Consider the following 65,353-nt stretch of genomic DNA (forward strand, 5'->3'; position numbering starts at 1 on the left):
CAACATTTATATCTCAATTGTTAAGTTACCACGATTCTATCACATCAATTCATAGTAAGATCATAACAAGCAATACAATAACAAACAATACATTCCTTTAAAAGAAATCATGATCAACTTATTAGCTCTACACATCCTGTTTGTTAAAAACAACCTATGTCGATATCAACCATCTCTATAAACATATGTCTTCTTCCATACTTTACCACCATTCATGTTTACCAAAATAGGACAATTAATGTTTCCTTCCCTAGGCCTCTATTAGGGACGCACAAGGACAAACATCCATCATCATAAAGTCGGTCTAAGATGGTAGCACATAAAATGCCTACCAAATATGACAACACACACAAAGTCTACCCAAGACAACACACACAAAGTCTACCTAAGACAACAACACATACAAAGTTTGCCTAAGACAACAACACCAAGCCTATCTAAGACAACCACACATAAAGAGCCTACTTGAGACGATAACACATATTAAATCCAGCTCCAGTAGCACATAAGCCTACCTCTATTAGTAGCACGAGTTAAAGCCTAGGACAGTAGCACATGTAGAGCCTACCTAAGATGATAGCATGAGTTAAAGCCTATTTTGAGAACGTATGAGCCTACCTAAGCCGGTAGCACGAGTTAAAGCCTACCTCTACAACACATGAGCCTATCTAACTCGGTAGCACGAGTTAAAGCCTACCTCTACAACACGTGAGCCTACTAAGTCGATATCACAATTTATAGCTTCCTTGGCAACACATAAGCCTAGCTAAGATGGTTGCATGAGTTAAAGCCTACCTTGACAACACACGAGCCTACCTAAAACAATATCACAAGTTAAAGTCTGCCTCAACAACACTTAAGTCTAGCCAAGATGATAGCCCAAATTAAAACCTGCTTCGACAACACATGTTCCTATCTAATATGGTTACACAAGTAAAATCATGCCTCGGTAACACATGAGCCTACCTAAGTTGGTAGAACGAGTTAAGGACTACCTCGATAGCACATAAGCCTACCTAAGTCGATGGCACGAGTTAAGGCCGACCTCAACAACACATGAACCTACCTAAGTTGATAGTGCAAGTTAAAGCCTATCTCAACAATACACGAGCCTACCTAAGATGGTAGTACGAGTTAAAGCCTACTCTACCAACACATAAGCTTACCTAACTAGGTAGCATGAGTTAAAGCTTGCTTCAAAAACACACATGCCTACCTGAGTAGGTAACATAAAACCAATCTAAGGTGACAATCTAAGGCCGACCAACTCATATAATGAGTTTTTCGCACATATGTTATACATAGATACACAAGTTAACAAAGACTTCATCATGGTCAAAGACCTATAGCTGACCAAACAATCAATCTCCTTACAAACATGAAGCTAACTAACTACAACTTGGTACCCATCCAACCTAACAAATATTTTAAAGAGTTTGAGTCAACAAGGCCCAATCAACATTATTAGCCTAAAATGGTTAAATAATATTAACATATATATTGATTGATTTAATTATCATTTATTAATAAAGTATATGGTTAAATCTACGTTACTGATATCATAAATATCCTTTAATGTCATATATCAACAAAATATATGGTTAATTTGGTTAAATAATATATAATTGTTATTATCATGCTGATTTATTATAAATGTGGTAAAAAAATTTATCTATTATTTTATAAAAAGTTTGATAGGATAAAAAAACCTATAAATATATATGTTATCTCTCTGTGAAGAACAATAACACTTTCATACTTAATATTATATTGACATAGTTCCTAAATCTCTTACTCTATCAGATAATATTTTATTTATGAATTTTCTCTTTTATTCCAACCATCAAAAGTATTCAAACCACTTGAATTGTACCACCTATTAAAAAACTAACACTCCAACTTTCGATAAAAACATTTATTTATTTATTTTAATTTATTTTATCAAATAACTCATTTTCACTTCTTTTTCTTTACTATTTCTTTGTTCGATGGATATGTTTCGATTTTCCCTTGGGTTTTGTGGACACTGCATCTCTGCAAGGTACGTTGCCAAAGGAGCAATGGTAAATAAAATTTAGCACGAGGGTGAAGTAGTGCATGCATCTAGTAATGTTTGAACCGAGAGGTTTAGTCACAACCATACAACATGCGTGGAAACATTCTAAGTGTAGAAAAAAGGTAAGACATTGGTATAAAATTTTGATGCCATGATATATTTTATTTGTATTCCTTTGTACATTCACCCAAAAAACACTATATTCCTCCTTATCGACATCCATACTTTGGGTTTCCCAATACAATGTGGTAGTGTTGTTGATTTTGTTCCATGTTTTGCTCATTCGGTTCCTTTACACCCATTCTACCCACCTGTCACCCTCTTCGGCATGTGTCTCCAAATATATTATCTAAATCTTTCTCTTTCCTACCCTAGATTTTCATCGGTTCAGACAACAAGGAGTTATCTAGTAGCAGCTATCAATAAAGTAAAGCAAAAAACTTCTTTAAAACACTTTATAGATATTCTTTTCATTTTTCATAAGTTCCTGCTGTTTATATTTATAAAAAAATATGTTTATAACTATTAATAAATTTCACCCTTGTAGTTAAAACATATTAGATCTAGTTTATTATTTTGTAAGAATTTATCATGTATTTTAAGTAAGATAAATTAAATTCAATTGTTTTCAAGTTAAAAAAATGTTATATTTTTTCATTTTTATTCAATATGAGAGTTAGACTTATACTTGGATTCCCTAACAATCTCATAGAGTCCAATTGATACCACTTTCTACTTAAAACTTTAAGACAATAGATTAATTGATCTTTTAACTTTATATAGTGTTTTATTTTTTTACTTTTATCCAATGTGAGACTTAGATTCATACTTGGATTCCAACAATTTCCCCTTCTAACAAAATCCATGAAATTTGAATCTAATTACATAAAATATTAATACCACTCTTTATCCAAAACTTTAATGCAATAAATTAATGAATTTTTTACATTTATATAATATTACTTTCTTATTTCTATCTAATATGAGGTCTAAACTCCTACTTAAATTCGCACATAAACAATTATATCCAAGCATAATGACAAAAAAAAGTATAAAAAAATAAGCAATTTTTTTTCCACTAATTTAGTTGGTTGAACTATTTTTCTTCCTTGCTTTTCTTTCCACTCTATAAAGCTACTCCTTTCGTAATTAAATGAAACCTAGAGACTCTCCTTGCAATAGAAATCTCCTTCTTTTATTACTTGATTATTTCATGAACAAAAGTAGAATGTATGCTATTAGAAAAATATTTTACTATATCGAAACAATTGATCTCAAAACTCTTTAGTTTAAAACAATTAAATTACGTCACGTTTGAATATATACTTTTCAATATATTACTATTAATTAAAACAATGTTTTGCATAGGCATTTAATTCTTGTGGGAGAAACAAGTGTCTTCACTATAGTCTCATACTGCATATTATCGATGCACTAGAGGCTGCTTGTAGATTTTTTCAAGATGCGATGAAAGCAAAGTTCTATTTGGCAAAAAAAAATGTACAAAAAGATGAGCATCATCTCTGAAATTCTTATCTTATAATTTTTCATGATTATAGCCACCATCTGTTGCTTTTCTTTCCTTACATTACCCACCTTTTCATACTATTCAAGAAATCCACCCAATCCTCATAAAACCCTAAATCATTAATTTAATTAGGTTTAATGTCTCAATATGTCCCTATTTTTGTTCAGAATTTGAAATAGGTCCCTTTATTTTTTGGCGTCTCAATTGGGTCCTTATTTTTGTTAATTTTATGCAAATAAATCCTTTCCGTCAATTTCATCAAACGGTGTTAATGAATGTGTGACGTGGCCTTACACGTGTCAATACTGTCCTCAGGCCACGTCACACATTCATTAACGCCGTTTGATGAAATTGACGGAAAGGATTTATTTGCATCAAATTAACAAAAATAAGGACCCAATTGAGACGCCAAAAAATAAAGAAACCTATTTCAAATTCTGAACAAAAATAGGGACCTATTGAGACATTAAACCATTCAATTAAATCCCTATTTTAATTGAGGCGTTACATTAATAATTTTCCCCTTAATTAAGTATTAAGACCCACACCAATCATTATATTAATGCTACCACAACAACAATTATATTAATGCTACTAATAAGGTATTATTATAACATCACTTTGTCATGTTTGTGCAATGATCTTTGATGTGTTCCAACTAGCTTATCATTGTCCCATCATCTAATCCATAATTGAACTTATCACTTTCTCCTTTAGCACTACTCATCATACATTCTTATTTTTTTTTTATCACTAACTCATCATTGCGCTTATGACATCATTATTTATATTTTATACTCCTCCAACAAAATACTTCTTTATATTTTATAATCATAATCCAACGTGCTAGCATTATTCAAAAGTTGTTTAATATTTTTAATAATATAAGAATGTAAAAGAATGAGTGTGTAAGTGTTTTTTTTTTTCATTTTAAAATAAACATATCACATGTTGTAATATTATTAATCGATGTTACTAGTTATTGAGCTCAATCAATTTTTGTGACTGAAGGTATCTTATCATATATAATAGAGCATGAATAATATTGTCCCAAGCTTACACTACAAAAAAAATCAGCAATCTCGTTATTATAATTAATTGAGAAGTGAGCATAAAGCATAAACTACACATATATATCCTTCAAAATTCAGTACCACATCCCAAAGGTTTTGTTTAAATGATAAAAGAAATAAGCATAACAAAAATTTAAAATATATGGGTGAAAGAATGGATATAAATATATAGTAGAAAATAAGAACCAAAATCATTACTTCAACAGGAAAATAGAGAAAATTAGTACCTTTTTATCCTCAAGAATTTCCTCTTCATTCTTACGTAGTGTCAACGGTTAAATGGAGATTTTCTACGATCTTATCCATTCATTCCCTTTATCTCTTTTGAGCCTATATTATCCAAAATAAACACAGCATACGTCACTTTCACGTGTGAAACTACGTACAACTTCAAATGAGAGTTCAATTCAAGCCAGAGATCACTGTTTGGGCTTTGTATATCCTCTGTTTTCTTTTCTTTTTTTACTTTACACACAAATGAAATTAAAAAAAAGTTACATTAATTATAAATAGTAATACTAATATATAACAACAAACAAATATTCTAGTTATAAATTCAAAATGCCTAATATTTTGTGGTACACCAAGTAATATATGATTGGTAGAATTATTCTAGTTAATTGGTTGTGTAATGTATAACCAGACTGTCGTATAGGTGGAAGTGAACGAAAGAGACCACCTAGAAGAAGATGTTGATACTCGAGAGATCATGTGTTATACAATCTAGATAACCGAACGTATGTTGCTAGTAACAAATATTCCTAAGCTACGTAAATGTTGTTTAGTAGATAATGAATCGTGATTGAACTATAATTAAGTTTCTACTAATTTTAAGTCATTTTAAAACTTATAAATAAAGATAAAAAATAAGAAAATAAGTGATTGAATTAATTCGAATATAAGACTTTAACGTGACCTCGATAAAATTAATTTGTAACAAGTTCTTCCAGTGATTTAAAGTGCAAAGAAGAAAATATTTTAATTAGGATTATTCAAATTTACCTTAAATGTGAAGGTGTGTTACGTAAGAAATCCTTAACTCTACTCCTTGTAACATATTGATTATAATTAGGGTTAATAATTATTTAATATAAAAAAAGTGAATCACCATTACATATTTTCACAGTATTTAGTATGTACTTGCCATGGGTTTTGAGATTATTGGTGAAAGATATTTAAATTAATTTGGGTATATATATATAGAATTATAATATTTTGATAACTTTTTAAGAACCGATTATATATTATTATTTTATTAATCTGTATATTTAAAATAGATCAATTACATATTATCACGTTATTATAAAAAAAATAAAAAAAATCGTTAAAAAGATAATTTTTCATATATATAAATGGGGTAAAAATGGAAAAGGTGGCATTATATCTGGAGTGATTCTTCCTACACCTCACTGTCTTCATCCTGCACCCCCAATTTTACCTTTTTACCCTTTATTAACAAAAAGTTAAAAATTAATACCGCATTTCGAAGTGCGTTTTAATTAATTTTTTTCTAACCGCACTTCGAAGTGCGTTTCCTATAATTAATTGTTTCTTTCCTAACCGCACTTCGAAGTGCGTTTCCTATTTTAATTAATTGTTTCTTTCCTAACCGCACTTCGAAGTGCGTTTCCTATCTATTTAATTGTTTCTTAACCGCACTTCGAAGTGCGTTTCCTATTTTAATTAATTGTTTCTTAACCGCACTTCGAAGTGCATTTCCTATTTTAATTAATTGTTTCCTAACCGCACTTCGAAGTGCGTTTTAATTAATTGTTGCACTTTAAATCCAAAATAATATTTAACATTACATATAATAATTATTATTTAATTCAATAAACAATTTAATAATTATTTCAATTTCATAAAAAATTAAAAAACTTAAATAAAATTAAATACATAATAAATAATATATTAAGAAAATAATAATATGTTGAAAAATAACAAATTCAACAAAATTTAACAAACAAATAAAATAATTTAAAATATATTAAAACAAAACATTTTATTTAACAACTAACATAAAAAATTAAATTTATTATACTAACCTAATAAAAATAAAACCTAATAAAATAAATATATATTAACCTAATAAAAAATTAAAAAACTAAACCCTAAAAATCTAACGCACTTCGAAGTGCGGTTTGTCTCAGCCGCAGATCGAAATGTGGTGGGTTTGTGCTTTTCGCTTTTGGAGGTGCAGGAGGAAGTTGCCGCAGTTCGAAATGCGGTGTGCAGGAGGAAATTGCCGCAGTTCGAAATGCGGTTTCTCTGTAAAGGGTATCATTGGAATTAAAATATGTTTTGGAGGTACAGGAGGAAGACCGTGAAGTGCAGGGAGAATCACTCTTATATCTGACATGGCTCTCTATTCATAACACACGCGTTTTGGAAGTGAAACGCGGAGATTGAGCCGTCACTATCTGGTGAAAGAGTAGCATCGTTCTATTCATGTGGTGAAGTTGGAAACTGGTCAAAGAATCTTGAAGATGTGAATGGGCCAACGTGATACAAAAGAAGAAAATAAAATATATAGAAAAAAAGAAGGATAAGGTGGGATTTGAGGAAGGAAGACGCCACCACATCTCGTGTTGCAAACGTGTCTACCATAGCACACATTTATTTCTTCGGTGAGACGGTTTATTTTAGAAAATATAAAATGACTTTTATGGTCACAAAAATATAATAATAAAAGGACATTTTATCGTTAAATATGAAATGATTTTTATGTTAAATAGAAAGAAGACTAACCAAAATCTTAAAATGACAGTGATTAGGATAGAGAATAAATAGAAAGCATGATTCTAAATCACTAACTTATCTATCACGTCATATTGGATTGATAAATAAACAATATAAATTTTGAAAATGGATGGTTTTGTAAGAATTTGGTGATGAAAATAAAGAATTATTGTGCCAATAAACAAGCATGATTGTGTCGAATTTAGAAATTGATTAAAGAAAGGGAAAGGTATTAACCACCATGTAAAAGGGAAAAGGATTGAAGGGTGATTGAAGAGGAAAAGAAGAGAGTAACATTCACCCTTTGTAGACCGACATGGCTATATGTATCAAAGATCTTTCATTGTTGGGGTCCTGCTTTCAAAGGGAGGGACCATGTCAAATCAATTTTCTTTCTTATTTTTATATATTTTCTTATCACTTTCATATAGGTTTTCTCTTAATATTTGGATCTTAATGGTGACATGTAGATTGTTATTTTTATTAATTTAAAAACAAAGCAATAATAATATAATATTTATGAAAATATTAAAGAAAAGAACTTATTTTTCACTATAATATTTATGAAAATCATTCTCATTGGAAATGCTCACTTGAATGGTAGATTATATTATTATTAACATTATTATTATTATTACTACTATTATTTATGTATTTTTTTATTACTATTATAATTAAAACTTAATCTTTAGAATTTTTGTCAATTTCTTGTGTTAATATTGTATAAGTAAAGAAAGTAAATTTTTACATGTAGATTGAAACATGTGAAATGTAAAAGAGCACTTATTAATGTAAAAGAGCAATCACTCTCATTCTAAATATTAAAGGATTATTGTTGTATTAGAGTATTAGAATATTGATATTATTTGATTGGATAAAAGACAACCATCAATACATATATGCTTATTTTTATTTTTATATTGTGTGAAACTTTTGACCATAATTGAATCCCCATCGTTAAGAAGATGAGATGTGATTCATCAGTGTTGAAGCAAAAGGAGCATATATATATATATATATATGGTGTCCTATCTATGAAGTATTATGGTTGGAAAAAGCCTTAAAGTAGCAAAACTAAAAAAGAAAGGGAAAAACCATTAATAGTATAAATTGTAAACCTCCCAGGCCCATTTTGTATTGACAAGTGTCCTCATACACCTCTGGCATATTATGAAGCTGCAATTCTCTCAAAATGTCCAAGCCTATTGTCAGCCAATCTTGAGCCATAGGTTAAATTCTTGTACTCGAACCACGTAAACTCTTTGTATAGGCTTTCTTTTCCTTTCATGAGAGAGGGAAATGATGTTATTTTCTCACTCAAAGGTGGACCTCCAAAGTAAATCATGGAGAGCCTGGACTTGAATCCATTTGCCAAAACCCTGTGTCTCACACTCCGAAACCGTCCATTAGTCATAACCTATGTTCATGCACCCACCAAAACAAAAGGGAAAAACACACGCAATGAACACGTTAGAGTACTAATCAGAAACAATGATTAACCAATATCATAAAATCATGTGGCATACCCCTTTTCAAATATAAGTTAACAAGTCAACCAAAATTTTAGCACACGCATTTTCAAAAAGGCATCAAAAAGGAGAGTTTGTATTGTTTTTTTGACTTATCCATATAAATAGGAAGGTAACAAGGAAGATGGGATTTTTCTTTTTGCTCGATGAGCTTTTTGGTGTGCAGCAATAAGATGGTTTGTGTTGTACCTGAAGAGAATCTCCAACATTGATGAAGAAGGAGTTGTGATCGGGTGGGACTGAAATCCAGCTTCCATCTCTGAGATAAATTTGAAGGCCTGAAGTGTTGTTAGACCTAAGCAGAGATATGATTTGTGGGTCTGTGTGTTCTCCAAATCCAATCATGTTCTCACCATTCACAGCAAGTTCAGGGCAAGCAGGATAATGATTCACCCTGAAAACAGAGTCACTTTCTTTATCCCTCAGAAGCTTGCTGAACACATTCTTCTGCTGAATCTTCAGCCCTTCTGCCATCAGCTCAAGAATATCACAAGCCATTTTCCTCACAGAAGACATGTAGCTGTTCAACAGACACCTGCAGTATAGCACCAACAACAGATAACAAAATCAATCATTTTCTTAATTTTTTTAGTTCATTTATACATACATAAAAGTAGTTGAAACCGGTTCTATTTTGACAAGGCACCTGAATTTCTCGTGATTTTTACCATAGAGAGAAAAATCATGTTCTTGATTGGTGTTTAGAAGAAGATACTCAACCCAACCAACATCACCATTGGGTCCAATCCTCTTGCTACCATACCCAAATGGATTAGGAGACCCTGCTTTTTCTTTTTCATTGAGTGGCAAAGAGAAGAACTCGAGGGCCTCAGTTTCCAATTGGGATATTACTTCCATGGGAACTCCATGGTTGATGACTTTAAAGAATCCAAACTCCTCACAAGCATTCACTATGAGGGTCTTTGCATCAGGTTTGGAAAGGTCGACTATGGGAATTGTGGAAGAGAATGTGGATGCCATGCAGTTCTGCTTTGAGTGCGAAATTGGAGGGAGAAGAAGGTGAGAATGAAGAGGCTTCGGAGAGTCAATGAAAGAGCGAAAAGAGAGAGAGAACTTGAAGAAGGTTTGAGTTGTGAGAAAAATCATTGGGTTTGGTCTATTTATACCCAAAAACTTGGTGGGGGCATTGAAAAAGATAGAGAAACATGATTCAATGTCAGATTTTGAAATTGGAGACATCATGTGATATTAGTAGATAATCATGTTCATTACCTAGGTCTATAAAATATTATATTTAAGTGTGTACCAAAAGTCTGTTCAAAGTTATTAGTTTTTTAAATGTCATTAACAAAATTCAACATTGTACTGCACGTACATTTTTTAATTAGTATATTCATTTTTTATTATTAATTAATAATAGGGTTACGTAATTGCAATTTTTTAAATAAAAATACTAGTTGTAATACTTTATATAAAACAATATAATATAACTCCATTTGGCAACCAAATTAACCATATATCGATTTTTTTATTAACAAAATATATAATACAGAGCAAGACCTTTTCACATAAAAGACAATAATTTTTAGGGTTAAATATGTTTTTAGTCTCTAAACTATTGGCTGTTTCTGATTTTCGTCTCTCTTCCAAAGTAAGGTACAATTTGGTCCTCATTCTTTAGAAAAACGTTCGTTTTAGTCTTCAAAATTTTGTTTTTAGTCTTCGTTTTAGTCCTCAAAACGTTCGTTTTTTCGACTAAAACGAACGTTTTTTAAAGATTGAGGATCAAATTGTACCTTACTTTGGAAGAGGGACGAAAACAAAAAACGGTCAATAGTTTAGGGACTAAAAACATATTTAACCCTAATTTTTATTAAATCCACTGCAGTAAAATGCTTCTTTTACAATCTAAAAAGCAACCAAATATTCAAGACATGACTCGAATACGTAAATCATGCACACTTCAATATAAATTTAAATTTTCTTTCAGGTATCGGTTATAATATGACTAATTTACTATGACCAATTCATAATCTAATATGTTTTCTGTTATTTAACTTCATTATTGGAACGTTATATATATATATATATATATATATATATATATATATATATATATATATATATATATTATATATATATATAAGAAAATAACTTATTTTTCACTATAATATTTATGAAAATCATTCTCATTGAAAAAGTATCATCAAAATGAATTCTAACCTGCAAGTCAATCTGACTTATCATAGGTTTAAGTCCGGTTGTATTTGAAAAAAATGTAATTTTTTATATGGGTTAGTTTTTAATTCGGCTTACTTAGAACCCGGCTCACCCGGATTGAACCCGTGGTGAGCCGAGTTGTAACCCATCTAATTTAATTTAATTATTTATAATTTTGTATTTGAATATTATTAGTTAGCATTTTTTTTTATTATAGTGAGATGAGATAAAAAAAAGATGTTTCAATAGATCAAAATATTATAAATTTATCTATTCAAGACTCCAATATTATAGATGGACAAGTGATACAAAAATTATCAATATTAAAAACTTTTGTTCGCCTTTTGTGATTGTTTTTGGATTATGTTTTGGATTGTTTGATATTTTTTTTATTTTGAATTATCATTTGAGTTTATTTAGATTTGAATTAAAAAAGATTATTTGAAAAAAGAACTTATAATTAAGTGAGCCAACCCGTTTAATTCACCAACCCGTGGTGGGTCGAGCCGGATTCAAATTTTTTCAGCTCGCTAATAAATGAGCCAGGTTGGGTTAGCTCACTAAGGCTTTGTTCACTTGAATGAATTTGGGGGAAAGTGATTGAATGAATTTGAGAGGATTTGATAAAAATTTTGTTGTTGTTTATTTGAGTGTATTCATAGGTAACTGAGAGCTAATTTGGAAGTAAATTTTTAATCTGTCACGTCAATCAAATCCTACACTAATTCTCACAAATTTTACTTTCAAATCCAGTCTCACTTACCTCCAAATCCACTCAAATAAACAACAACAAAAATTATCTTCAAATCCTCTCAAATCCACTCAATCACTCTCCCCCAAATCCATTCAAGTGAACAAAGGGTAAGTGATCAACCCGTAGTGGATCGGACAAGTCGAGCCGAGTTATCCATTTAGACAACTCTAAAAAATACTCATTCAAGATAGTTTTATATTGTTATTGACATTATTATTACTATTATTTTTTATTATTATTATTATATTTTTTTTGACGCAATCCAATTGACTTGTTTTTTCAACATCTACAAGAGAGTCTCCATTCTTCTTCTGAATTTGTGCCGAGGGGACCATTTTTTTATTATATACGCCTTTAATTCAAATATTACCCTTCTTTCCATTTCACTTTATAAATTATTTCATTATCATAACATATAGTACTCCATAATACAGCCTGGTCGTTTAGCATCACTTTCAGTATGGAGAAAAATTGTTATGTTTGGAAAACTTATCATCTGAAAATTAATTATAAAATTGTCTTGCAAGTTTATATTTAATTTTTTTGTTCATTTTCTCTTTCTGTGCATGACTGGTATTTAGACGAATATTGAAAAAAAAAAAAAGAAATTCTGACTTTTTCCCTCGATCACTTTCTGTTGCTATTTTTTAATCTGATATGAAAGTTGCATTGCTTCTAGGGAATGTATTTTTACGGTGTACGTTTCTAACAACCTAATTTAAGGAATGGTCATTGTTAAACGTAATTTGCCCTTATAAGTGGTTTTCTTTTTCGTATTCATTTTCATTTGTTTCGTGTATGAATAGAATTATTAAAGAAATTTATAAAATTGGGAAGAATAAAGAAATTTTGGTCATAATTGACAAAGACGGTTTAGCAGTGTATATTGGTTTAAATCCATTGTGGCACTCACCAGCCATGAAAGAAGTTTGACGTTGAGATTGAAAGGGACACACATTAAAAATGAGAATTAAGAAATTAATTTTGATATTTTGACATATATACTAAAATGTTAAGTGTCAATTTTGTCAGAAAATAGTCATAAAAATAGTGAGTACGAAACCACCAATGTATGCTTCAAAATTGTTATCCATTATATTCCTATATTATTCATCTTCTTTTTCACGTTTATTTTAATCTTTGTCAAATACCAATTCACATTTACATTTCATTTCTTCATCAAATAAATCATTTTTTTTTAATTTCTTTATAATGACTATAATAACGAGAAAACTTATAACCATATAAATTTACTTCAATATTTCACTTAAAGTTATGTTTAATAATTGTTATAATGTACTTAAATTTTTTTAAATAAATGTGAACATACACCATAAACACCATTGGTAGTACATCTTTATAACATGTTTCTCAAATTTGTATTATTTTGATCATATCCTTCTAACAGAGTTATCATTTTGTACTTGTTTTAAACATTTTTAAATAATAAATGATTCAAAATACTTGGTTTTTATTAGTAATTTTAAATCTTATTTTATTAGTTTTTGGGCATAGTAATATTTAGTTTTATTTGATAGAGATCAAATAGGAATACGTAGTTATGTTTTTCGGTTTATCTAGGTACAATATTATTTTATGATAGATTAAACAGATTTTATTTTGAAGATAGTTGATATTTTATTTTTATTTCTCGTAATATTGTAAGTGTTATGGCTATTTAAAGCCCTTTAATTATAATGAATAATAAGACTCAATTCAGGAAAATATTTGAGTGTATGTATCGTGAGATTTTCCCAACAGTGATATCAGAGTTTTATGCTCTAAGTACCAAGAGAGAGAAAGAGAGAGAGAGGAGAGAGTCAAACATCGTGAGAGAAAAAGTGAATGCTTGATTTTTTTGTCAGAGAGATGACAAATGTATTCAATGAGATGAGTGTGCCACAATTGTCAGAAAATACCAATTATGACAATTGGTATTTGTAGATGAAGGTTCTTCTTGGATCCCAAGATGTATGGGACATAGTGGAGGACGGGTACAATGAACCCGTGGATGATGAGCATCAGACAGAGAACTAGATTGCTGCATTGAAAAACACACGAGTGAAAGACAAATCGGCTTTGTACTTTCTATATAATGCAGTGGATGAATCTGGATTCAAGAAAATAGCTAATGCAAAGTCAGCAAAAGAAGCATGGGAAATTATGAAGGTGACATACAAAGGAGATACTTGCGTGAAGTAGGTTCGAGTACAAGCTCTCAGAAGAGAGTTTGAACATATGGAGATGGATGAAAATGAGGGAGTTGTTGAGTTTATAACTCGAGTGCAAAAGATGGCTAACCAACTTGGAATGAACGGAGAAGAGGTTCCTCTTAACCGGGTTGCAGAAAAGATCTTGAGAAATTTGACGGATGATTTTGAAAGTATCGTGGTCACTATTGAAGAGACAAATGATTTGTCAACTCTCACTGTGGAGCAGTTAGCTGGGTCATTAAAAGCCCACAAATTGAGGAAGAAAAAGAAAAAGAGGGAACCCAACGATCAAGCACTACAGGTACAGTTTGACTCGAATAAATCTTGGATTACTCAGAGCCGAGGTCCTGGCGGTAGATGGCGAGGAGGACGAGATAGACATGGCCGAGGTAATTTTGAGAATGATAGTGAAGAACAAACCGGTCAGCAGAATTGGTGTGACCGAGGACAAGGAAAAGGCCGAGGTGATCGATCAGGAGTTGAGTGTTTTAAGTGTGGCAAGTATGGCCACTACGCAAATGAGTGTAGATCAAGCAAGTGCTACAATTGTGGTAAGGTAGGCCATATTGCAAAGTATTGCAAGTCCGAGACAAAGGGGGAGACAAATCTCGTTACTGAAGATGTTGAAGAAGAGTGTGGAATCATGTTGATGGCAAAAAGCTCGGATGCAATGGATATGGAGAGCCCAATCCCAACAATGGACGAAGTGATCTTGGTAAAGGATGCAACAATTGTGGAAAAGGAAAACCTAGAGAAAGAACTCAAACAAAAAGATGAAGAGATTCAGAGGATAGGAAGACTTCTAGATGAAGCTAATAAAATTATGAATAAACAGAGGGCTGAGCTTGAGGAGCTGAAGAAGGCGACTCTTGAAAAGAAAGAGGAAGTATCTAGTGTTCTTAAACCAGACGAAGAGGAAGATGAAGATGTTGAGAAGAACCCGATGAAGAAGTCGGAAGAGATTGTTGAGAAATCGCCTAAGATCATACACGAGTTGGTCAAGGTTATTGAGAAGTCAGACATAACAAAGTCAGTCAAAGCATTAAAGAAGTCAACCTAGGTAAAAGACAAAAGGGCAGTATGGAAAAAGAAAAACTCAAATTTGATTGAAAGAAACAAACCCGGTGTGAGATGATGCACATGGAAAGTCGATCGAAGGAAGGACGAATTTAAGTTTATGGGGGAGTTTGTTGGGATAAACTTAAATTTTAGGGTTTTATTAATAATTTTGTTCAAATCTTATTTTATTTGTTTTTGGGTATAGTAATATTTAGTTTTATTTGATAGAGATAAAATAGGAATACGTAGTTATGTTTTTCGGTTTATCTAGGTACAATATTATTTTATGATAGATTAAACAAATTTTATTTTGAAGATAGTTGATATTTTATTTTTATTTCTCGTAATATTGTAAGTGTTATGGCTATTTAAAGCCCTTTAATTATAATGAATAATAAGACTCAATTTCAGGAAAATATTTGAGTGTGTGTATCGTGATATTTTCCCAACAGGACTATGGTAAATCAGGAGTCTTGAAATTCGTTTGTAACCTGTTAAAGTTAATGGAACCTTTAAGAACCATAAAGGAGAACGAGACATAGTTGAGGTTAAATGAACCAGTATAAAACAAAATTTTATCTCTATCTCCTTTTTATTGTGTTTCCAAACGCTTGTAAAACTCCTCAAGTGTTCAACATTGTCTATACACCGTCTAACCCTGTAAACAATGTCTAGCACTTTTTTCGAAAAGTTTTCAAACTCTATTAAATACAATTATTGCCAATAAAATTCTACATTGTAATTATATAGGTATATCTTATACTCCAAAAAAAAATCCATATATCTCTAAATTATCAATTATCATATTCTCTACCAAAAGCAACTTAAAATCTCCAATGATTATTAGAAGTTAACCCTAAAAATTTTGTACACTTCAAATATTTCTTCACATGCAAACATATAAAAAAATCAATATTAATATGTATAGTTCCCCACAAACACGTAAACGTAATACAATAGTGTTGATATGGGAAGCTATGTGAAAGATAAACCTAAACCCTTATGTGTTTTTGATGATGACAACAACAAAAATATTTTAATAGTTTCTTGCACACATTATGTAAAGCTATGTTTATATGTTTGTTTGTGCTTGAACTATTTGTTTTGCATACTTATTGTGATTATACATGAGTTTATATCTGTGGTATGCATATTCATGGTTTTGAATGATAAAACTCTTTGCACAATGCACATCTGTATGAATTAATCGATTATAGTGTTTAAGTAATGTATTAGATTCATCAGATATCAGTAAATGCTTAACTGTGGCAAACTACAAGTTTTAACCGATTACATTATATGTATAATCGATTAAAACTCGTGTCTTTGCTTATACTTGTTTGCTGAGTGCAATGATGTGTTTTAAAATGAAAAAGTTTTCAAATTTGCTTAAGTGTTATACTTAACCGATTACATTGTTTTCTTAATTGGTTAAATCTCGTGCACACTAAAAATTGTTTTCTTGATAAGTCTTAACAATCATAACAGTCATATTTTGAATTGTTTTGACTTACATTAATTGTGCAATCGATTACATTAAATGTGTAATCTGTTAAATGTCTTTTAATGTAATTCTGGTATAGTAGTGATAATTGCTTACCTAATTACATTAATATTGTAATCGATTAAGATGCGTCAGACTTGAGAAAACTATATATTGACGCATAACGCTCTGCAAAAAGAACTTTTGGAATAGTATCGTTAATATCTGACAAAGTTAGTTGAGATAAAAAATTGCAGGGGTGTTCATTCTCCAAGAATTAAGAAGCGTTTAGTTTGGAAGATTCAAAGGATTCTTGAAAGAATTGTTGTGTGCTTACGTTTGTTGATCATCATCCGCACTCTTAGGTGTTCTGAATCAAATCAATGTTGATTTTGCAATATGTGGATTGTGGTTTCCCTATTGTTGGTGGCCAAAAAGAGAACGTGGAGTTATGGTTCTTTGAGGGGTGTCTCAAAGGGTTTTTGCAGAAAGAGGATTATTCTTTCTGTGTTGTGTTTTTCTATATTAGATTTGGAGTTGGAGAGGAGATTGCATTGAGAGAAAGAGTCTCTGTAACTCTTGTTGTATAATTCAATCTATATAGTGAAATGGCTTTCAATCTCAGGTTTATTGAAAGAGGACTGGATGTAGGCATTGAGGTTGAACTAGTATAAAAACTTGGTGTTTGTCTTTCTATCCCTTATTTCTTTCAATTCATTGTATTTTTATTTACTTGTATTTCAAGAAAGTGTTAAAGATTTTCAAAGGTTTTGAAAAGAACAATTTTTTTAATACTGAACCAATTCACCCCTTCTTGGTTGGGAATAAGACCTATCTTTTTCAACAATTAGAAACTTCTAAACTCCATCAAACACGTATTCATCATCATTTCACCACTAACCCAAAATTTTTCATCATACAACAATAACATAATCACAACATAAAGCAAACAAGACTGAGTTAACTCTCCTTACGTTCAACATATTCTGAATCCATATAGAGACAAACAATAAGGTTAGTTAGCTCTCCTTACCTTATTTTTATGCAGACGACTTCTTTCCTAGTTTGGCTCTTGCTTCAATTTTTCCTCTATGTAGTTTCTTTGTTAACTCTGCCACACATAAAACTATTTTACTGCACAAAAAAGTTGCACCACCAGAAAGAAAACTTATATTCATTCTTATTACTCTTTTTCAGCATAAAAAATAAATATATTTTTTTTCTCTAGCCAAGGTTCGAACTCACCACCTCCAAGTTCCAAACAAGCATTCCCAACCAAATAGACTATGACATGTCACTAGTAAAAAATATGGATTTTAACTCGCCTATTTGACATCGGTTTCGTTGCAACCGAAGCATAAAATGGTGCGGTGACAATTTTGTAATTATCGCAAACGCATATGTTTCGGTTCAAAAAGAACCGAAGCCTAAAGGGGTCTATGACCTCGGTTGTTTAGAGAACCGAGGCCATGTAATAGTTATGCCTCAATTATTTAGAAAATTTAGGTATAAAATAACTGAAAATATTTTTTTAAGAGGATTTATGCAGCGATTTTTTAAATAACCAAGGCCGTAGAGGCTTATTGTCTCGGTTAAAAAAATAACTGAGGTAATAACAAGCATTTAGGGATAAGTTTCGCGAACAAAAGCATTTTTAGACAGAAACCATCTTCTATGTCGTTGCTCTCTCTCTTCTTTGATTTTGCGACCACCATCTTCAACATTTCTTCCATTTTTTCTTTCATTTTTCGTTGATTAAGTGCTTAGGAATGATTTTATTTTATTTTGACCGATTGATTTTGTGCACATGTGCTCTTAGAATAGATGCTTTGGGATGTTCATTTCGTTTTAACCCCAAACTCACCTTCAATGTTAGTTTCATTTTAGGTTTTTCATGTTTTCATTTGGTTGTTTGTTGGACACCGTTTTATGTGCAGCGTTTTCTGGACAACGTTTCATGTTTTTTGTTTTCCGATAAATAGAAAACGTTTTCTGGACAATGTTTTGTGTGCAGGTCTGTTTTTTGTGTTTCTAGGATTATGTAATATGGTTTATGTGATATGGAATGGTTATAAAAATGATCAATTTTTTTAAAAAAAAAACATACTTTAGACAACGATTTTGGTAAAAACTAAGGAAAAAAAAGGGTTTATTGCCTCAGTTATGGATCCAATTGAGTCTATTGTCTTGGTCGGATCTAGAACCGAGACAATAGACCCAATTTTTTTTATCTTTTTTCTTTACTGCTTCGGATTTTTTGAACCGAGACAAAAGCGTAACTTTTTTGCTTCAATATTTGAACTAAGGTCAAAAGTCTCGACTTTTCACCTAGTCTAAATATATCTGGGTTTTGCAACCACTATCATAAACTCAAAACAACCGAGACAATATCCCTTCATTACACTAGTATTTATTTTGTCATTCATACACTCAAAACGGCAAACAATCATCATACACACAAATACGTCCAAGAATAATAAAAATATAAATCACATGAAAAAAATAATCCAATACATGACTTTCAGCTCATAACAAATAACTTGTGTAACCTATCATTTATTATTTTAACTAATGTTTTCTAAAAAATTATTTACTATTTTCCGTGTCTAAAACAGTTTTTAATTTAATAATTAACGATTTTGTTTCTAAATTTAGTCGTTATGTAATTATCTATATATTTAAAGTATTTTTTTATTAATGATTTACAACAGTGTATTGAGAAACGTTGATTGATTTTTGAATAAAAGAATCAGTTTATACAAAGTAATATATGATAGTATAACTTTTATGGTTTATAAATATGCAATTATGTAACTCTATTATTAAATTAATAATAAAATGACTTTACTCACAAAAAATATATATGTTAACCTTTTTATACTTTGTTTATAATTGTATATAGTTTTCAAATTTGTTTACAAAGAATAAAAAATTAAATTTTAAATCAATCTCACTTTTAAATTTTCTCCAAATAAAGAAATATCTATAATAATTATCTTCTCTATTTTTTTTCAGTTATTTTCATCTTTCCAAACATAGAATTAGATATATATATTTTGTAACTAGATTTTATTTCGTTTTATATGGTGTACATGGATGAATATAAAATGTATACATATGCTTAATAACTCAATTTCTTGGTGAATGTGTATGGATGTGTAAATGTGTGTCTGAGATGATATTTTGAAACTTTAGAAAATGAATAAATGAGTAAAATGGAGTATTTTGAACAAGAGAATCCAATTGCATATTTGAAAGAGATCTTTGATGGTGTTATATAGCTCTTGTAGGATCAAACACATTAATAAGAGATGTTGAATTAGTTATGGGGCAATGATTGGTAGGTTATGTGTTAGCATCACAATAAATTTACCTTCAAATGAGACAAGTTCAACTTCCTAAACTTTTCAACCATCATGTACATCATTTATCTTCTCATTAACAAAGTTCTAACAAAGACTACCATTATTATAATTATTAAGAGATTTCTCTTTTTACATGGATTAAACCTAATTTATAATGCAATATCAATGCTAGACTTTGTCTCTTTTTCATAACTTTCGCTTTCAGTTCATTAATTCGGTCCGAGTCGATATAGATGGATTAATTACCAATAATGCATTCATAGCTGCAATGATGTCATACCAATAATTCCACCTTGCTCTCTTCATTTTTATTTTGTTCATTATTCCATGCCAATCCAAGGAATCATCACATACTACTTACAATGTGAATGGATCGTTGTGGATTGATGATAAGGGATGTTATCTATAATGATTAGCATGTTTAAGGTAATGAAAACAGAGTTAGGAGATGTGATTAGAGGGTGGAATAATGTTCTTGTTACTAAAAAAGTAGTATTATAAGAATCGGATGAGAGGTGGAAGGGAGAGATAAACATACCTATTTTCTGTTTTTCAATTATGATGTTTGGATTTTTCAAATAATCTTTGATTAAAATGTGGGATCTGTCAAGATTCAAAGAGTCTTTGAATTTTCTTCTAAAAATGTTCTTAATTAATAACAATGATTATGTTTTTAATAACCATTCAAACAAACAAGGACATTTCCTTAGGTGACCATTAATTGTAGTAATCATTAGTTCATATTCCTAACCCCACTCTTTATTTTAGCATGCCGGACGTGAAGAAAGTGAAGATTGTGATTCAATTCCATCATATATATATATATATATATATATATATATATATATATATATATATATATATATATATATATATGAAGCATATATAATAATAATAAAAAAAAAATTGAAATGAAGGTGTGGTGTGGCTACATGGTGTCCGTGCAAGAGCTTGTTCAACAATCATGGCGAGATGTGAGTGTTGTCACTTTCAGCTCTACTCATTATGGCTTCAAGTAGCGACGCTTTGAGGTTTTAGATTCTCGAGGCATTTGAACTTTATCCTATTTCTATGGTTTCCTCTTATTTTATATACATTATCATTTTATTTTTTAATATCAGTCATGGATGACTTTCCAATGATCGTGATCTGTTGAAGAAACCATCATATTAATGTAAAAAACATGTGAAATGTAAAAGACATATTAATGTTATTTTATAGAAATATGATCGTATTTAGTGTGTACAAAATAAATTACTCTGACTTGTTAAAAATTGAAATAAAAAAATAAAAGAAAAGTAGTTTGCTTGAATTGAAGTGGGCTAAAATATATTCAGACAAATTGAATTAAATTATTTTTTTGTTTTAATAAATTTAATTGAATTATTTTTTAAAATTTTTTTAAAAGAAGAGAGAAATTAACTAAAGAAATAGAAAAAAATAAATATTTAATTATTTTTGAAAACTTAAAATATAAACTAAAAGATATATAATTTTTTTATATAAACTCCCTTTTATTTAAATTTACCAAACTCTTTAAGATTTTCATTAAAAATATAGAGAAAAATGTTCCTTTTAACTAATTTTGTATGCAAACGTGAATGTTTTCTAATTCAAAGAAAGCATAATTTTTGGTTTATAACAATAATAGATTATTAAGTAGTCTAATTATTGCTCTTTTTTTGGGAAGCTTAAGTCTTGGCCAATGATGTTAAAATAGGAGTTTTAGTGCTCTCATTCTCTCAAAGATTGTCAAAGACAAGAAGCACTGTCTTTATATTCCAATTTTTCTTGCTTTTTCATTGGCTTCCATCTCCTTGATTTTTTTTATGTTTTTTGTAGTGTAGATTCTTTTTTTGTGGTGTGCCAACATCTTTGAGGTAACATTCTAAGTGGTGGAGACCTAATGGGAGTTTGAAGTCTAGAGTAGTGGTCAAGAATAAAAGACAAACACTTGGGAGGAAAAATAATTTGTTTGTATTTCTTTGACTTGTATTTGTTCCCTTTTTCATTGTAAGTCTCGACCTTGTTAAGTGTCTCGGGAGAGTCTTTGGTGCTCAGTCTGGTCTCCTAACAGAAACCTTTAAAAACATAGTAAATTGAGCTTTAGTTGATTAAGTTGGAGGAATCAAAGTTCTTTCTAACTTACTCATTAGTTCTAGTGCGAAGAAGGGCTTCGTCATCAGTGTTTTTCAACCTTTAACATCCAAAAATGCACTGACATCATATCGAAACATGTTAAATAGCATCGGACAATAACATCGACGTTCTTTTGTGTCGGAAACGTAAGCCTACTGATGTTATATAAAATTGATTTATCAAGCTACTTATATCAAATCATTTCTTAATTTCAGGTGTATGTTTGGTGTAACTAACAAGATGGAGTTCAATGATGTATATGGGTTCATCGACCCCTAAATGACTCATGAAGGAAATAAATTTGATGACATTCAAGCATACATCACTAATTGTTTTGCAATGGGGAAGAAGCTATATTTTATCCTTTATATAGTTGGGTAAGTAAAGTTTGTTAACTTTAAAGTTTCATTTGTGATTTTAGTATATAACAATTAAGTTATTACCAATTTCATGCACCATTAATAGCTACTTGTGTCTTCCATACCGGAGAAAACTGTTGTATGATTTTGTTCATTGCATAAGTCTATTCCTAACCCTCTCAGATAAGTATTAAATTAGCAAAAACCTCAATGTTTTGACTTTCTTTCTTATATAATTGTATGCTAAAACCATTTCTTTTAATAGTTCCCTTGCAGCACACATATGATGTTGTCCGGGAGATCAACTGCTAAAGCTAAAAAAACTCTCATGGTTGGCCCTTAAGATTTGATATTTTAGTCCATACTTTGCATTTTGTACCATTCTAGTGATGTTCCTTAACATTTTATAATTATGATTATATATTGTAGTGTAATAGACAAAGCGGGTCATATGAGTGTGGTTACTACATAATGTATTGGATGTTGACCACTGTTCGTGTCCATATTACAAGTGGATGGGAAACGGTAATATTTTGTTTTATTGAATTTTTTCTCTCTATAGTTTATAATTCATATACACTAATTGAAATCCTTGTGTCTTGTGTAGTGATTCAATTATAGTACATTAGTTCCCGAGAAGTCCCTTGAATACATAAGGAAAACACTTGCCAAATATGTAATTCAACTCCATAATAGTATGTAGATATTAGGATATAGAAGGTTACCTTTGTATATTGGATTAATTTATGATTCTAGGTTGATTTATTGTTAGAATTCTATGTACAATTAATTGATTTATGATTTATTATAATTTTCATTGAAAATACGCTTCTGGATTGCTCTGGACAATTTTTATAATAAGGACTGTTACAGAAACAGACTTGTCTTTTAAAAAAAACCTAGAATAGACATCGGTTGTGACCATAACCGAGGCAGTATGTAGTTTATGGCATCAGTTTTGGCTACAAGCGAGGCATAAAGTCTGACGAAAAAGAACAAAAAAAAAATACCCTCTACTACCTCCGTTTAACTCCCAACCGAGGCAGAAGACCCCTCATATTGTCTTGGTTCAAAGTAGGGATGGCAAAAAAATCCACGAGCACAGGTATCTGTGGGTAAAATTCACGGCAGGTAGTTAATATCCGCGTATATTTACTACCCGCGGGTAACGGGTAGTGGGTATTTTAATACTTGCTTCTAAACGGGTTGGGTAAGGGTAGTATACTACCTGACCCGCGCGTATCCGTTACCCCTAAAAAAAATAATTTATATATATTTTAATTAAATTTAATTAAAAATAAAATAAAATAATATTTTATTAGGTTAAATTTAATTAAAATTAAAATTAAATTTTAATTTATATTTAATTTAATTTATATTATATTATATATATTTTTTGTAATTTTATTTCATTTTTATTTTAAAAATGTATATTTTTTTTTATTTTTTGCGGGTATCTGCAGGTAACGGGTATCCGCAGGTATTTTCTAAATGGGTACCTGGGCGGGTAGCGAGTTGGGTAGCGGGTACAATTTTATCCGGCGGGTCGAGTTGCAGGTGGGCATTATCTGTGTTCGACCTGACTCTTTGTCATCCATAGTTCAAAGGAACCGACAATAGACCTCGCAGTAAAAAAATAAAAAAAATATTAAATATCCTCTAGTGCCTCAGTTGCATTTGAACCGAGGCAAAAGTCTATCCCTTTTTTCTTCGGTTCTGAACCGAAATATAAAGTTTATCCCTTTTTACATCATCTATATATATCTTAATTCGTCAACCACTGCTTATAAACAAAAATAATCGTTGAGTGATATTTTATTATATCTAATTGTATCATTATACACGTTATTTAGTAGCTATAATCAAATGTGAGCGACATATCTGAATGATAGTTAAATATTAATAATCTTCTCAGTTACTTAATAATAAACAGATACACTACTCGTTCTTTCTATTTTCTCCACTTTTAAGAATATGAGTACGGTATGAAATAAGATGAAAGTGGATGCATGGTATTGTACCTCAATAATTATCTGGGCACGTAAGAACTCATCCACTAGCTGGTTGGTTGCATTATTGGTTTCAACTTTGATGTTGACCCCTATTCAAAAGACCCTTTATGTTTCTCTCTAATAAATCCTATTGGAGGAAGGGAGGGGAATTTCCCCCATAAACAAGTTTGCAATGTACGACATGTCCCACATTTTATATATTTTGTATTATAATTTATTAGATTACTTTTGTGTTTGATACCAGAGATGATATACGGAATGGTCTCTTTTGTTTTGGTAATCCATAAAAAAGAGTTGGGTTGACTAGTGTCACATAAAAATTGTCGACTAATGTTGTTGTCCACCAAAAAGATTTTTTTAAAAAAATGTAAATGTTGTGGTAATTTTTTTTCTTGTTTTAATGTTTCACATTAATATGTGAGTCTACGATTAATAGTAAAATTGAAATAAATTAATTAAAAATAAGATTAAAGTCACATCAAATATGGGATGAGATGCCTTCTTTTAAACGGTACGTTAAGAATTTATGAAATTATACGGATGATTATGAAATGAAGAAATCAAATAGGATGTTTATGTGGGAACTATATATCAAGCATGGTGATTCCTGGACATTTATTTGCATGAGATGAATATTGTGCAGAAAACAATTGAAGAGCACAGAGGAAATGGTAACATAAATAATAGGTTTGTTCTAAAGGGAACTGAAACAAATATGGCACTTGCGAGGTATTTGAGGGGTCCGAATATGTCTAATTAATATTAATAAAGGCTTGGCCGATGATTAATTCAGAACTTGTGAGTTGCATTCATGCCACGGTATTATGTTCACAGAGCTGACCTTATAATAAAATCTCGTTCACAAAAACAAATTCTGAGATGTCATGTTACTTTTTCGTACAATATTGGTCCATATGCATTTTATGGTATGACCAAGAATTAGTTAAGCATTTCACCAATATATATATATATATATATATATATATATATATATATATATATATATATATATATATATATATATATATGGTTGGAACATTAATTATATTTTGACAATTGGACATCACATAACAAGTCAGAGAGCATTTTTAATAGTAAAAATACTTGGTAACGGGTTCTGAGTAGAGAGAAAGTACCACAACCACCTTTTTCAATTAAAAAAATTAATTGTAAAGTGATTTTTGGGTGTAAATGTATTCTACTATTCCTATATGTTTTTTTTTATCACTTTTGTTATTTTTAAATATTAAATATTTAATGGCATTAAATATCTGTTCAAAACAATAAAGTGTTTTTTTACGTTTGTTATTGTTCAGTTAGGTCTTTATCATTTAAGTTTCGCACTTAAGATACCAAACAATTGATTGAAGACTTCATTGTTAGATGAAGTGGATCGTTTAGCAGATGATATCGTCTATCATATGTAAACGCTTTAAAATTTTGTTTCATTTAGTAACTGCGTTTAGGAAGTTGTCTTCAATCACAAGTTTTTGGAATGTTAATTAAGACTTTCAAAGTGTTTTCCAAAATCATTGTCTTGATACTTTTATCTTCACTATATTGAGAGTTAACTGATTACCGTCTAGTACAATATAACATTTGCATTTAGCAGGACTCTCATTGACACTTTAACTTGGGAATCGTTTAATGGTACATGCCTATGTTACTTGATTTTTAGAGTATTTTCATTAATTATCTATATTCCAACTATTGTGATATTTTAGTGATAACATTGTCATATATTCATTTAATTTAATATTATTGGTTAAACTTCAAAATATAAGAGAGCGTAATCTTGTCTTAAAAAGTTTGTTATATTGTTTCTTTAAATAACTATTGTAATATGTAGTCTTTTAAATTTATTACAAATTAACGACTATTCTTACTACATATATTTTTAGATCTATTTCTCGTAGACCATTATCATATCAATAAAATAAATTCATATTTTCATTAAAATATATGTCTATCTTATTCAAAATATTATTACTTTATGTGTTCAGTGACTTTTCTGATTCAAAATATTGTTCATCATATTGTATTCACGTAGCTTGAATGCTGAAATACATGTACCTACCAATCAGAATACCTCTTTCCTAATGAGGGTGAAACTATCCACAAGTCCTTGTAGGCCAAATACTAATTATCATAAATTTATCTCATTTAGTTATAGGTTAAGTAGCTAATGCAATATCATTTGCTTACTTTATGATATACGCATTTGTTTGTATAGCTTCTTCTTGTGGATAGATGTTGTCTTTTTTTTCTATAGCAAATATATTCTTTTAGCGTTTGTACTCTTGTCCCATTTTTTCCCACTATTAATTTATACCACTTGTAGAAATCAATACTTTGAATAAGTTTTAAAAATTCATGTGTGCATGTTGGCAGGAATATGTCTACGGAGGGTGGCAAATTGCTAATAAAGAGGTCAATTTTTCAAAATTCACTTTTGAAAAACTGGGTTGATAGAAAGAAAGTTAATTTGAGTTCTCTTCCTTTTATCTTTCTGGAACTACTTTTTTTCTTAATGCAGAAAATTTTAAGGGAAGGAGATTCCTTGCAGAAGTTGAAAAGGTTTTCTAATATTACTTACCAAAAAAAATGCAGATGTTTCTTATGTTAAAAAATTAAAACACATGTATATCCTTTGAATTCTTAATCAAACCGTTTTAAGAGAAAGTAAGTAACATCTAACTGTAGGGTCTTAGGAGGTTCATCAGGGAGATACAAACACCAATGACATTTATGTTCAACCATATAAGGGATTGACACCACTTTCTACCAAAAACATCTTTTCCTCAAGGGTAAGTCCCTTCCACATAGGTATACTCCCCCCTCGTACCGTCGTTTATCTTAACAGGACTTGCTTACCTAAATATTGAGATACAAACACCAATAACATCTGGGTCCAACTATATAAGGGATTAACATCACTCTCTACCCAAAACCTTAAGGAAATGGGTTAATGCATTTTTCACCTTTTATATAATATTCTAATTCCTCATTTCTATCCAATTTAAGACTTGGATTCACACTTGAATAACAAAAATAATTAATTTATAGGATAATTGAGATAGCTCTAATGTATGTTCTTAAAGAGAATCTCTTACAATAAAAATTTAGTTTTATATAATTTTTACATTTAAAATGAGTGGAGGTTGCCATTAGAACCAGTTTTTGCTCAAAAAGAACTGCGAAGAACTTGCTTTTATCTAAAAAGTAACTAACAAGAAGATAAAATAGACAAATTTAAAAATACGACATAATGAAATCCATTAGATATGTAGCCTTGGTTCCATACCTCTTAATCATAAAATAAAAAATTTAGAATCTGAGTTTTGAATTTTTATGTGGCCATTCAATTTTGTTATTTTAATAATCCTCATTTGGTGACATTCCTGAATATTATTGACAAGGAAGGTGTCAACTTGTGTAGGCTAAACAAGGCATGTGAGGGTTTGTATTTTCAGAGGCTATTGCATAGAGCAAGGCTCTAGAATTATGCCCCTGCTGCCGGTCCTGCAGGTATCACAGACAAGATCTATCAGAAAAACATAGAGTATATATATATATTTGTTTATTTATTTATTAATGAATAGTTGTTTTATTAACAGAAAAATTGAACTGCCAATCTCGTTTATATTTTTATTTCATATTCATCATATCAACCTTACATATTGTACTGTATGGTTAGATAGTTATGTAATTAGATCAGTCAGAAAAGACCACTAAGAATGGGTGATCAGTTATGTATATCTAAACCTATGAAATTCAAATAAATAACACAAGGATAGACGGTTGGACGTGAGTAGAAATCGAATGAACTCCCTTAAAAGTAAACATCTCTAAAGAACGGTTGTAAACCAAAATTAAGGTTAAGGGTTACTCAGTAGATAATGACAAGGATTAGGCCGTGATTAAGGTTTTACTAATCTTAGGTGGATGTTAAAAACTATAAATAGAAATTAAAAGTAAGAGGTAGGTGATCATATTTATTATAAATTTAAGACTTTGCTTTAACTGTCATTCGAACTAATTACTAACTTAACTATCAGAGTGTCTTTGACCAACACCCCGAACGGTTTGGAGTGCTAGCAAGGAAAAACTTCGATAAAAAGATATATAAATTTACTTGAACCGACATAATGTGAAGACAGTTGACCTTATACCCAATATAAATATATATATATATATATATATATATATTTTTTTTTTTTTTTGATGATTTGATTTCATTCGCATGTTTAATTTTGATCATCAATTGTCAAAACCTAGCTATTAGCATGTAGGGTCTCAATCACACAGTGACAAGATCAAGCATTATTGAAAGATGATTATTAAGTAATTAGGAAACTGTTAGAAATATTAAATCTTTTATCTTTCAGTTTATCTTTCAGTTAGTTTGTTAATATTTATTATTTGTATTTTGGGCTTAGCCCATATTTTTTCTATTATAAATAGAGAACCCTATGTGTGTTTAACACAAGCGAGATTAATCCTATATATAATTTTCACTATGTTTAACATGGTATCAGAGCAGGTTTTCTGATATCTTCCGGTGGTCTTTGTTGTCTGCCGGCGGCCGACCGTCATGGTCGCCGGCAGCCCCTAAAAATATCCAGAATCAGAGACAAGTCTCCTAGAAACCACTGCCTCCTCTGAATGACCGGACCTCCCTCTCTCTGTTTAGACCTTCCAGAGTAGTGATTGTTGCCATCAAAATCTGTCTCTTCTCGTCGCATGTTTCTGCATCTTCGGACCTCCTTCTTTCTGCGTAATTTGCTGTAGAGGGTTTCGCCTCTGTATTGCTGTAGAGGGTTTCGCCTCTGTATTGCTGTAGAGGGTTTCGCCTCTGTATTGCTGTAGAGGGTTTCGCCTCTGTATTGCTGTAGAGGGTTTCGCCTCTGTATTGCTGTTCTTGCCTTCTTCTTCCTTTCTTATTGTATCTGTCACACAGATCTGAAGTGTTTGTTGCTCCTTCTCTGCTGCTCTCCTTCTCTGCTGCTCTCCTTCTCTGCTGCTCTCCTTCTCTGCTGCTCTCCTTCGTACATTTTTGAAGTTGAAAACCTAGTTTAGTTATTTCAAGCTTGGTTCATACAATTTGTATGCTCCAGCTTGAGGGGAGTGTTAGAAATATTAAATCTTTTATCTTTCAGTTTATCTTTCAGTTAGTTTGTTAATATTTATTATTTGTATTTTGGGCTTAGCCCATATTTTTTCTATTATAAATAGAGAACCCTATGTGTGTTTAACACAAGGAGATTAATCCTATATATAATTTTCACTATGTTTAACAGAAACTGTAATCCATCAATGCTATAAACTTGGATGAAGATACAAAGATGGATAGGTACATGGAATCATAATTAAATTGGACTTATGGTTTGAGCAGGACCCTTGACATAAAGTGGCACCTCAACACCAATGATCATGCCAATATGTTCTTCTCATGACATGACTTGACAGTTTCCCTGATCCTCAAACCAATTTCATGCCAAACTGAAGAAGTATGTGATTAATAAGTGTTGCTATCACCTGCTTGGAATCCTAGAGATTTTTGTTAATTTTTCATGCCCATATAATGCTTGTTGAAATGATAGCACAAGAAAGGTGCACTTAGTGGGTTGCCTCTGCCATCCTTGAAAATGACCAAGTCATGTTAAAATGAAATCTGGAGAATGCATGCATTTCTGCCTCACAAAATGTATGGTAGGGCTCTTAGTACTGTGCATAATTTTAAGCTTAGCAGATTTTCTCTTGTGTTGATTAAGCCAATTTGATTAGGTATGCTTCTGCCTAATTCGTCCATGAGGATATTGGCAGTCACCTTTATCTACAGATAATAGCATATATCAGTTTCACATGTGGAATAAAATAACTCTATCAAATGCTCCTCTGTTTCTAATCACAACTTGACAACATTATGAGTACTATCACACCATGGATGTTCAATTATCATCTTATGTCAGTGACAACCCTTGCCAGCCACTATTTTCATCATCTGCAAACTAATCTCAAATTTTCAATTTTTAATTAGCAGAACACTAGTTCAGCCAGAGTATTCAATGATTTGCTGGAACATTTTTTTATCATATTTTCTCATCCTATTTTTTAGTTTTTGCAAATGTTTTTCATCCAATCAATTCCAATCAATACGAAACAATGTGTTTTGGTAAAAAGAAAAAAAAGTTAAGAAAATAAATAAATAAATATGACTTTAAATAAATAAAAATGCGTTTGATTCTCTTTCAATTATTTATTCTCTTTCTTATTAGATTTGTTCATATCTCTTCTTTAATTGTTTTAAGAATGTTTGTTTCGTATTTTTTTCAACATGAATTCATTTTGTTCCCAGTGTTTTTGTTTCTTTATTATTCTTTTTAATAAATTATTTTATATGACGATATATTCTTATATAACCTGACATATGAGTCATATTTCAAACAATAACAGCATTCACAATCAAGGAGCAGGAAAAACTATACAAAATAACACATTCAGATCATAAAACAACCACTACATCAGTATTTCCACACTCTATACACCTTGAAATTTTTTGCAGGCCTTTTCCGATCATGTAAAAAGAATGGGCAGATTAATTTCCAGCCACCATAGTCAATAGTTTATGCAAAGAATAACTCAATTATAACGAGTGACCATTCAATCTCTTACACATTCCAGAAATCTATTATTTCTATTACATGCAGTTAGAGGAAGCAGAATACAATTAATGAGCAAATACACAAGGTAAAATTCTTACCAGCCAACATCACTCCAACATAATCTCAATAAGCACACAAATATATAATACAACTTATTCAAGGTAACATACAACAAGAAATTTATGCATGTAAAACAGGGGACAAACATGTAATACACTAGCACAACCAGACAACAAGATTGACATATCAGAGTCACAAAACCAAAGCTAAACGATCTCAGTCTCCAAAGCACTCAACAGTTTTTGCAAACCTAACTCTGATACCAAATGTAACATTCCACTTTTGGTAGTCACTAAAACATATCCAAAAGAAATTATTTTTCAAAAAAGAACTCGAGTAAAATTTCTTTATTCAATTAATAAAACTTCAATCAATACATAAGGTGCAACTAGACAGAAACATATATAACTCGATATCCTTATTCTTTAGAAAACATTAAATAATACAATTTCCTAATATAACAACTTAAATAAAACATTATTCTCAAAAGAAAATTCTCGATAACGTTATCTCATCTCTCTCGAGTCTACCAAGATACCTGAAACACCTGTACACCACAACTGCTCCTGTATAACTCAATTGTTATATGTTCATCATTCTACACACACAAACAAAATAAACAAATGTATGGGTGAGATAACGAAAAAATAACACATAACCAAACAACAACAACCACTCAATAATATGATAAATTCTTCAATATATAGGCTTCAAGAAAATGTATATTAGATAGTACTTTGCTTTTATCTTTGGATCTTCTTAACCTTATAGGTAGCAGCAGTTGGTTAAAGTGAACTTGTCAAAGCATACGTGTTTTTTAGTTCTTTATCAAATGTAGGTTATACGAACTTTTTAGCGCGACTTTTGATAGAGAGAACATTTCATGAATGTCTTCTTTGTCTTTAACGTCCACTTCTGAATTGTATATTATGAAGCAGGTGGATACTTGACATAGGTAATCTGCATAGAGTAGAGTAGATATGCAAGCAGACATATATGTTCTTTTTCTTATCACTCTTGATATTTTAAGATGTTGTGCATTTAATGACATTTAATGTGCGCTCAGAAAAACTACAAGCATTTCAAATTTTTATTGATCAATCAACATTTGATCGTTTAAGCATTTTAGAGGAAATACTTGGCAGTTCATGAGAGTTTCATCATTGGAGGAAAACTTCGTTTAACACATCATTATAAACTTTTTTTGTTATATAAGTGTATCCTAAAGCATTCTTTTGTTTCATAGTTCAATTGCAACACATATGATGTTGTCAAGGAAATCAACTAGTAATGCTAAAAAGCTTGGATGGTTGGGCCTCAAGGTTTGGTATCTTAGTCCATACTTCCTCATAATTGTTTTATTCTAGCGATCTTCCTTAATTATTTATAATTATGATGATATATTGTAGTGTAATAGACAAATTGACTCATATGAGTGTGGTTACTATGTAATGCATGGGATGACACCACTATTCGTGCTCATATTACAAGTGGTTGGAAAATGATAATATTTGCATTTAATTAAATTTTTTTCTCTGTTGTTTGGAAATCATATACATTAATTGAAATCATTCTGTTTTGTGCAGAGATTCAAGACTCCTCTTCCAATTCCCGACAAATTCATTCATTACAAAATATGTAATATATATGTACAATAGTATGTAATTGTTAGGATATAATAATTTGTACATTAGCATATCATAATTTGTACATTGATTTTATTTATGGTTATAATTCTATTTTTTATTGAAAAATATACTATGGTTTGCATTTCTGTGTTATGCATATTAGTTTCAATATGTAGGTTTGTTTTTGCGATGTAAGATGTTACAGAAATAAAACGATCTCTAAAAAACATAGACTTTAGGCAACGTTTGTGGTAAAAACTAAGGCAAAAAATGGTCTATAGGCTCGATTCTAGCACCAATCAAGGCCAGAGATCCTTAAATTAAATAAATAATTTAATTAAAATTAGACCTATGGCAACGATTGTCATAATAATCAAACCATAAAAGACTTTTGACAACAGTTCCAAAAGCAACCAAGGTCATAGATCCTATCATATTTTAAATAATTATTTTATTAAAATTGGACATATGGCAACGATTGTCACAATAACTGAAGCATAAAAGACTTTTGACAACAATTCTTAAATCAACCAGGCTATAGACCCTATCAGATTTTAAATAATTATTTAATTTTAAAGATCTATGGCAGCAGTTCCTACCAGAACCGCTACCATAGATTCGTAAAATTAAAAAAAATATTTTATGATAGGTTCTATGGCAGTGGTTGTGTGTAGAATTGTTGCCAAAAACCTTTTTTTTACTGCTTCGGTGTTTTTTTGGCCAGGAAAAATCTTGAATGTTTTTTACTTCAATTCATAATTGAGGCTAAAAGCTCTTCTTTGTTTACCTCATCTTAATATGTCTTAATTGTCTAACTAATGTCAATTGTTGAAAATAACTATTGTTGTATCTCTTCACTAGTAGTGACACAAAAAATTTATTAAAAAAACATAGAAATCACACCAACTCATGATAAAAAATACATTGCATAAATAGGAAAAAAATATGATGAGAAAATTAAATATATGGATTGAAAAAAATAAACCAATGCAACAACAATAAAAAAAAATTTAAAGCACAACAATCAAATTTCTCATCATATTAAACTCACTCAATCCAGAAAAGGTCTTATATTGTTAATAACATAAATATTTCTAATAATGATACTGTGCTAGAAGATTTTGATTCCTTAACTAATATGTTTTCTTTGGAGGATGTTATTCTCACTATCAATACTTTATAGGATTTACAGCTTTTAAATTCATTTTATTGTAATTCTAAGACAATTTTTAAGTTTTTCTTACAAATAAAGAAGCTCATTTTGTAAAGAAATTGAAAATAACATGTAAATAAACTAATGTGAACTTCTTTAGATAATCGGACTAGACAAAAAATATTAATATTAAATTTTTTTAAAACAAGATATCTAAAAAGCTATTGAAAAAAATGTGAACTTCTTTAGATAATCGCCCGGAGAATTAATTGAAATAAAAGGACATGATGAACTTCGAATGTATATTAGACAATCTTAATAAATGAATTATTTGAAAATAAGAAAACTAAATAAAGCGACTTAATGCCTTTTACAATGACATATTCCACACTTTTACCAAAAAAAAAAATCGTACCATCCAAATTTTGATCAGTTATCTTATTTGATTTTTCTTGCATAAAAGATCAACATATGAGGATCTCCGACATACTAAAACCTATCCGGAATAAATGTACCACAATCACAATAGATTCGATCCAATCTCTCATCAAACCGTCAATCAAATTTAGATGTTTTCTAAAATAATTTTGGTCACGAGTGATTTAATTTTTTTATTCTAGAATTTACAACACAAATGAAAATTATATTGTTCCTGAAAAACTTTGCAAATGTTTTGAAGTCATTGCTTAAGGATGAAAATTGAGAATGGTAGTTAATTGATCCATGTGAAAAACAAGATCTTCTCTCTCAATAGTTGAGACTTCTAATTATGGTAAAGGAGAAACATTTAAGGCTAATGGTTACATTGTTGGAATGATACATGGAAACTCGTGTTGAATTTTTATTTATTTACTTCCAGAAACTCATCGAATTTGATATTCATAAAATCTCCTAATAGGTATAGGTTCAATAAATTGAAAATATAATTTTTATTTACTTATTGTATTCAATAATTTAATATAATTCATATAATTAGAGATAACTAATAAATTAATACTAAATATGATATTGGTTAGAGCTGTCAAAACGACTCGACTCGACCCGACCTACTACGGGTTGGTCACTTAATGAGTTAACTCAACCCGACTCATTTATTAGTGAGCCAAAAAATTTGAACCCGACCCGACCCACCATAAGTTGGTGGGTTAAACGAGTTGGCTCATTGACTCACTTAACTTTTTGTCACCCTCTTATAACAAGTTACCTTGATCGATCAAATTAAAACAGTAATAATTGGACCAAGATATAAAAAAAGGGTTTTGGATAAGTAGGGTTTGAGTTGCGATGATTTTTTGTTTCATTAAATAATTAATTAATTTCATTTCATTAAAAAAATAGGTGAGTTGGTGAGCCAACCCGGCTCACCACGAGTTCAACTCGAGTGAGTCAGGTTCTTAGTGAACTCGGTCAAAATGGACTCGCATCAAACTTTCACATTTTTTTTCAATCCAACCTGACCCAAACCTGTGGTGGATGTGGTTGATTCACAATTTCAATCCATTTTGACATCAACATAATATAAATACCGATAATATTTGAGTTACAGAAATAAGAATAATTATCATTTATTTATTATTAATTAACATTTAAAAGAATAAAGTATATCTTCTTCCAATATTAAAATTGTTGTAATATTCTTATTGGGATGGTAATGAATGGTTTTGAGGGTATTATTGAATCCATGAGATGAGTGTTATTACATATTGTAAACCCTACATAATCATTCCAATTGATATTTATAGATTACTTGATAAGATAAGCTTTGACTACTTTTATTTTCTTTTCTTCTTTATCACATTGACTTCAAAAGCCTTGACATGTCTCATCTTTACTTACTACAAAAAATTATTCTAACAAACCAAAACAATCTTTATTCCTCTCCACCAAAAACCTCCATTTTTTCACCCCAAATAATAAACATGGCCCAAAAGTAATTTAGATAAGATACTATTCTTTATAGTTGCATAAATAACATGATTTTCTTAAGTTAGAATTTGATTTTAGAGGAAATTTTAAAGTGTATTGTTTTTTGTAAATTTTTTTTCTAAAATATCTTCATCTTTTTTAAAATAATAAATAATAAAATCAGATTTTCAATCAATTTTCTCTCAAAAATCAAATTATTTCCTAAAGAAATAATTATATTATTTATGTAAATATTTGAAATAGTATATTATCAAGATAGTTTTTAAATTAAGTTAGATTAAAAAATCGAAAAACTTTACACATACACCCACTAGAGATGCTAATACCTATCAAAATCTCCAAATATAACCTTATTGTATACTTCAAATTTGACGTAAGATTCCCTCATTTCTCCTATTTCGGGCCTAAACTTAACTTCCACTATATTGTATAAAACTATAGTTCATTATAAAAAGAAAAAAGAAAAAAAACTATTAAAATTACATACAAGTTTTTTTTATTAAAAGCTTCAAATATTTATTTTATTTATTTAAATTTGAAATAAAAGTGAATTAGATTCTTTTCAAAAGAAAATGGTTTAGTACATTATAAATCAAATTAAAATATCTCATCATATTAACTTGCAATCCAAATAGTTTATATCTAATTAACTACATCTATCAAATTAGTAGAGAGAGTGTGAAAGATAAAAATGTAAGATCAAGTTAAGACATGATGGAAGGAATGTGATGTAGGAGATGGTAGAAAACTATGGGGTATGAAAAGAAATTCCCGAACCTATTTTATTGAAGCAACCAATACTAAGCCCATTTTATTCCTTAAGGGCTTTTTTTAGAATTATTTTCCATTCTTATTTTCACACACCCTTTTATCTATTTTTTCACTCTAGCTTTCACAGTTCTATTTATGCATAACTAGTGTAAGAATAAATGTTCTTTTATTATCAATTTAAAAAAAATACGAAAACATATTTATTCATATAAATATTTTATGTGCTCCTAAATTTCACCAGTTCTATAAACAAGAACAAAATTTCGTAATCTTATTTTTTTAATAAAAATGAAAGAAGAAAAACATTATTTTCTTGCATCTTTTTATTTGTTCATGTTTTCGGATTATCAAATCTGAAGTATAATCACTAAATTTTGCAGAAAATGTATTCCAAAACAATGTAAAGGTTTTTTCCGAGTTAGAATCCGTCAATAGAACTATTTTTTAGAAAAGTATAGAACCGTTGTTTTGAAATATGTTTTGATAATCTAAAATTATTATTTATTTTATACTAGTATAAACATAACACGATACTTATATATCCACATTTTTTTTACCGTTATAGTATAATAAAAATACTAATTGACACAACATTTTTTATTTAAAAATAATACTAAATATTATAAGAATAGCATAAAATTGTAAAAAATAATTAAATACAGAAATATTTACGGAAATTTTCATTTCTTTATATATTACTATAAATATATCAAAACACAATCTAATTTATAAAAAATCAGTTTTTGATATTGATCAACCATTTATAAAAACAAAATCATGGCTTCATTAATTTATTTATTGTTTTTCAATAAATTACTTTCTTTAATTTCTCTACATGTAAATGAATGTTCTAGAAAGAAACATTGCATTGTAAATGTGTGAACATCAAACGTTGTTGCTTTGTAGCCACATAATGAGAACAGTAAAAAGTAGAACATGTTGCATCTCCAACATTCTGCAACTCTAGCCATGGCTGCAAGTACCATCATCACGCTGAAGCTCTTATCTCTCTTCAGTTTTCTTCTCTTACTTTCAATCTCTGGTGTGAGATCTCATGGCCACCAAAATGCTGTGAGAGGGTCAATTCCTCCAACATGCAAACGCATTGAGTGCCCCAACCATGATGTGATTGAAATGGGCGATGGCTATGAAATCCGCCACTACAATAATTCAACTGTTTGGATGTCAACTTCTTCCATTCAAGACATTTCTCTTGTTCAAGCTACAAGAACTGGCTTCAGGAGGTAATTAGTTTCTTTCTTTTACATGAATTTCTGATGAGGGTTTTCTTGCTATGTTTAATAATAGTATAACAGTAACACCTGGTACTGGCTCTTTTGTGTTCATAGTTGGTAAATGGGACTTTTCAAATAGATTGAGAATTTGAGTTTGATAATTTCTTTTATATGTTTTTGGATTATCTTATAAGTGAATAAATGCATTTTTGAATTAATATAAGTATGGAAGAGTTTAACCTTAGCCATAACTCACTTTCAAAAACTCAAACAAAATTCTTAAGTTCATATCATTGCAAAGAGCTTTCAACAAGTGCTTATGGTGCTGTTGGCTCAAGTCATTCAAAGATCTAATTGAGCTTGACTACCCCTTTTGTTTTTCATGCAGTCTATTTGACTATATTCAAGGCAAGAACGACTGGAAACAAAAAATTGAGATGACAGCGCCTGTGATCACAGAAGTTTCACCAAGTAAATCCTCATTTGTTGTGAGCTTTCTTGTGCCAAAAGAGAACCAAGCAAATCCTCCCCCTGCAAAGGGTCTCCATGTCCAAAGATGGAAAAATGTGTACGTAGCAGCAAGACAGTTTGGTGGATATGTAAACGATTCAAATGTTGGGGTGGAAGCCTCTGCCTTGCTAGCTAGTATTGCAGGCACTGATTGGTCAGGTGCCATTGATAAAAGCCATAGAGATGGTCATGCTTCTGTTTACACTGTGGCACAGTACAATGACCCTCTTGAATATGATAATAGGGTGAATGAGATATGGCTCTTGTTTGAAATGGAAAGTGAACGGCATGCAATGTGAAATCTGTGAGAGAACCATTTTCACCACATTACATAGCTTGTAACTTTATAAAAGAAAACTGAGCAGATCACAGATTGTAGTATTGCTGAGTCTGAGATTGATAAAATAAAGTTTTAAACATTTTGCTCAGGCAATGCCTTTAAATTGAAGTGTTTTGGATTGCTACCGTTATTGTGTATTTAGATTTTCATTTAAAACAAAAAATGATGGTTTCAGCAGAAGGATATGCACTATTAAGGTCATTTTGAACATTCATAATGGGCTAATACAATATTTTTTCTGTATCAATTGATGAGACTAAAACTTTTAAACTGTAGGCGTAAAAACCTCAGTGTGCTTCCTGAAATTGTTCCAGAAGGATATCAAGGCAACAAGCTCATTAGCATGCCATGAATTAAAGGTGTAATTTTTTTAGCCTTGGTCAACTCAAAAACCAGTATTTTACAAATAGATTGTAGAAATCTTGTTTGCACAAGTTCCGAAACCTACACCAGTCAACATCGGTCCCATTATCTATTTAAATAGAAAATAATTGTATGATACAAACTCCTATGATCATTTAAATAGTGATACATAATCCACGGTTTGGTGTAATCTATACTTGAGTGGGTACAAGAATTTCTCGTAAAGTGTGAAGCAATTAAAAATGAGTTTTATTGAGTTATATAATAATTGAAGTATTCCCTAATGTTACAAATATTATAATGCATCCTAAACGCACATTAACATGCCTAGTGAGCATGGCTCCGGAAATAATTAACATTGTTATAGAAAAAATTTCAAATCCCAAAAATGGAACAGTGAAAGCCCTAGGAAAAGACTTTGGTGGATTAATAGATAAACCAAGGAACGATGCTGTCATCTTTACAATTATCAATAAAAACAAAAATAAAATACATCTGTGCTTAAAAGAACTATATGCCTCAATCAACTAAATATTGAAAACTTTGAGGCACAACACCTACAGCATCTAATAATCAGTTCAATAAGTTAGGATTTCCAAGGACTAAAATTCACACTGACTAGAAGTCCGGGTAATACCACACACAGGATTACTCCCATAATATACATACATGCCACAATTCCCATTTGGAGGATGTTCATTTGAAGAAGAATGGCTGGCCCTTTTAGACTGATCAATTCTCTGTATTTGTTCAACATGACCCTTTTCAGGGAAGACCCTGGTAACTGGTCTACTATGTGAAAACTTCATATAGGACTTTTCTGGGGTGTAGTTGAAGATAGATGAAATTGGATCCATGTTGCATGAATCACCATAGTCTACAGTGCTGAAGGAGTCCCTGGTGCTCTCAGTTGTGAAAGAAGCTTCATCTGAGCTTGTGAAAAGGGACCAGTCGCTAGATGTGGCGTCTGAAAACTCATGCTTGACGTTTTCAGCGTAAGTCTGTGTCACTGGCAGGGCATTCCTATTGGTGCTCTTTCTAAGGAAGCCATTAGTGGTGTCAACAATGCGAGTCACCATTTCTGGCCTGCCATTGGGTGATGACTCTGGTACAAAAAACTGGCTGCCCTGCCTGCCATGTCCAGGTTTAGGCTTTTCCATTGGATTGTGCTTTGAAGCATCAAAAACTGATTGTTGTGTGGCTTTCCCAGTATGTTCTAATGGAGGACGAGGACAAGACCTACCAACAATTCAACGGTTTTAGAGCCTGAAGAAAGCATGTGTACAGACATGCAATGACAGAAAGATGCACAGACATCCATAATGAATGGACCAAGATCACAATTCATAGTAATATGATGGTATACCAGATTAAGGAAGAATAGGTAAAAAAACAGAATTCTTACGTGAACTTAAAACTAGTAATATTTATGCATGCATTATTATGTGAACGTAAAACAAGTAACATTTATGCATGCATTCTTATGTGAACTTAAAACAAGTAACATTTATGCAGCAACAGAATGCTAGAATATGATCAATCTAATTAACTTTCAAGCCTTCTTTTATACTGCAAGTCTGGCTTCATTAGATAACAACCCAAAGTAAATGGAGGAAATAAGATTAAATAATAAGATCCAAAATCAAACCCACCTAGATACTTTCATCTTTAGCTTGAATTGACATTTTTAATTTTTCTTTCTTTTATTGACAAAGGAGGGTAATTTTCTCAAAAGGTAACACTTGTAAATACAACAATAGAACCAAATTTATCAGAACGAGTATATTAAATGCCAATGTACTCAGATAAAATGACAATAACTGTGCCACCATGTAAATCTCTACCTCATGTAGAATAAGATATATGCTCCTTCTGACATGACCTGATTAATTAGCACCGGCTGAACCTGTTAAATGCAAAAAGAGAAACTGTTAGGAAACCAGAATTGGAAAGAGAAAGAAGAGTAATATTCTGTATGGTATAGACTGAAAAGACCACAAAAAATAGGAGAGCACTCTCTCCTCCAAGGGTTTCCCCTTCACAAAGAGCCAAAGCTCAAACTACAAAATTAATCCAAAAGTCCCCCTACATACCAGGACCCTCCCACTATATAAAGGAAACCTCACTCACCCTAACAACCTAACTAACACTATTTCTGTTAGGTTCCTGAGTATGAAACCTAACGATGACAACTCACTCACACAATCACAACAAGAAAAACAATTGGAAAAGAATGAATTATCTGTATTTTCATCAACAAAAATAGCATACAATATGTATCTAGGAGCATAACCTCCCTCCATCTAACGAGAGCCTAACCCCCCTCACAAGGTCCAAGACCTGTCTATACGAAAGAATATGACTAACTCCCCTCTAACACTGAACCCCTCTAACACTGAATAGAACTCTATTTATACAAAACCTTCATCCCGCCTTTCCTAACTGCTCTCTCATTTCCTCTTCCTTCTATCCTCTTACCTTAGATCCTATCAATTTCTTAATTTGTTTCCTTCTATCGTACACACATTATATCCTATCAGAAACACAGAAAACTGAATGAATTACAAACATTTGAGCAGATTATTAGTATGAAACATCATATAATACGACTAAAAATACATATCTGTAGTTTGTTTAGATGGAAATGCAACATACTCATTATCATAGCAATACGTCTTTCAGTACAAATGATATCAATAGTCAAGAAAGAAAGAATTCAACAGAAGAGTCTGAAGTTGAAGTTCTGTTTAACTATTATGAACTAATGTCAAAAGCTCCAGTTAGAAAGTCGGACAAAAGGCAGAATTGGTCAGAGATAGTTAGAACAATTACTAATTAAAGGAGGTCAATTAGATAATAGGGGGAGCGGTAAAAGGGTAAGAAAAGACCGTCCAGAATAACAGATTTGTTACAAAAGGAAAGCCCTTTGAAATGAAGAAACCCTAGGTAGAGAAAGAATGCAGCATTACTATAACTCAGGCTTTTGAGCTAGTTTCCTAGATCATGACAATTACACCCATTAGATTGTCAATTACATAATATATGCAATACCTCAGTGTCATCTATCCTGAACCAATTGCCTTGCAGATCTTTTACATATGAAACATAGTGTCCAGAGAAAGATGCATTTAGTGTGTCCAGGTGCACAACAACAGCATAAAGCATGTAAAGTGGTGGGATATCACCCGTCCCAGTCATGAAAGGAATCATATCCAGCATTTCGGGAAAAGTTATACACTTATTAATTTTCCCATATCTTCCTTCCTGATGATACAGAAACAATATATTCCGAAGAGTCAATATATAGAAAGAAACTGAGGGAATTTGAAACATAATCAGGTATTTAAAGTATAACATCCAAAAAACAGTAATTATGAAATGAACTACAAATATGTAATAATTTAAGGCTGTTAGTTTCAAGAAACTCAACAATGGCTTGCAGATTTATGCTTATGTAACCTCACAAATTGTCGGTGACCATATTAGTGTGATGTTTTTCATCTTTAGAGTTATTAATAAGTGACATTAACCTAAGATCTTGAGATAAATCATATTAAGACATTGTACTAAAAATAAGAACAATTAAATAAGCAAATTTTGAAGACTATGTATAGCATGGGTAGTAATAATGTTAGCCTCTAAAATCCAAAAAGACAAAAAGTTTACAAAGTCCATGAGCTAAGCACCCAGAAATGCCAGCCATAATAAACTCCCCAACACTCCTAAAGAAGCCAAAATTCCTAAACACCTTGAAAAATTCAAGCATCCGCCTCCAATTATTAGCACCAAAGAATAGCAAGAACTTCATTCCAACAGATCCTTAACCTCTATTATTCCATACCCTTTAAAACGTATTGTCAAAAGGGTTGGCTCTTTTCTTCTTCCATACCATTTAAAACTTGTTTTTGAAAGGGTCTATGGAAATTGGCCAAACCCACCCATTCACAAACGAAAATACGACAATTCCACAAAATATAATACAAATATATATATATATATATATATATATATATATTATATATATATTATATACACATAAATCTATGTGTTAGTAATGCTTTTACTTTACAATATGTCCATTCATTGAGTAACCAACCTTGATCTAGAAAGCCAATGACTATAACACCAACCAACCCATAAGTAGCAAAATGAGAGCGAGACAAACAATAAAGCAAGCTTGCCAAGCAAGCAAAAGAGGAATAGAAATAGAGAACAACCTTAAAAGAGCAATAAGATACCTGAAATCTCTTCAAAACTATAGTCAAGATGTTAGGAGCCTCATGTATGCTCAGTTGCTTTCTAGCTCGTACATATGCTGTGCACCTAATTCAAAATGTACAAAAAAGAGGTGAGAGTTTCTTAAATTGGAAGTGAAATTCTAACTATGCTTTTTCTTGTTCTCACTCTCCTCACCTTCTTTAATAATTTATTAACCAACTGAACCACACAATAGTAACAGAACAGAAATACGTTAGATAATTATACCTTCCACATCTGTACATATTCTCTCCATCCAAATCTTCAGGGGAAGTAAACTGAGTTAGCGCATCTTCAAGTGACTCAACCCAACCCAAAATCTCCAGCGTCAGGTCCATAATGTTTTCATACCTTTCCGATTCATGATTACAATTCAAACACTTAACCTGTAGTAATAAATTCAACAAGGCCATAAAAAAAATGTAATACTAAGATCACAGCAGACTAAACAGAGGGAACAAAAAAGTAAGAGAAAGTGGTATGAGGGGACACAAACCTTGGATTGAAGACGACCACCAAAAGCATGTTGTATGAAAGTTGTTTCTTGTAGTCTAGGATCAACCTTTTTCTCACCACCAAGTCCCTCCAGGCATATAGATTGCATTGATGCAATTAGAAGCCTATATAAGCAATGCATTTAATTTATCATTTACTAAGCATTCAGCATAGAAATAACAAGCCAAATATCAAGGAAATTAGTGTTTGATTGTGTGCGTTGAGAGGAAAACAAAGTACCTATATTAGTTAATAATTCTAAAAACTTAAGTAAGATATCTCAAAAGACCTTAAAAATTCATGGGCATCTTCTTGACTTCCTTCCCCCATTTGACAGTTAATGCTCCGCATATGCCAGAGTATCCTACTAGGGGATAGAGGAGCCCCGTTTTCTCTTAAAATCATTATGTGTTGCTCTAACTCACACATGAGACACCAATCTTTAGCACAACCTGGCATTCAATGAAAAATAAGACAACATTAAAAAAATTTCCTTAAAAGAAAATATAGTCTTGACTTTTGTCTCAGTTAAAAGATAGGAGAGAATGTAAATACAGGCTTTTGAGTGAGATCTATAAAGCAGATAGACGACTAAAGGCTTTGTAGAAGTTAGGCACTGCAAAACAGCATTCGCATAGCAACTGCAAAATAAAGAGATGAATAAAGTTCAGAATATACCAATAAAGGACCATAAATAGATTTTCCCAAAACTTTATCTCCAAGTAAATCGGGCCTCATTTTTCGAAATTCAAGCAATATGAAAACAAAAGGTAAATTGAGACAGTTCACATACAAAAGTAACCTTGAAACGGGAAGACTTCCCCTCCTTCAAAACTTTTGTTGTAACCACCGTAATAATAATAATTATAATAATAGTGAATAATCTAATTGTTGCATAAGATATAGCACCACTTGAGAAATGACAAAAAGTGAAGATTTATCTACTAATTAATCTGTAAGACATTCAACATTTCTTTCTATTTTATCATAAATGACAATTATAGTTTTATTGTATTGTGCTAGTATTACCTGTTCCCACAATTTAAGAGGCCCCTGGGGCATATGCCAAATATATCACTCTGGAAAATCTTTACAAATTCATCATAAGGAAACAACATCTGAGACATGATCAAGACACCAATTAGTAGTAAGGGCATCATTCTCTAATTTGTGGCCATAGAAAACTGTTTCAAGTAGGACAGAGGGAATTGAAATTTGTAGGCATCTACCAAATCTGACCTTTATCTTCTTCACCTTCTTGAACTTTACATCAATGCCTTCTGTAGAAGCTGGAGGGCAGGGTTTGGTTGATTTCTTCAAGCCCATCATTTTCATAATTCCAGTACCAGCAGCTCCATTGCTAACATTACCATGTAGAGGGATGCTATCACTAATACTAGCAACTTCTGCATGATTAAAATAAATTTTTAATTTTAAAAGAATTCTAGCGACAAAGGACCAATACCTTAAAATATAATCAATACCGAATTCAAGTTATAGGAAACATTGACGTTAAAACAACAAATATGAAAAGAGATATCTTAAACACTAACTTGGTTCATCTGTAGTTTTTCCTTTCTTCTCTATTTCTGAGCAACAAAAATCTGTTGATATCTTTGATGTTGACTTTGGTGATTTAGAAGATTTAGTCTTGAGAGTATGCATTGCTTTTTTAGCTTTCACACTTCCTTTGATTGTCATTTCAGAAGAGCGTTTGTGTTGTGCTGTTTCCTCAGAATGATAATTTCCCCCTTTGACAACATTTACACCTTTAGCGGCAATATCTGTATGCAATTCATCTACAATGTTGTCACTATTTGGGCGTCCATATTTGTTTCTTGTCACAAATGCATTTCCATATAGATTTTGATGGTTTTCATCCTCATGAATTGTGGTTCTTGATGCATCAAGTCTGTTAATGTAAACTCCAAAGCCACCAGAATTGACATTCGAAACTTCTTCCTCCAACTCAGAATCATTGCTATTTCTTGACTGCAGTAACATTTAAGCATCATGATAAGAGATTTAGCATTGATTAATTTATAAAATATATGCCAATTGGATATCAAAGTAAAACAAGTAAACCTTCTGTCTCATAAATGCCTCCTTTGATACCACACTTGGGAGAGAACTGGTGGCTTTATAATCAGAAGATTCAATAGAAGATTCATATATAGACCCATTATCTCTTCTCCGTGTTTCTCTGTTGGGTTTATGGGAAGTTCGTTCAAAGGTGGAAGGTTGAAAATTATTAAATAGGGGAAAATCAGCTGTAGCAGGAGCAGCAGTGGCAACCAAAGGGTGAATCAAATTGTCCATAGGTGCACTCTCCCTTAAAGCCTGCTTCAAAGTGGGAGATAACAACTGGTTGTTCAAATTTTCATAAAGATAACTCCCATGACCAAATTCCTCAACTGAAACAGCCATAGGAAATGAGCTTGACTTATGAGGTTCCAGTTGCTGGCATTCCTGCTTGTGAACTAGCCTCCAATGGATTATTTGACAATTTCCAGAACTGCAAACCACTTACAGCTCAAATTTTGAGAAATAATCTTAAGGTCAAACACAATATTTTCCCCAACATTCATGTCATAGAAGGAAATTAATAAAAGAGCATATAGAATAGTTGTTTAATATTGATTACAATAAAACCTGTCTCACTTATTCTTCTTCCAAATCGGAACAACAAAATTTGATCATTCCACTTTATTTCCATTAGCTAAACCCTAGAAAACTCTTAAGCAAGATGTCATGGAGAGATCAACATAAAGAGTTGTTCTGACAAAGGTTCCCAATTAGCAAATTGCCAATGCCACAACCAATTTAAAAACTAGCACAATTCACTGGCCAATAACTATAGAGAAAACCGATCAGAACCCATCACATAATTAATTGAGCGCAACCCCTAAGGTACTGTATTCTTCATTTGGAGTAGTATAAATTTCAATCTAACTAGCAGACATGTATGCTTAATCCCAAGGCAGATATTGTGATAAGAATTCAAACAATGATTCAACAGAAATTAGTGAAGACAAAAAATAGGTCAGCAGCTAAAATAAGTTAAAAGAATTACCAATATCTAACAGATTTGCATTTGGAGCATCGAGTTCTCGCTGGAGCAGAGCACCTAGCACACTCATGATGTTCATTTTTTGAAGCAGACACTGGAGGAATTACATCAGCCACAGCCATTTCTTCAGCTCTCAGAGCTTCTTCAGCAGCCAAATGTGCAAGCAAATTTATTCTATCTCTCTTCTTAGTAGTTTCACTCCATTTTCCAAGCAAGATGTAAGCCACCAAGGGAAGCACAACCAGGACCAGAAACAGAACGGGTATATCAGATTCTCGCGGTTCGAGCATATCCCCACAAGCATACTCATGTCCAGTTTCCCCCCAAAATCACTAATCAGGATATCATCCTCTAAAAGTCCAAGTAAACGGAATCTGAGTAAACAGCAACTTCAAGTGCAGCATAACACATGCCCCACCATTCAAACCTGACAAGTGTCCTCTACTTAAATTTCGTGGTCTGAGGTTTATCAATAACAAATCAAATACTAAATTAATGTTCTAATTTTCAGCACTCTCATAAGGCATTCACTGATTGACTTATAAATGAACCTTATTCATAGTTTACACCCAAGCATATCCTTAGATATTATACTACAGCATTCTCTGTACATTATAATGGAGGAACAGATGCCTCAAGTTTGCAATCATGTTGCTTTTCAGATACAATTGAGAAACCAAGACTTTAGATTAATTATATTAGTTCATTTAATTCCAAAAAAAATAAAAGTGCATAGTGTCAATCTATCCTTCTTTGAATAACCTAAACACCTATCTTGTATAACACTACAGCATGGTGTAATGTAAGCCAGGCTTGCTCAATCTTTTACAGCAAAGAAACAACCCAGTCAAAAGGAGTAGCCAAACTCATCTTAAATATAATGCCATCATACTTTGCTTGAACATTAAATTTCCAAATAAAAGAAGAAAAAAAAATTCAAGAAATAGAGGGCAATTGCTTTAAAGTTTGGCACGAAATTCAACAGCCATCAACACAGTTATCATGTTCATCATCCCGTTTAACATAACAATGCAAAAACCAGACCAAATGCACAGACTAGATACCACTTCTCTAACACAAACATAGATGTCAACAGTCAAAGAGCAATGATGACACAGAACAAAGGAATGAACATATTAAAAACTCCTCACCTTTGTGTGCCCACTGCCCCAATTTTATATTCAACAAACACCCATTTAGGGAAAAACACCACCAAACAAGTGAACAACCACATTCCACAGTTGTATAGAGAGAATGGGACAAACCCCTCCACCTAAAAAGATGCTTCCACTAAAAGAAACCCCTGAACCACCCTAATTACTTTTTCTTTCTACATAGACAAATTTCAACCTCATAAAACGAAAGAGGAAAAAAATCCCCTGTTCCACATATCAACAGCAAAAATAAACCCAAAAATTTCAAGACTTTCAGAAAAAATGAAGCAAAAGCCAGCAAAGAACAGTGTAGTTTTTTTCCAATCTGAGACCAAGTACATGAAATCAACACCAGCGAGCAATGCCACACAATGTAAGTTGAAAACTTTGGACATACCCACAACACCAAGAAGAAATCTGAGGAAAACCCACCAGCACTTCACCTCTTTGCTCTCTTCACCCTTCAAAAGATTCCTTGATTCCCTTCTCAGCACACCTTCTTCTTCACTTCACAATTTGGCACCCTTACTACCCTTTTCTTTAACATTTTTGGGAAAACTACTATGTTCCTGTTCAGCACCAAGCTCCATAAGGACCCGCCACCTGGCAGCATCATACCCCTTGATTGTCACAATGCTCGCCCACCATCTATCAATGTGTGGGACCCACTCCGATGATGTTCCAATGATTTGTCAGGATGCCACGTGTACGGGTGATGCATTAATATGAGTATAATTGTTGGTCAGAGTGGTCGAATTTTGAATTGTCACAAAAAAATTATTATTTTATTCAACTTTTTTGATCTGAGACATGTGATGTGACAGAGCCGTGACAGTCCTTGCTCCGAATAGTACAATGTCAGTAGTAAGGGACTTGGAAATTGCGAAAAAAAATTCTAAGAAATAAACAATAATTTTTACATCATTGTTAAAATTTGTACCTAGGAACATGTGGTTGTAATTATTGTAGCTTCAATATTTCATCATTTTGATTAAGAGAAAAAAAATGAATCAGATCTAGATCATGTGATTCATTTTGAAAGACCACTTATGAGTCTTTATTATATGCTATTTTTGGGCAACCTAAGTTCTTGATTAAGAATACTTGTTTTGATTAAATAATTCACTTTTTAACTTTCTATTTTATAGTGATTTTCAAAAATTCAACCTGATTTTAAATGTAGTTATTATTTGTTTTAGAGAAGAAGAAAAAAAACTATGTGCATATTATGGATATGATGCGTGTAAAAGTTTGACAAATGTATAGATCTTATCTAAAGATTTTGAATTTAAATTATTAAAATGCAATTGGTGCTAAATTTGATAGAACGATTTGTCGTTATTGATATTGAAATGTTGTCAAGCTACGTGTGTTTTGATAGATCTAACAATTTAATTTAAGTGATATATCTAAAATATTTTAATTAATTAACTATGTACCAAAATTACCTTTTTTTTAGTGTAATATATTTCGGTTAATTATTGGTTAGTTGCTCCTTTAAGAAATCATTAGTTGAACTGGGACGTTTTATTTTATTCTCGACAAAATTTTAATAGTACAATTCTGAAATAACATTTATATAAAAAAACTAAACTAATTGTTTAACCGAGAATACTTCCTTTTATATATATATATATATATATATATAATTATAGATCAAAACTATATAATAAATATTATAAATGAATATTTGTTATATTAAATTATATATTTATATTAATTATATGTTATTATAAGTATAATAAATATATTTTATTTAATATATTTAAAACTAAATTTTTAGTTTATTAAACTAAAATAACATGATAATGTGAACATGCACGCACAATACAATAATGTTTTTTTCCCTAATTTTAATAATTTATTTCTTATATTTATTTTCATTAAAATATTTACAATTAACTTTGCTCAAACTAATGAAAGCTGTCAGTCTTTACCATGTTTTTATATAAAGTCTTGGTTATAAAATATTTCAAAACAACATCTACAGATTAAAGTAGAAGTAGAGCAATTTATTTCTAAAAATTGTAAAACTTTTTAGCAAACACTAATAAAAATAAATATATAGATTATTTTGTTTTAATCATTTATTATAAATCATAAATATATTTATTAAAACCTATCATTTATTATAAATCATAAATATATTATTTATTATAAATTGTAAATACATCATTTATTATAAATCATAAAGACATCATTTATTATAAATCATAAATATATTAAATATATTAATACTAATTTGGTTGTTGACAAATTGGGTTTACTAAAAGTTTACATATAACTGACTCAGATAAACTTAGAACTTTAGTTGAGGATTGACTTCTTGAGTTTTTTTGTGGTAAGTTTCAAATTTGCTAATTGTTGTGTGAAATAAATTTCTGTAATTACATTTGTAATATTGATATAAATCTAATTTTTGTCTTCTAAATTAAAATAAATCATTTTATCCTTTTAGACAATAAATTATAAAGTAATTAAGTACATAAATAAAATAATGATTAGATATGAGAAAATTTGAGTGTGTTGAGAAAAAGTTAGAAGTAGAATGAAGATTTTAAACTTTCTTGAAAATATTTTTGAAAGTTTTTGGATGAAAAGTATGATGGGATGGTTTGGTATTTGAAAAATAAAATTTAAAATATTGTTATAAGTTTTAACAAAAAAAATAACAAAAAGACATTTATGTATCTATATATATTTAAGAGTGAAAAGTAATAATAAAAAAGTAATAAAAATGTATTTTTTTATATTAGTTTCATTATAATAAAAATATTACACAATTATTCTTTTCAATCTCGATACATTCTGATTTGAAATGTCCAAGTTTATTACATTCAAAAGAGACGGTTATATCTTCTAGTCGTTTGTCTTTTATATTGTTCTTAGAGTCAGATTGAAAGTATTTGCTCTTGAACATTGTGTCTCTCATTTTCCTCCACATAGATTGAAGCTTTCTTGAAATGAATGAGAGCACCTCTTCGTTGTTCTCGTTCATGGAGTTGTGTTTATCGTCTGACTCCTCGGAGGATTCATCTGTTCTAAGAGCTTTGATAGGTGTCTTCTTAGCAGTTTTGAGCGTGATGTTTTTCTCCTTCTTGATAGAATCATCTTGAAGAAGTTCAAGTTCATAAACCTTCAGTATCCCTATCAACTCTTCTAGACTCATTCTGTCTATGTTCTTTAATGTACGTAAAGTTGTGACATGAGGTATCCATTGTTTGGGAAGACTTCGTAAGATCTTGTAAATATGGTTGAAGTTGTCATATGACTTTTCCATGGATTTTAGCTCGTTAAGGATCGTTTGAAATTTGTTGAACATGTTCTGAATGTTTTCACTCTCAAGCTTCGAAAATAATTCATATTGTCTGGTCACACATGCTCCGCTTATTTCTTTTGACTTCGCTCTTCTAGGTGACAACCAATGTGTCCCACATCTCTTTAGCTCATCGGTAAGCCTGAACCTTCCTGTACTCTTCTTCAGAGAGAGCACATATTAGAGAGTTGCAAGCTTTGAACTTTACCAGGTAGTGCTACTTCTGCCCGTCATTCCCACTTGCTTTTTTAGAGTGGCTCTCAAGCTTCATCTACAGGAATGTAGTTATCGTACTCCACATGTCAATATGACATGATTCAAAGAATGCAATCATTCTTTGCTTCCAGTAGTCGAACTTTTCACCCTTGAATAGTAGAGGACGATTAATGGTGTATCCTTCATTTTCCATTTTTCGGGATCGTTTCCTCGAGTCATGTTAAGAACTAACCCCGTGAGGTTAGCTCTGATACCAACTAAAGTACTTGAAAAACACTAAAAGGGGAGGTTAAATAGTGTTAAAGGAAAAATTCTTTTCGCAACCCTTATGATATAACACGTTGTAGAGCTTTATGATTTTCTTTTAAAAGCATAGACGTTCTACCTAATAAAGGATTGTTTCAAGAAATACTTTTGTCATTTTATTCATAATGTACACTGTAGAGTTTATAGGAACTTTCTTTGTTTAATAACAATAGTTTAGCTTGGAAAGTTTGTGTGTTTAGAAATAAAAACTCAATTGTAGGCTTTGTAAGAGAAACGTTTAGGCAAGAGAGGAAGTAATTGCACATATATTTTATGTTGGTTCACTTTAATGGAGCTACATCCAGTCTCTCCCATAGAGGGTTCCGCTATAATCTTCACAGCATTACACTGAGTATTTGCACCACTCCTAGTCTTCTTAGTCAGTGAATAATCTCCTATTATCCTATACTAAATGAGTATTCTCAACACTCCTGGTCTCCTTAGTCAGCGAATAATCTCCCGTTACCCTAGACTGAATGAGTATTCGCACCACTCCCGGTACTAAGGAACCGTGCCTAAAATTTCTTAGCTCAACTGAGTTTCAACAAGCGTTTTATTTCTCTTCAAAATTGTAATCAATGATTGCTTACAAGTTATCCAGACTATTACTCTTGTAGAGAGGATGTAATTACAATACAATACAACAGTCTAAACATTTGCAGATGTTTTTCTCTTTTCTCTTTCTCTCTTTTTTACAAAAAGTAAGTGATATGACAATGAAGCTTGTGAGTATTTCTTTTCTTCTCTTTTATATTCTTCTCTTTTTCTGCTCAAATGTATTCTTTTTCTTGAGCTCTTTCTTTTCTTTTTGAACATTTTTCAGGATGAATATTTCGTTGTAGGATTTTCTCTTGTTATCCTCTTGATTCTTCATTTGAAAGCTCTTGTATTTATAGGCGTTTGGATAAATGTTCGTTAGACTAAGCTTTTGGCCTTGATTCTTGTGTTATCTCTTTCTTCGTGTACATCAGCCGTTGGATAAAGTCAACTTGTTAGAACAAACATGTTTTTTCATTCCTTTACTTAAAGTAAGTTGTATGTTCTTTTAAACATGACTTCAACCGAAGAACATTCTATGAATATCTCTTTTGTCTTTAACGTCCACTTTTGATATTTTGATTTGAGTTTTTGTGGATGCATGTAGAATAACTCATATGCAAAGAATAAAGTAGATTGTGCATGCAACATATGTGTCTTTTCTTGGCATTTTTGTTGTTTTTGAACGTTGAACATTTAATGTCTTTTAATGCTTCCTCAGAACGACAAAGTGCTTTTTGATTTCCTAGTGTTTGACAATTAAGCTTTTCTTTCAAAGATACAAAACTTTGATTAAGGACTTCATCGTCTGACGAAGTATCTTTTTAGCTCATGGTATCGTTTAGGTAAAGTAAACACTTTTGTTATTCTGCCTTTATAGACATACAACGTTTATCTTTGTTTGAGTTTTAAGTTTCAGTATTTTAATGTGTTTTGTTAATGACATTGTCTTTGACATTGTTTTATTTTCCTGAGAGCTAATATGAGTACCCTTTATGTATGATAAGTTTTACGGTTTTAGCTTCAACTCTCTAGACACTTTTGACTTCTTTTACCATTACGTTTGAGTGTTTGACTTAGATGTTTTTCTATTTCCTAAAATCATAATTGTTTTTCTAAGGTTTTTTGTGTTGGAAATTTTGGTTCTAAGTCTTTGTATTTTCACCCTATGTTGTTTTTAGATTACTATTTCATTTAATGTTATTTGGTTAAACTTCAAAACATGAGAGCGTTTAGGCGCATAACCTATTTTGTCTTAATAACCAAGAGTAACTAGGTGTAACCATAAGTGGTGTTAATACTCAATTGTTATCTTGTTGAGATTATATTGGAACCCTTTAAGAGGTTTTAGAGAAGAACTGGGTGTAGCTTAGTTGAGTGAACCAGTATAAAACAATTGTGTGTTTATTGCTTCATTTTTTCAAAACATATTATTTACAAACATTTCAGCTACTTGAAAAGTTAACCACAAATAAAAGCTCTTGTCATCAGATGTCATTTTCTTTAAATGCTTTCTTTCTTGAAACAAAATGTAGTAGCTTTGCTAAAACGCTTGCAAAACATTTTATCTTTTGAACGTGTGGTTTAAACAGTGCTTTACGAATCAAGCATCTAATAACTTGTGTAGATTGTCTAACCATCACCAAGGTTATTAAACATCTTTTGGCAAAAACTTTTCTAAAATACTATTCAACCTTAGTGTTTTCCACTTATTTTAGTTTAATTCTAATAAAGTCTATAATTTCCAGCCATACTTCATGTTATTTAAATTACTTTCTTTAAGTGTTCTTTGTAGAAAAAAAAATTCAAACAATAATTAACCTCATCACCATCCTTATCAAAATAATTAGCAGGTATTGATTCCTTAGCTTATGCTTTATAAAGCCAAGAAAATGTAGATATATTGGGGGTTTAGGTTTGGATCCTTGCCCACTAAGTGTTTGGTTTCAATGCTCATTCATATAGTGAGACATTTTCAAACTTTCTTTCTTATACATAGCTACAAAATTAAATTAATAATTTCTCAATCCTCGTTATATTCCATTTCTTTTTTTAATTTATAATCAAGACTTGTAGTTAATGGTTGTTAACCATGCATTAACTAGTTTGATTTATTTGTTTGAGATTTTTTTTTAAAGTCCTACTTCTTTTGGTTTTTATAGGTTTTTCTTATTTTGTTTAAATGCATTAGGTTTCAAATTGAAAGTTTTAGTTTTAGTCAGTTGTGGTGGACATTGTAATGTACATGTAATGTTGAATGAGAAAGACTTATTCTAGTAGTTTATCAAATCATTAAAGGCAAATATTTTTTGCAATATCTTAGTATTATATGTACATGTTGCATTTTGGTCCTAATACATGTTATGATAACTAGTATGATGTTGATGATATCACAGCCAAATTCATAGTTCTTGATCTTACACCAATGCAGCAAAGGGTTTTAGCATTGGTTATTTTCGAATTTATACTCTGGTTATACTACAAAGCATATTTAGACGAGGTAAAATAGAGGAGTTTAGGTTTCAGTTAAGAACCGAGGCCTATTCTTTAATAATGGGCTTCGATTGATAAGTTAACCGAAACCAAAAACATGCAACGTAGTGACACCTGAAACATGATAGTGAGAGTGAAAAGAGAGACCTAAAACGAGAGTTACATGAACATGTAATACAACAATGCCCTCTAAACGCGAAACCTGGAATGTAGTGACACCGAAATGAAGAGAGAGAGACAAGAGAGACAAGAGAGACATAAAGCAAGAGCGAGAAGAGAGACTCAAAGCGAGTTATATGAACATGCAATGTAGTAGTGTCCCAAATGCGAAAGGATGACAATGGAAAACCTGGAGTACAACACACCAAAATGAAAAAACACAACATTAGAGTTAGACAAATCTCAACTAATGGGAAAAAAAACAAGAGAGAGATAAATGAATGTTAAACTGATTTTTTTGTCGCGCAAAATCAGAACAAACTAGATTTCCCCACTAATGAAGTATAGGGACAACCTAGGTATCAATCCTCGGACTCGACTAGAATTAAGCTCAAAGTGTACAGTTAAGTCTTTTATATTTACTAACTAATTACTAATGCAAGGTGGGGAACGAAATTAAATGAAACAATGAAATTTAAAAAGAAATGAATAAAGCGATTGAAATCTGTTTAGAGAAAAATAACAAAATAAAGAAATAAAATGCAAAGAAATAAAATCTGAAACTTAAGCTAAACTATAGAATCTATGTATAACAGAACAAAATGAGAAGTGAATGCAACTAAAACTAATCTATGAATGCTAACAAATTAACAAAGCAAGGAAACTAAAATTAAAACTGAAAAAGAAACTAAGGATGCAGAAAAGAAGTGGTATATACATGTATCAGAACCAAAAGAATGGACAGTTTAATATTTAAGCTACTGAACCTAATCTTTATTCATAGGAAGACAAAGATAAAAGAATCAGAGTAAAAAGTATTATCAACTAAAACTGAAATCAACAACCAAATGAAATATGCAAGTTTAAACAATACCAAATCAGAAATTATAACATGCACAAATCAACTAATCACAATCCTAATGCAAAACAAAATCAAAGTCTATTACTAGCAAAACAAAAAAATCTCAAAGCAGAATTGAAGTCATAGGTGAAATGCACATTGGGATGAATAAAAGAGTGTTACAAATTCTCAAGAAGACATCCTGATAATGTAAATCCCAATACAGGGTATTCTAGGTCATATTTCAGAACCTAATTTGATTCTTTTCCACTAATTTGTCCAACCAATGTTCATTAGCCTATTCTTCAATCTAAAATTCACAAACAAATGAAATGAAGCATAAAACAGAATTTAAATTTACAAATGATTGAGGATAAAGCTTCAATTACACTCAAAAAGACATTCTGATTAAAGTAAGCCCAATCCAGGGTCTTATAGTTCATATTTCAGAACTTGCAATGGCAATTTCTACTCATTCTCAATCGATGCAAATCTAAATCTGATATACACTAAAGAAAAGAGTAGAAACAGATGAATCTTTATGCATTGTGTAACACCCTAATATTTTAAAGGGTATTACTAATAGTAGAAACTAAATTAATTTGATATCTCATATAAACAATCAAACTTTATTTCATAAAACTCCAAAGTACAGTACCAAACTTACAAACTTTAAACAATATAGTCTTCACCATTGAAATTTCAACTTATAAGTTTTACACAACATAATCTTCCCAATACAAATTTATTCTTTTTACAAAAATCCCTGAAAGTTTTTCCCCGCATCTCTCTCATCTCTAAGCTTTTTCAACCGCATCTGCAACATTATCTAATCACATATAACATGAGTTATATGATCATAGTACAAACAAATAAGGGTAAGCCAACCATATCATAAAATCATTAAACTTGTAATAAAAATATTATAATCATGTATTTCTACAATTGATAAAATATCATTATTCTGATGTTATTAATTCATCATTATCAAAATCATCTTTTCCATTTCCATAAATCTTACAAGTGTACCATGCTTACTCATGAAGCCTTATGGTCAGACCGCTCTCTGCCTGCTTCCTTAAGCCTCACTTATATACTATGTCTTACTTTCTGAAGCCTTATGGTCAGACCCCTCTCTGCCTGCTTCTATATAACTTACGAATCATATGTTTATGTCAAAGCCTTATGGTCAGACCGCTTTCTGCCTGCTTTCATAAACCTCAGGTGTTACATTGCTCATACCAAACTCTCATGGTATAACTCGAACATACTACTCCCAGTAGTAAACATCATTTCATAAGTAATGATTTCTCATATCCACTCCAACATTTCATAAAACCAACAATTCATACCCTCTTATCCACCTAACTCAATCATGTTCATTCTTTAATCATGAATTCATAATAACCCGTTTTGGTATCAATAAATTAAACATATTGCCATATATCATGCTTCATATTATAAACTCATTTTGCCCATAACGAGTATAACTCAACATATTTTCACCAAACAAAGATCATGGATCAACCAAAATATATCAACATATCGTAGGAACTACATATTAAAGTCTGGGCTCAATGTAATGATAAATAAAATATATATGAAATTTTTACCATGATAATATTATGCATCTATAATCAACTTGTTTTATTTTATTTTCATCCTAGTAGAGATTTTTCTTTACCCCAATTGGTCACCGGAGAGGACCCAGATGTCTGAACGCATCAAACTCACCTTCGACGCCAGCACATATGACTAGTCACAACTGACTGGACCAGACCAGGGCTGCTCTATGATCAGGGATGTGCCAACTCAGGTTTTTAAGGTTCCTCTATCCTACCAACAAAGGGAGGCCCTCAATAATTAATCAATTTATTTATTTAATTTATCTACCTTGTTGTCTTATGCTCTAAATCTAAAATGCCTAATTTTAATATTTTTACTTCCTCTCACAACAACCTCAAACAGTATCTGTATATCTATTTAATACTCATATATAAGCTATTACAGAACCCTTACTCCAGACCTTCTAACAAGATCAATTTCAGCCAACAAACTCATTCAATAAATTCATCACATCAGAACATGTACAATTTAACAGTTTCAGTTATAACACCCAATATAATAAAAGTCATAAAACAGTTTCGCAAGAGAACACCAGTTCAACATTCGTATATTTATAAATTCATACAAAAATAATTAGTTGCCCTTACCATCAAAATAATATTAATATAAAAATTCAGGGGAAACAAGAAGTTGAATCTGGCAGAGCCGGTTAGACAACTTCTCATCCTTCCACAAAGATGAAATAAAAAGAATAGATAAAACAATAAAATTTCTGGGGAAACAAGAAGTTGAATCTGGCAGAGCCGGTTAGACAACTTCACATCCTTCCAAAAATACAATATAAAGATATAAAAAAAAACAACAAAAGCTTTGGGGAAACAAGAAGTTGAATCTGGCAGAGCCGGTTAGACAACTTCTCGTCCTTCCAAAAATACAATATAAAGATATAAGAAACAACCAAAGTTTTGGGGAAACAAGAAGTTGAATCTGGCAGAGCCGGTTAGACAACTTCTCGTCCTTCCAAAAATACAAAAGAAACAAATAAATGTTCTCATTCAAAATTCAAGACCATACAGCAACAAAATACTACATATTCAAGATTTAGGATTAGAGAAAAGCAAAGTATAAGAGTGGCTTCCCTTACCTCTATTACAGACTTAATCTCCTCGCTCTCTGAAAACTTCCAGAATATCCCCTTTGCAGTTAGAAATTCTTCCAACTCTCTTCTCTCAACATTTTTCTAAGTTCTTTGGTGTAAATTTTCAGCCTCCCCCCTTGGCTATTTATAGTAAAAAAATTTACTATTCATTTGTACTATTCATTTTTACTATTCATTTGTACTATTCATTTTTTTATTCATTTTACTATTACAAAAATAATTTTTTTATTTGCAAATTGGTGAATTCTGATCTCAAAGCTACGTGTAACACTTATCCTTTCCAAAAATAATTTTATTTTATTTTATTTTTTTTTACTATTCACTTTTTACTATTTACTATTCACAATTTACTATTCACTATTTTTTTTTTTTAATTTTTTTTTTTATCTAGTATCTAACTTACAAATATTTTCAAGGATCTTACAATCTCCCCAACAACAATTATTTTCGTCCTCGAAAATTATTTATTTAAACAAAGACTATTTAACAAAAGATTACTTACAAAAGAGATATGAATTTTCGAAAACCATTACTCTGATACCCAATAGTGTAACACCCCGATTTAGGCGTTACAATTTATTTTTCCACAAAAATGCATATATTACTTTTCTTTAACAATTTTCAACACCAACAAAATATTAAGTGTTGTATTACAACACAAGTCTTCTAAAATAAAATTTCACACAGTTCATAAACTTCTTAAATTTAAAATTCCACACAGTTTGAAATTTCAAAATATATTTATTTAGAAATCCCCCATGTCTCTTTTTTTTTTTTTTTTTTTTTTTTTTTCACAGATCTCTCATCTTCTAAGCAAGTCTAGAACCATATGCTAATTCATCTGAAATAGTTTATGCTCCCGTATAATATGACACATTATACGATCATTGCATTCACATACACAAACACAAACAATAGGGTGAGCTAACTGAAACAAGCATACAATCCATTCACAATCCGTTAATAATACATCCACAGTATTCAATACAGTTAAGCACACCCACTCAACATATTATCACAATATCATTGCTCAACAATTTTACTATTCCACTTATCAAAGTGTTACAACTTCACCTCATCCGACCTACTTACCAAAGTAGTACAAACCAAGTTATTCTCTCTACTTATCAAAGTAGCACCGCAAGACAATATTGTCTACTTATCAAAGCAGCACAGCAAGACATTATTGTCTACTTACCAAAGCAGTACGGTATAATTAATTCGCCTACTTACCAAAGTAGCATAAAACAAGATCTTCTGCCTACTTACCAAAGTAGCGCAGCAAGACAATACTCACATAGTTAATCTGCCTACTTATCAAAGTAGCCCGATTTATATCATTCTCTTTATCTCTTCATTCATCATCTCATCCTGCCTACTTATCAAAGTAGCGCAAATCACCCTGCTTACTTACCAAAGTAACGCAGACCCAACATCTACTCGCCTACTTACCAAGGTAGCGCAAACCAACATCATTTACATTATTTCAACAAATTATTCATAATCAACCACAACCCATCCAAAACTAATCATATTCAACAAACATAAGAGAACCGGTGAACTTTTCTCAATTCCCTTCTGTCTACTTACCAATGTAGCATAAATTAACAAAATTACATTTTCCTAACATATCATTCATAACCAATCACATGTCATCTCAACCACTAATACCAAACCAATCATGCTCAACAAGCACATAATAACCAATCAACATATCTCAGTTTCAATTCTGCCTACTTACCAAAGTAGCACAAATTAACCAAATTACCTTTTTCAACATATTATTTATCGACGATCTGAACCAATCAAACTAATCAACAACATGTTTAGATCATATGGTAAGCTTTTCAGTCCAATCCAACAGTTAATGAGGCGGAAATCATCAATTTTTTTATAAATGATCCAAAAACATAAATTAAGCAATATTGAGATCCCTGAGAAGTTACAAAATTAATATCTCTAAATCGGTACCTCCGATCTAAAATCCGAACGGTCGAAGTATGTTCCTATCTGTTAGAAACCTCATACTAAAGTTTCAGGTTAATCTAACGGTTAACTAAGTAGATATGAAGGTTTTACCGAGGTAACTCAGAGACAGAAATTTAAGTGATTCTCGGTTAAACTCAAAATACGGAATGAATTCCTCTAAGCACAGACATCTAATTCCAAATCTGAACGGTCAAGATCACCTAATATGTCTTATGAACTCCATACTAAAGTTTGGGCTCAATCTAACGGTAAATGGAATATATATGAAATTGTTACCATTATAACTTAAGAACAGAATCACATTGTTCATCAAATATTTCAAACTTTCGAAATTTCTTTCTCTAAGCATAGACCTTCAATTTCAAATCCGATCGGTCACAGTGTATTAATATGTCTTAGGGATTCTATATCAAATTTTGAGGTTGATCTAACGGTCAAATAGGTCAGAATTCTATATTTTACTGAGACAACTTAGTAATTACAGGGGTAACTAATTTACTCAAACTTATAGGATTTATTTCTCCAAGTACAGACTTCTATTTTCAAATCCGAACAGTCAAAGTTTAGTAATATGTCTTAGGATTCACATATTAAAATTTTAGCTAAATCCAACGGTGAAAACAATTAATAGAAATTTATCACCACCGTAACTCGAAAATAAGAAATTATAATCATGAAAACCAAATTTTACACAAATCAATAGATAACTACCATTACCAAATTTTTAACATATTCATATTCTTATTCATGATCATAACAAGAAAGGATTAGCTCCCCTTCATCAAAGTCAAGCAATTGGAACCATATTTCTAACTACAAAATTCTAGAAATTAAGTTGAGTTAGCTCCCCTTACCTCATGAAGACTAAAACACCTTAAACTCTTCTTCAAAAAGAGCAACTCCTCTCCTCCTTGCTAGACCAAGTCAGCCTCCACACTTAGGACACTTAGGATTTCGTTCACCTCCCACCAAGGACCTCTCTACTCTCCTCCAAAACTCCAAATCTGATTTGGAATTAAAAGAAGATGCCTTAGACAACTAAGGACCCATGCACTTGGCACTTAACAATAATAAACAACCAATGGACCATCCTAAACCATTTTCCAGCCCTAAAACATGGAAGGAAAGTCTCCAAAGGGTCTCAAAATGTTCTCCCAGTGCAGAACACAACCTACTCACTCCAAAAAGTTGCAACTTGTAAAAATACACCTAAAATTAAGGTTGGACGCTAGCCCCTGGACAGTAAAACTGTCACGTTTTCCCCAGCTCAGTTAGACTCCTTCCCGAAGTCCAAAATATGCGTATGAGTAGTCAAATTGAAGCTCTTTGAGTCTAGTTTCCAATAAAACAAGAATCAACTCAATTGATATTTTACTAAGAATAATAATTTCACTCCCCAGAGTCCCAAAATATTTTCGAAAACCATTGCTCTGATACCAAAATGTAACACCCTAATATTTTAAAGGGTATTACTAATAGTAGAAACTAAATTAATTTGATATCTCATATAAACAATCAAACTTTATTTCATAAAACTCCAAAGTACAGTACCAAACTTACAAACTTTAAACAATATAGTCTTCACCATTGAAATTTCAACTTATAAGTTTTACACAACATAATCTTCCCAATACAAATTTATTCTTTTTACAAAAATCCCTGAAAGTTTTTCCCCGCATCTCTCTCATCTCTAAGCTTTTTCAACCGCATCTGCAACATTATCTAATCACATATAACATGAGTTATATGATCATAGTACAAACAAATAAGGGTAAGCCAACCATATCATAAAATCATTAAACTTGTAATAAAAATATTATAATCATGTATTTCTACAATTGATAAAATATCATTATTCTGATGTTATTAATTCATCATTATCAAAATCATCTTTTCCATTTCCATAAATCTTACAAGTGTACCATGCTTACTCATGAAGCCTTATGGTCAGACCGCTCTCTGCCTGCTTCCTTAAGCCTCACTTATATACTATGTCTTACTTTCTGAAGCCTTATGGTCAGACCCCTCTCTGCCTGCTTCTATATAACTTACGAATCATATGTTTATGTCAAAGCCTTATGGTCAGACCGCTTTCTGCCTGCTTTCATAAACCTCAGGTGTTACATTGCTCATACCAAACTCTCATGGTATAACTCGAACATACTACTCCCAGTAGTAAACATCATTTCATAAGTAATGATTTCTCATATCCACTCCAACATTTCATAAAACCAACAATTCATACCCTCTTATCCACCTAACTCAATCATGTTCATTCTTTAATCATGAATTCATAATAACCCGTTTTGGTATCAATAAATTAAACATATTGCCATATATCATGCTTCATATTATAAACTCATTTTGCCCATAACGAGTATAACTCAACATATTTTCACCAAACAAAGATCATGGATCAACCAAAATATATCAACATATCGTAGGAACTACATATTAAAGTCTGGGCTCAATGTAATGATAAATAAAATATATATGAAATTTTTACCATGATAATATTATGCATCTATAATCAACTTGTTTTATTTTATTTTCATCCTAGTAGAGATTTTTCTTTACCCCAATTGGTCACCGGAGAGGACCCAGATGTCTGAACGCATCAAACTCACCTTCGACGCCAGCACATATGACTAGTCACAACTGACTGGACCAGACCAGGGCTGCTCTATGATCAGGGATGTGCCAACTCAGGTTTTTAAGGTTCCTCTATCCTACCAACAAAGGGAGGCCCTCAATAATTAATCAATTTATTTATTTAATTTATCTACCTTGTTGTCTTATGCTCTAAATCTAAAATGCCTAATTTTAATATTTTTACTTCCTCTCACAACAACCTCAAACAGTATCTGTATATCTATTTAATACTCATATATAAGCTATTACAGAACCCTTACTCCAGACCTTCTAACAAGATCAATTTCAGCCAACAAACTCATTCAATAAATTCATCACATCAGAACATGTACAATTTAACAGTTTCAGTTATAACACCCAATATAATAAAAGTCATAAAACAGTTTCGCAAGAGAACACCAGTTCAACTTTCGTATATTTATAAATTCATACAAAAATAATTAGTTGCCCTTACCATCAAAATAATATTAATATAAAAATTCAGGGGAAACAAGAAGTTGAATCTGGCAGAGCCGGTTAGACAACTTCTCATCCTTCCACAAAGATGAAATAAAAAGAATAGATAAAACAATAAAATTTCTGGGGAAACAAGAAGTTGAATCTGGCAGAGCCGGTTAGACAACTTCACATCCTTCCAAAAATACAATATAAAGATATAAAAAAAAACAACAAAAGCTTTGGGGAAACAAGAAGTTGAATCTGGCAGAGCCGGTTAGACAACTTCTCGTCCTTCCAAAAATACAATATAAAGATATAAGAAACAACCAAAGTTTTGGGGAAACAAGAAGTTGAATCTGGCAGAGCCGGTTAGACAACTTCTCGTCCTTCCAAAAATACAAAAGAAACAAATAAATGTTCTCATTCAAAATTCAAGACCATACAGCAACAAAATACTACATATTCAAGATTTAGGATTAGAGAAAAGCAAAGTATAAGAGTGGCTTCCCTTACCTCTATTACAGACTTAATCTCCTCGCTCTCTGAAAACTTCCAGAATATCCCCTTTGCAGTTAGAAATTCTTCCAACTCTCTTCTCTCAACATTTTTCTAAGTTCTTTGGTGTAAATTTTCAGCCTCCCCCCTTGGCTATTTATAGTAAAAAAATTTACTATTCATTTGTACTATTCATTTTTACTATTCATTTGTACTATTCATTTTTTTATTCATTTTACTATTACAAAAATAATTTTTTTATTTGCAAATTGGTGAATTCTGATCTCAAAGCTACGTGTAACACTTATCCTTTCCAAAAATAATTTTATTTTATTTTATTTTTTTTTACTATTCACTTTTTACTATTTACTATTCACAATTTACTATTCACTATTTTTTTTTTTTAATTTTTTTTTTTATCTAGTATCTAACTTACAAATATTTTCAAGGATCTTACACATTGGACTCATCTATGACTCGAGAAGACATCTCGATAAAGAAATGCTCAGTACAGAGTCATTTGATTCCAAAAGGAACTATAGAATGTAGAGAATCAGAGTTCAATTCGTTTCTTCATTAAAACAACACAAGAAACACAGAAGCACGAAACATAACAGAATCACAAAACACTGAACAAAATGTATTATTAACGAGAAAAGAAAATTACAAAAAATGTACCGAATAAATGCTCAATCGGAGCCACCGCGGGCTATCACCACCGTGATGTGCGCTCCAAAAGCAAGGAGAACGAAAACCTACTCTATAGAAAGCGTAAACCCTAATCTATAGAGCGTAAAACTAAAGGTATCTGGAAGTGTGTAAAAGTGTATGAAGAAGTGTTCTCTCTATATCCATTTACATGCAGAAAAACCCCTTTATATAGGGTTGGAGAACGAAAAGAGAAAGGGGAAAAAGAAAATAGGAGAGGGGAACCTTGCTTTACACGTTGTAATCTTCACCCTCCACGTGGCAGCTCCGGTCAGCTCTTCTTTCTCACCGGTCAGCTCCGGTCATCTTCTCCGGGCAGGTGATGTGCTCCTCTCCAGCTCTCTTCACTCACGGGAGCCCT

At 31.2% G+C, this 65,353-nt stretch overlaps 3 protein-coding genes across 5 annotated transcripts; 1 reads left to right on the forward strand and 2 right to left on the reverse strand.

Moving 5' to 3' along the window:
- Positions 1-8,242: 8,242 nt before the first annotated feature.
- On the reverse strand, positions 8,243-10,143 carry LOC124832940 (gibberellin 2-beta-dioxygenase 1-like). The gene is made up of 3 exons (XM_047307283.2): positions 9,572-10,143; positions 9,115-9,460; positions 8,243-8,813 (listed from the first exon to the last, which is right to left on the reverse strand). Exons 1-3 carry the CDS (start codon positions 10,126-10,128, stop codon positions 8,565-8,567), a joined length of 1,152 nt encoding a protein of 383 aa, XP_047163239.2. The 5' UTR covers positions 10,129-10,143; the 3' UTR covers positions 8,243-8,564.
- A 27,452-nt stretch (positions 10,144-37,595) lies between these two features.
- Positions 37,596-38,902, forward strand: LOC124832951 (uncharacterized). The gene is made up of 2 exons (XM_047307303.2): positions 37,596-37,937; positions 38,317-38,902. Exons 1-2 carry the CDS (start codon positions 37,630-37,632, stop codon positions 38,735-38,737), a joined length of 729 nt encoding a protein of 242 aa, XP_047163259.1. The 5' UTR covers positions 37,596-37,629; the 3' UTR covers positions 38,738-38,902.
- A 645-nt stretch (positions 38,903-39,547) lies between these two features.
- Positions 39,548-48,660, reverse strand: UBP15 (ubiquitin-specific protease 15). Of its 3 annotated transcripts, none has more exons than XM_047307287.2 (14): positions 48,515-48,660; positions 46,967-47,422; positions 45,979-46,408; positions 45,447-45,885; positions 45,133-45,299; positions 44,923-45,011; positions 44,449-44,534; positions 44,183-44,345; positions 43,895-44,018; positions 43,627-43,784; positions 43,380-43,464; positions 42,193-42,405; positions 40,986-41,047; positions 39,548-40,380 (listed from the first exon to the last, which is right to left on the reverse strand). In XM_047307287.2, the coding sequence occupies exons 2-14, from the start codon at positions 47,251-47,253 to the stop codon at positions 39,744-39,746; spliced, it is 2,940 nt and encodes a 979-aa protein (XP_047163243.2). In that variant the 5' UTR covers positions 47,254-47,422; positions 48,515-48,660; the 3' UTR covers positions 39,548-39,743. The 3 variants fall into 3 exon arrangements, with proteins under 3 accessions (XP_047163243.2, XP_047163242.2, XP_087965484.1); XM_047307286.2 differs by having other exon boundaries at positions 46,967-47,390; positions 48,515-48,658; XM_088109358.1 differs by having other exon boundaries at positions 46,967-47,390; positions 48,550-48,640.
- Between the last annotated feature and the right edge of the window lie 16,693 nt (positions 48,661-65,353).

This window comes from Vigna umbellata, chromosome 3 (genome assembly GCF_029865625.1).
Source record: "Vigna umbellata cultivar VRB3 chromosome 3, Vumbellata_1.0, whole genome shotgun sequence".
NCBI classification, from domain to species: domain Eukaryota; kingdom Viridiplantae; phylum Streptophyta; class Magnoliopsida; order Fabales; family Fabaceae; genus Vigna; species Vigna umbellata.

Bases quoted from the DNA above. Each gene is read 5' to 3' on its own strand.
- LOC124832951 (XM_047307303.2), top strand. From the start codon at position 37,630: ATGTTGCATCTCCAACATTCTGCAACTCTAGCCATGGCTGCAAGTACC. The intron at 37,938-38,316 runs GTAATTAGTTTC...TTTTTCATGCAG, and splicing joins ACAAGAACTGGCTTCAGGAG to TCTATTTGACTATATTCAAG.
- LOC124832940 (XM_047307283.2), bottom strand. From the start codon at position 10,128: ATGATGTCTCCAATTTCAAAATCTGACATTGAATCATGTTTCTCTATC. The intron at 9,461-9,571 runs GTGCCTTGTCAA...GCTATACTGCAG, and splicing joins AAAAATCACGAGAAATTCAG to GTGTCTGTTGAACAGCTACA. The intron at 8,814-9,114 runs GTACAACACAAA...GCATGAACATAG, and splicing joins ATGTTGGAGATTCTCTTCAG to GTTATGACTAATGGACGGTT.
- UBP15 (XM_047307287.2), bottom strand. From the start codon at position 47,253: ATGCTCGAACCGCGAGAATCTGATATACCCGTTCTGTTTCTGGTCCTG. The intron at 45,886-45,978 runs GTTTACTTGTTT...ATGTTACTGCAG, and splicing joins AGGCATTTATGAGACAGAAG to TCAAGAAATAGCAATGATTC. The intron at 40,381-40,985 runs GTAGAGATTTAC...AATTGTTGGTAG, and splicing joins TATATCTTATTCTACATGAG to GTCTTGTCCTCGTCCTCCAT.